The sequence below is a fragment of the Ursus maritimus genome, unplaced genomic scaffold (assembly GCF_017311325.1).
Source record: "Ursus maritimus isolate PB19 unplaced genomic scaffold, ASM1731132v1 scaffold_20, whole genome shotgun sequence".
NCBI lineage: Eukaryota > Metazoa > Chordata > Mammalia > Carnivora > Ursidae > Ursus > Ursus maritimus.
The window spans coordinates 22,330,186-22,399,158 of NW_024424453.1; the positions used below are offsets into that span (position 1 = coordinate 22,330,186).

The following is a 68,973-nucleotide window of genomic DNA, read 5'->3' on the forward strand; positions in this document are numbered from 1 at the left end:
TGGAGCCTTTCTTGGGCAGCCCCTCCCACCCCATGCCTCTCCTCTATGTGCCCACAGCCTTGTGGTTAAAGTTAATTGTCTTTCTCCTTAAGGGTCATCTTTCATGAGCTGGTGAATTCCTGAGGGCAGGGACCGTGTCTCATTTATATTCCCAGCCCCCAGTCCAGGGGTCTCAGTCATTGTTTGAATTGATACAGCAAAACGAATCCATTGCTGGCCACAGCAGTAGTGGGCTGGGGAGAGAAACTTGCCTTTTCCAGAAGTGTCTGGCTTCTCTTTCACAAGCGATACTTCACACACCAGCAGAACAATGATAATAGACTCCAGCTTTATCTTTGTTTCCCTGATTAGGAAGACCTAGTTTTAAGTTAAGTTTGTAAATGAGGTGCTGTGACTATTTTTTCAATAAAAGACCCAAATTTGCTTGAATTTGAGTGGTAAGTATTTTACATTTATTAAGACATGTTTGGCATTATGTTCAAAGTGGAATACATCAGCTGATCTATAATACAGGCTCAGTGTTAGGCTAAAATTCAAATATGCTCACGCTAATGGGAAGAAGTCTAGGGGCTTTAATCACAGCTTGTGATTCAGCATGATTGACAGTGTTTCCATTTTTCAAAGTCCCTGTTTTTCATGTAGAATGAGTGACTCCTTTTTCATTTTGTTCCTGTAATAGGAAACATTCTCATTGTGGAGGGAAATTTCTACAAGCAGCCCATTAAATAGTAAAATGTTACTGCTGTGCCTGAGTGAAATTATCATCCGGGGGAAGCGCCAGCTCTTCAGGTATACAATACTCGGAGTGGGTTTTCCCAGACTGCTGAGCTTGGAGGCAGTTTGTTCCATCATCTGGGGTTATACACATTCAACATCATTGTCCCTCCTCTCCAACAAATGAAACCTTGCTTTGCTTGAGTTGGGCCTCTTCTGGATGTCAGCTCTGGAAACTCACTCCAGGTACTTCAAGTGAAAAAGGACTTGGAAGACTCTCAGGTGTGTTGCTGAATTCAACGTCAGAGGTAAAAGCCAGGCGGTGGGACTGGAGCTGGCCTGGAATTTTATTCCAGGCTGGGGATCTTCACTCTGTGTATTTACTCATGTTGCTCTTTGTTCTTCCGTCTTGCTGTGACCCAGGCTTCTTGCTTCCCAGTTCTGGGAAGAAAATAGACACCCAGAAAGAGTCTGACCTCTTCCCCAAATGCAATGCCCTTCCCTAGACCAGTCCATGGTAAGCAGGGGCAGGGGGTTGCACGATCACATCAAACTTCTGCTACAACCCTATGGATGGGGTGACGAAGGCTCAATTTCTAGAAAGGTGTTACATTGCTAGCAAGAGTCCAAATTCACCCAATAAAAGGATAACAAGCTTAGTGGCTCCTGCCACATTGGAATTCTGACAATGAAGCCCATAAATATCTACTTTTGGAAAGAGGATTGTGAAGGACAGAGATCATGTATTTCTGATTCTTTGTGGATCTGTGACCAGATCTCAGACCCAGATGCTTGCCACCTCATTCTTAGACCTTATGCTGTTGATTTAGTCTTGGGGACATCACCCCTTCCTCCAAACCCAGTTCCCTTTCCCCTCCTTGGACCAGATCCTCACTAGATAGTATTCACCATAAACCAAAGGCTTCCAGCCACAATGATGACACTGTTGTCCATCAAAAACAGTGTTTCTATACATTATCTCTCAGCCTCTTAGCAACCCCGCCTTACAGAAGTGGAATTGAGGCTTACAAAGGTTGAGCAATTTGCTAAGGCTATGTAGACAGTACAAAGGGGAACTGGGACTGGCATCCCCATGTTTCTAGCTCTAAAGCCTTTATTGATTTCATAATATCACACTAGTCCCTTCACATAGCAACACATCTCAAGATGAGGTTGTCAGCAAGAATAAAACAGAAAGGATAGATAAGAAAATGGGCCCAGAATTTCTACATCTGAGAAAGGCGGTACAAATGCATGGGTGGATCAGATATCTGCTGGGATTCTTGGCTGCTAGGATCTTGGATTGGCTTAGAATCTGTTCTGTGCCTTGTAGAAGCTCATAGCCCACCTCTGGATGTTGTGAATTTCCAGGGGGCTTATGTGCCCCTTGTCTCCTTGTCACTCAGGTTCTTGGGCCTGTGGGTGCTTTCTCCATGTGACACAGCATTGACCCAGACATGGAAACACATTTCTTAGGTAATGCCTGGATTATAAATCAAACCTATTCACACAGTGTTTTCATTGAATATGTAGTTGCCTTCCTGTGGAGGATTTGGAGGTGAGTAGAAGATGGGTTTCCATCTGGTTACACAGATAGTCTAGGGTTTGACATGAGCCACTCCCACACTTACACTATCTATGGTCATCACATCCAGGGACACTTGCACTCACTCTGCACCCTGCAGCGTCCCCTCACCATCTGCCCCTTGTTCCCTTTCTTACCCTTTCTTGAGTTTCAGGGTAAAACACACAGTCCTCCCTTTTTTTTTTCATGCTTAGTAGCTTCTGGATGCAAACCCTCTCATTATTCTTGGCTCCTCACATAGTCCCTGGGTGGAGCTAGAGCCTTAGTCTGTGAGACACCCCCTTCCCTCTCTGTCCCTGGGGCTGCTGCCTTTGTTCTCTGCAGGTACACCTGGAGCTGCAGCCTGTTTGCAGCCACTCATGTCAGTATCTGCTGTTGGAAGTCATTTTCTCCTAGCTTGGCCCTCCCCAGAGCCTTCAGAACAAGCATCCTTGAGGAGAGAGCAAAGATATTTCCTCCATGTGGAGAGCTGAGTAAGGGTGTGGTGGCAGTGCTGGGCCCAGGTATAAAGGAACAGCAGGGGAGGGGGCAGAGGGAATGTTGTGTTGGGAACATGGAATGGAAGGTGATGCAGGGCTTTGCTAGTTTGGGAGAGGGCTCCAAGGTTCTTGCAGGGGACCGTGGGAGGGCCTGTCTTTATCTCTTTGGCAGCGTATGGAAGGTAGGGGCTGGTCCTTAAACATTCATATGTCTTAGCCCTAAGCGTAGTGTCTGGTTCATGGAGTCAGATGATAAATAGATGCTGAAAGAATGAGTAGGCACAGAACAGGTTTTGTCAACTGTGAATGAGACTTAAGGCATTAAAGAGCAGGTGGGTCCAAGGGGCCATTTTATAATTGCTGAAATCTCACTCTGTAAATGCCCACCTCAAGGGGCAGCTCTGGGGTTCAGGTGGTCCAGCTCATGCTGCCCATCAGGCAATCCCTGGGCCCACAGTTGATGGAGTCCATGGGATCTGGACTGCTGAGCCCCAACGTGCAAGCCCCTTGAGGGAGTTAGCCTACTTTAGTTATACTTGCATTTCTGGCCCCAGCACACACAAGGCCTCAGGAGTTGAAACGTGCCCGAATAGAAACCCTTTCAAAGGGAGACCATTGTGGCCACTAGGTGGCGCCATTGTTCCAGCCAAAGACCACAGAGCCTGTTGGGGAGCCCTCATGCTTGGAACTTTGAGTTGAATCCAGACTCCTCCAACCTATCTGTCAGGCTCTAATCTCAATGCAGTAATACATTCTAATCCCATAACAAGGGGATTAACAACACCACTGTAGCTAATTTGAATTGAGAAAATCTGTTTCAGAAAGCAAATTCCAAGATGATTCCTTCCCTCAGCTGGCTAAGAAGGGCCCGGCATGTTGGGAAGAGTAGTTTCTGCACAAATTGGCAAATCAGCTTGCAGGCTGAGTTTCTCACACAGCTCACTGCAGTGCTGATTTACAGTACTGCAGAGCTCACTGAGCACCCCAGCCCCTGTGCCATTTTGGCGGCTGATAGGAAGCTAGGGACAAATAGAGAAAGGGTCCTCAACCTCAATTCCCAAGGTTCCTTCCCTTTCGCACCAAGGTCTTGATGTAGGACGCCTCTACTCTTCTCCGCATGTTCATGTCCTACTCCTTCTTTAAGACCCAAGTCCCGGAGGCCTTTTGTGTACATCGTGCCCCTAGGACTAAGACCTGTGAATTGTGGAAGCTCTTTTGACTCAATGAGCACTGAGGAATGTGACTCGATCCACCTTTTCTGCGCCTATTGTTTCATGACTCTTCATGGAAGTGGTAATTCTCTTGAGCGCAAACTCAATACCTTGAGCTTATTGTGTTTTCTGCACACAGCAAGCCCTTGGTGGATATTTGTGAATGTTGAAGAGCAAAGTAAAGCATTGCTCCATATCCAAAGGGCTGAGAGATGTTTAATAGCAAATCATAAAAAAAGAGAGTTCTGTGGGTCATTACTCTTGTTCTCAGATAGCTATAGATCATGATTTTAGATTATAATCTATAAACTAGCAGCATGACTTTATTTTAATATTATTATAAATAACATTAAGAATAGGTACATTTATTGAGTGCCTGATTTATAGTAGTCACTGTGTTATGCATCTTACATATGTATTTCAATAGTTTTCCAAAACCTCTAAGAGGCATTATTCCCAGATTTCACATGTGAAAAAGTAAGGCTCAGGAAGATTAAGTAACCTGGTCAAGTTTCTAAGTTAGTGCTGGCCAAGTTCTGCAGGGTTGACTGGGTTTGGAAAACCCAAACCACTTTCTTGGACCCGTACCCATAGGGACCAGGTTCCACAGTCCCTATGGGACTCATAGGAACTCATATGCTGAGGCCATGCATAGCTACACAGATCTGACTCTGGAAGGGCTCAATGGCATGGAGAGCAATGTGGCTAGAGAATTGACCTGGTGGATGGCCAGAAGCAATGCGTCTTGGGAACCTTGAGTGAAGTGAATTCCTTGATTGACCTTCAATAAAAACAGACAAGGCCTAAAGGACAATGTATTTGCCCAGTAGAACACATGCAAAGAAGGGGTATCATTGTCTATTTGGTATGATTTAGGGGTCACCTGGGAGACTTCTATGACTTGAAATATTTCCCTCTCTGGCCTGTTTTGGTTCCCCAGATGTTGCTATTAATTCTTATTTTCTTTGAGTTTTAAGTGCTTTTCAGTTTCTCAACCTTCTCCATGATCTTTCAAACATGGCAAGGAATGAGTTAAGAGCCATTTGGCAGGAGGATGGGTGTCTGGACGTGGCAGGGGTTTATTTATTTATTTTTTAAAAAAGATTTCACGTATTTATTTGTCAGAGAGACAAAGAGAGAAACTGAGCAAGCAGGGGGAGGGGCAGAGGGAGAAGCAGGCTCCCTGCTAAACAAGGAGCCCAATGCGGAACTCGATCCCCGGACCGTGGGATCATGACCTGAGGCAAAGCAGATGATTAACCAATTGAGCCACCAGGTGTCCTGTGGCAGGGCTTTAGGATGAGCTTTGGTTCTTCCCTTCTGCCTTTAGGCTGGGGATGAGGCCAAGAGGCAGGCAGAAAGCCACCAATGGAGCCCCTCTGAGGCAAGAAGAGTCGAGATTTTGGACCACAAAGTTTTCAGGACCTTGTTTTATACCTGTCCTCTTTACCTTGGCTCTCCAAGGCTGCCACTCCTACAGGTGGAGTCTCAGATACCATGGTTTGTTAAGCAAGCATAGCAGGTGTTGCCAGCAACAAGGGATGGAGGAGAGAAGACACGTCTTCAGCAGAATCTTCACTCAGCTAAAGATGCCTGCAATGAAAATACATTTTCTGGAGGAAAGAAGCCTCTGGTTGACACTGAGCATTTCCTTTGTGAGAAAAAAAGCTAAAAGGGCCTCACTGGCTGCCTGCATGAGCAGTAGGAAGCCTTCAGTTTGTCTCTGATGCTGGAAATTCCTTCTACAGAGGATAAAGTCTTTCATCTTACGATTAAAAACTAAGTTAAGGCTTCAAATCTTCAATAGTAAATTCCTGGTAGCCCTTTCTCCTGATAGTCCATTGCTATAGTAGAGGCGAATAAGAGAATTGAAATGTGAGAACTCTGAGCATCTGGGGAGAGGAGACAGATGAGACAAGGCAGACTGAGGCATCAGGGATGTCTTTGCACTTTGCTGATTTCATGAGAGTATTGTGAGGTGGTCTCCCTTCTGCAGCTCTAAAGTGTGTGCATGTGACTGAGTAGCCTTGATTATTTAGTAGTTTTCTGGCTTACTTTTCTAGAGTGGCTCCAAACTTGGTTGGCTTTGTTTGGCTTCAGAAAGCCATACAGATTTCCCCTGAACTGTGCTGTGGAGGGCTGAATAATGGCCCCCAAAGAGATCCAGGCCCTAATCCCTGGAAACTGTGAATGTTACCTTATATCTGGAAAAAGGGTCTTTGCAGATGTGATTAAGGATATTGAAATGGAGAGATTATCCTGGATTGTCCAGGTGGCCCTTAAACATAATCACAAGTTTACTTAGAACTTAGAAGGAAGTTCTACTTAGAAGGAAGAGGGAGACTTGCCTACAAACAGAAGGGAGGAAGCACAGGGAAGCAGAGTCAGAGAAGATACTGGCTTTAAAGATGGAGGAAGGGATCATAAGCCAAGGAATGCAAGAAATGCAGCTGTAGAGGCTGGAAAAGGCAAGAAGAGGAGTTCTCCCTAGAGTTTCTGGAGGGAATGTGGCACTGCCAACACCTTGGTTTTGGCTAGTGAAGTCATTTTGAACTTCTGACCTCCAGAACTGTAAGAGAATAAATGTGTGTTGTTTTAAGCCACCCAGTTTGTGGTAATTTATTACAGCAGCTATAGGAAACTAATACTTGGGCTAAGATTGAGAATTTTCATCTATGGGATCCTGGCCTTTAATAGGCTTTCAATTTAGGAGGTGAAATGAGAGCTGCAGGAATCTTTGAAAGCTAACTGTGCACGGTGTTTTTTCCCTGGTGGGACTTAGTTAGCAGTGGAGTGGGGCAGTGGGAAGCAAATGAGTTTAGGCTCAGAGAAACCAGTAAAGGCTGGTGCTGCCATTTTTCATCAGATCAACTTTGAGAATGTCACTTGAACTCTTGAATTCCAGGGGCCATACTATACAAGGGGGTTAAGAATACAGGCTGCTGTGAACGTTAAGTAAAATAGGGGCTACAACAGAGTCATGGCTAGCTCAGTACCTAGTCCAGTAATCTGAAATCCCTTATTCTTCTCCCGGCAGGTATACCAGCTATCAATGTAACTGGGGAAATTATTGTGAATTAGTAAGAAATTTGAGTTATAGTTGCTTTGGGGGAAAACCCCTCATTTTATAGGTGGAGAAACGGAGGCTCAGAGAAATCATGTGACTTGCTGGGGTCATAAAGAAGTGAGAGCCTGGCTAGAGCTCTAGCCCTGCCAGTTGAGTGCTCCTTACCATTAGTAAGATGTACTGTGGTATGATCTAAAGCTCCTCTCCTATTCTGTTAATACCAAACCCATGACTGGTTCTTTGGCCTTTAGCTCTCCTCCCTCCCAGAGATGGGAAGAGACAGAGCTGAGGATTAGACACAGATAGAGACATTTTTGAAAGATTGTTCTTCAATGAGTCTGGCATGGGCTTTACTGACATTGGTTAAGTGGATGGATTTTTAGTGATGTAATTGAAGAATAAGTAATAATGGTGTCTAAAATCAGGGCCTGGCTGAGGCTGAAAGGACAAATACTTCATTTTCCTTCATGACTGTTGAATTTCTTTAGGCAGATAAAAAACCTCAAACCCTGAAGGGTCCATGTTGGAGTGTGCAGTGTAGGTGAACATGTGTGTGCAACACCTGTGTGAGCTGGCGTATGTACCATTTCTTCTGTTAGCTTGGACTAGGAAGCCTCAGAAAGCAGAGCCCAAGACCAGAGTTTTCGTGCAGGTAGTTTATTTTGGTAAGTGATTCCAGGGAACAGGAGTGGGGGGACGGAGAGAAATAAAACAGAAGTTGAAATAAATCAAGCAGAGAAAGACAATTATCATATGGTTTCACTCATTTATGGAACATAAGAAATAGCGGGAAGATCGGTAGGAGAAGGAAGGGAAGAATGAAGGGGAGGTAAACAGAACGGGGAATGAACCATGAGAGACTGTGGACTCTGGGAAACAAACTGAGGGCTTCAGAGGGGGGGGTGTGGGGGAATGGGATAGGCCGGTGATGGGTATTAAGGAGGGCACATATTGCATGGTGCACTGGGTGTTATACGCAAATAATGAATCATGGAACATTACATCAAAAACTAAGGATATACTGTATGGTGACTAACATAACATAATAAAAAATTATTATTAAAAAAGAAGTTGAAAAAGCCAATCCAAGGGCATGTTATCAAGCTGGTGACTACTGTGGACAGAGGGCTTAAGCCTGCTGGAACCCTCTATGGAGTTGTGCAGGATGTGCCTCAGAGTGGTCCACCTGAGGTATGGGAGAGGGAATTCTTATCAGGCAGTGCTGACAACCTTCTCCCTTCTCACGTGGCTCATGCTTCAAAGTAGCCGACCATGTTGCCATGAGTGGCTCACAGGCAAGAGCGGGAAGGCTGGAGGCAGCAGAGGGGGATATACATAAAGCTAAGGAGACAGGTGCTTGGAGCTGGGTTGCTGGTTTCTGTTGGGTGGAGTAAAAGTAAGTAAAAAGGCAAAAAGGCTGTGAGAGAAAGCACAGGAGGTATCTGATACTTCCTCCTACCAGAATGTTCTTTGTTGGTATTGAAACCTCAGTTCTGTGTTGTAATGAAAAGCATTTTTCATACATTGGAGACCACAAGTAGAGACCTGATGGGTTTTGCCCAAGTTTAGGGAACTGTTTAGAACCTTTCTGATATAACTGACCTATCAAAGGAGTGACATCAAACAAGGACCTGTGATGTGTCATACACTGTGCTAGAAGGAAAGATGAGGAGATGAATGTAACACGAATTCCTGCCATAAGAAGGTGTCATAGCAGCGGCGGGGAAGGGGGGGAGGATGCTAGCTTGTGACAATCCCAAGGGGGTTAACATGTTACTCCTCAGCTGCTTAGCCAGGTGGACCTGGGAGTGCTACACTGCTTCTCCAGTTTCCTCCTTTGTGAGGTGGGGATAATGACCTCTCCAGAGGTATGCTATCAGAAGTAAGTGACATGATGACTGCAAACTGCTTAACACAATCCCTGGCACATTATACATCCTTAAAAATGGTGGTGAAAAGAAGCTCACTTTCAGGTGGGGAGATATGAGTACACTGATGGTTCCTGTGCACTGTACTAAGTGCCATCTCTTAGCACTTAGAGTGAGAGCTGAGTGAAGGCTTCCTGGAGAAGGCTACATAAAGATAAATAGTTGATACAACAACACAAGAAAAGATGAAATAAAAGTAGGTATTTTTAACATCAAATTTAGTCAAGTCAGTTGAGAAACGATTTGAACTGATAGAAAGTTCAGAAGTCTGAATGCTGAGGAGTAAACCCAACAAGAGATCATGTGGCAGAGGTTTGAAATAACTGACATACATACTGTGTTTCTAGATGAGAGGAGACAATATCTTAAAAATGGCAATTCTCCTCAAATTATGTTGCAGATTCAATAATTCACACTCATTGTTAGTGTGAGATTCGTTGCTACCTCATTATTGGAAAGAAATTTGGCAATATCTACCGTATCACAACTTTTGACCTAGCAATTCAGTTTTTAGGAAAGTATCCTCTGGCAATACTTAACCAAGCACAAACATGTCCAGGGTTCATTGCAATAGTTTATGTTAATAGTGAATTGGAACCCATTTAATGGTTCTTCAGAAGGGAATGATTGCATTCAGAAATGCAACGTAATGGCGAATAAAACTTCTGTCAATCTGTATGTATTGACAGGGAGATTTTCTAAGACATTAAGTCACAGAATAATATGTAGAGTATGATTTCAATTATGTGGAAAACAGTGTGTGTGTGTATGTGTGTGTGTGTGTGTGTGTGTGTGAATGAAGAAATGAGCCTGGAGGTCCAGTAATTCCCCTGGGAGCCAGGGCAAGATTAGAGAGGGACTTAATTTTTTTTTTTCAAATGAAAGAATATTCTGTATGTTAATGTAAAAAAAAAGTGAAAAGAAGTAACAGAGACATTTATTTTTTATATGAACAGTCCTAATATAGTTTTGATATATAATTGTTCCAAAATTTGATTCTTAAGTGATACTACTAATTTCATGAAAATAGCATAGTCATCAAGTAAAAAGCCTAAATGAGGTTATTCATTCCTTTTTTTCTTGATTTATAGCTCAGTATTTAAAATATAGCTTTTAGGCATGATCATTGAATATCGATTTTTTCCATTTTCTTATACTTTTAGATTAATTTCCCTATTCATGTAAAAATCAATGTTTGGGTGACTTATTAAAGTTTCATATTCTTTAATATTCCTTGATCCTTCCATAATTTTTTTCTTTTTACATAAATAATCCTGAACACACTATTTTTACATTTCACTCTACATCCAGCTTGGATAGATTTGTTTGTAACCTCCCAGCTATGCCACGACATCTGTGAGTCTTGGTCTTAATGGATGAAGGCCACACTCAGGATTCCAGGACATTGATGCAAATTCTCTCCCCACTGTCCTCACGGAGTCACTGATTAGTCTGTCAGGTTTGTCACAGTGGGTGTTCAGGAGCCCCCTCCTGCCTCAGACTTTCCTTCCTTTTTGCCATCTTCTATGGCATCACACCCTTCCTGGAGGTCCTGCTGGAGAACCTTGGGTTGAGTGACCCACAGGAAGCTTAGAGCTTTCAGGGGTCTTTCAGGGAACCCCACAAGACAAGCAAGACTTTTTCTTCCTAGTGTCCGTGGCCTTTCCTAGCATTGCTTTGACGGGCTATCGTGATCTGTTCAAGAAGTGGGTAAGTGGGAAGGAAAGAAGGCCAAAAGAGGAGAAGTACCGTCCTTCTGCCACAGCCTATGCGAATGGAAAGCAAAGGTGAACAGGAGTTTGCCAGACTGAAGAGGGGGATGGTGGTCCAGGCAGAGAAGATTGCTACAGAGAGGGAATGATTTAAGGAGGCCAGGGCTGCTCCTTTCACTCCATATCCCCCTGCCTCAACAAAAAGCTTAGCAAAGCCTGTCAGGGGTTACCTTGCAAAGGCCGTAGATCTTGACTTCACAGAGTTTCTCTCTTTGCCTCAGTTTCTTCATCTATAAAATGGGGCTAATGCTAATGTATATCTCACAGGGTTATTGTGAGGTAATTTAGTGAGTTCATATTTATGAAGTGCTTAAAACAAGGTTTGGTGAGCTGTAAAGGCCATATATATGTGTGTGTTATTATTATGAACAGTCGATGGCCTTGAATTCTTTTTGCCATTTCCTTACATGAGTTATCTGTTTTTAAATTTTCTTTAGAAAATTTTCTTTTCAGTTCATGGAGAGAAAAGAAGCTGTCAACTTTGTACATTTGAACAACAAAGTGGTTTTATTTCAGAAACAGTCCCTATTATGCTGTCCTGGTCAAAAGCTTTTTGGCAGTTCTTTTTCACTTGGGTTCATCTGATCCGATAAAAGATTGACTGGCCTCTGAGCACATGTTCTTTTTGCTGGTTTTTCCTCTTGTTGGAAAAATCAATGGCAGCTGGCCATCAGTGGGCCTCTGGGTGGCCCCATGTAACCTGTTGAAAAAACTGTTTAGTACAGAGGAAAGCTGTGCTTTAAGCCCCTTGTTCCTCACAATGGCCAGCCTCCTGCCTCTATGCACCCAGGTTGGGCCTGGATGGGTAGGATGGTGAAGAAGTGTAGCCTGCCAGCCAGAGTGTGCTGGTAAACTGGCTCCACGGGATGGGGCTTTGATTTTTGGCATTGCTGATTACTGTAAGGTAAATCCTCCCACTATGGCCAATTTCAGACTACCTATATGAGGTCATTGAACGCAGAGTTGGGAAGAGATGAGAACAACCAGTCATGGATGGGACAGAAGAAACCTTACTCCTACAGCAAAGGGGCCGGTGTGGGCAAGGTTGAGACTGCTCCTGTGGGGATTTCTTTCCCAGCAGGAAATGTTGGACGGACTAGAAGAGAATTAACATTTGCGGAGCATCTTCTGAGTACATTGTGAGCTAGGTGCTTTGTAGACATTATCTCATCTGATCTTTGTAATGACATCGTGAGTCAGCTAACTTCAACCCCATTTTCATTTGAGGAGGGGAACCTCAGAGCTGGTAAGGTACTTGCCCAAGGTGACACAGTGGTAGAGCAGGGACTGAGACCAGTACAGGTGAATCTTAATGATTCCTGGGATCAAAGTAGCAGAGAATAATGCTAATGAAAAAAATTATAGTTAATTCTCTATGGGTGAATCCATTTTAACTTCACTCCATCACTCTGACATAAAAATCATGGCTTTAAGACCTGGGAGGAGCCTTTATTTAATTCAATCTCTCATCAAGAAGATGAGGAAAGTGAGCTAGAACAGCTTAATTTTAGCATAAAATAGGGATAATATGAGTACATACGCTCTTACAGTTAGGAAGGTGCTCTGTGCTCTTGAGAGAAAGATGCTGGGAAGGGCAATTTTACTTCCCCAAGGCCCTGCCACCAGGGCAATGGCATTAGTGCCCTAATTTGGGGTAAAACAGAGTGATTCCTGGAACCAGAATTGCACATGAGCCCATGGGTGGTTGTGCATCCTTTCTTCAGGGACGGGGACACAAACCCAAGGAGAGGAACACTGTTTGAGGATACTGATGACTTTAAACCCCCAGGTAGACTGTTTAGCTCAGACACATGCTCCCCAGTCTGTACCCAAGGAGAGCTGCCTTTGTGAGTTGTCCTTCGTATTGTGGTGCTTCTTGTTTTGGCTATCACTTCTGTGCACAGGGGATGGGAAAAGCTCTGGCCCTCTTCTCACATATCAGCCTTTGCCTATTAGGGAGGAACTGAGGGGGGACATTTCAAACCCACTCTCCATCCTGCTTTGATTTCCTCTGCTAGAGTGATTAATTAGCACGTGGGTCAGAGGGGCCATACTAGTAGGGTCAGGGCCACCATGCCTTAGAGGGCCTGCAGGCATTCCTCTTTGTCACATCTTGTGTCCAAAGACAGGGGTCCCTCTCTGCCTATGGCCCATGTACAAGCTCACCTGAGCAGAGCCTGCATGCTCAGGTCCTGGCCACCACCATCTTTTCTCCACTCCAGACAGTCAAGTGGGTAAGATCATTCTTTTTTTTTTTTTTTTAGTTTTTAAAAAGATATTTTATTTATTTATTTGACAGAGAGAGAGAGAATGCACAAGCAGAGGGAGTGGGAGGCAGGTGAAGGAGCAGACTCCCTGTGAAGCAGGGAGCCTGATGCGGGGCTCTGTCCCAGGACCCTGGGATCATGGCCTGAGACAAAGGCAGACACTTAACCGACTGAGCCACCCAGGCACCCCAGGTAAGATCATTCTAATGGTAGAGGCATAAAATAGCTGCTTGATTGAAATGAACAGAATTAGTTTTTTTCCTACCCTAATGCCTTCCAGGGGTGTTTCATATACTCCTTTAAAATCTGCTGTTGTGCCGGGGTGCCTGGGTGGCTCAGTTGGTTAAGCATCTGACTCTTGATTTCAGTTCAGGTCTTGATTTCTTGTAAGATCAAGCCCCACGTTGGGCTCTGTGCTGGGCATGGAGCGTGCTTAAGATTCTCTCTCTCTCTCTCTCTCTCTCTGCCCCTCTCCCAGTTGCTCTTTCTCTTTCTCTCAAAAAAAAAAAATAAAATAAAATCTGCTGTTGTGCTATATAAGGTTCATTCATTCATTCATTCATTGTTTCATGCATTTATTAACAGGTATTTGTTTTTTTTAAATGTTTTTTTATTACATTATGTTAGTCACCATATAGTACATCCCTGGTTTCTGATGCAAGTTTCGATGATTCATTAGTTGCGTATAACACCCAGTGCACCATGCAATATGTGCCCTCCTTACTACCCATCACCAGTCTATCCCATTCCCCCACCCCCCTCCCCTCTGAAGCCCTCAGTTTGTTTCTCAGAGTCCATAGTCTCCCATGCTTCACTCCCCCTTCTGATTACCCCCCTTTCTTTATCCCTTTCTTCCCCTACCGATCTTCCTAATTCCTATGTTCCATAGATGAGAGAAATCATATGATAATTGTCTTTCTCTGCTTGACTTATTTCACTTAGCATTATCTCCTCCAGTGCCGTCCATGTTGCAGCAAATGTTGAGAACTCGTTCTTTCTGATAGCTGAGTAATATTCCATTGTATATATGGACCACAGCTTCTTAATCCAGTCATCTGTTGAAGGGCATCTCAGTTCCTTCCACGATTTAGCTATTGTGGATAATGCTATTAACAGGTATTTGTAAGTCAGGACTCTACTGAATTCTTAAATATCTTAGAGGGAGGGCTCTTGACTCTTCTTTTGGGTCTCCCACAGGCCTTACTCACAGCTGGTTATATAGGAATACTTGGCAGAGTTATGGTGTGTCCTGGTCTTCAGCTCTTGGGGTCCCTTGGAGTTAACTCCATCCACCCAGGGGGTCTCATATTCCCAGTTAAAGGCTTTGAATCTGTAATGTCAGATCATGTGTATTTTCCCCCTTACCCATTGCAGACATAAGATTGGGCTATGAATCTCTGGGATTTCAAAAGATTCAGGCTTAATGACCCAGCTCTGGCTTATGTCTATAAAAGTCAGGAAACCTTAGTGAAGCCAGTTGGCATAGCAGGCTGGGAGATCCATGGAGAAATGGGGGCTTGGAGTAGCAGGGGGAAGAGGAAAGTTGGGGAGAACCAAGGAGGAAGGCTGCCTCTGCTCCTGGCTGTCCCAGGGGTCTGAGCTAATGCAGCAGTGAGGGGGCAGGCGAGTCAGACCTCAGTGATGGATGGGCCTCACTGTCTCCATGGGCAGAGCAGGGGGCCGGGGGCTTTCCCAGACGGAGCCAGAAGTCATTTTCCTTTCCAGTGAAAGGGCAACTTGTTCAAGTGGAAAGGAGATGGGAATTATCAGCTTGTAAAGTCTTCAGTTTCTTGAGGCAAAAAGGCCAGAAATGGTTGCTGGGGGGAATCCCTGTAGCCCAGGCTGATCTAAGGAGAGCTATAGGCTTGGAAGCCCACAGACTTGAGTTCAGACTCTGGCTTGGCCACTCTGTGGTTTTGTGACCCTAGGTAAACACATAATCTCCCTGAACCTCAGTTGCCTTTTCTTTAAAATGCGAGAGGGGGCAAGAACACCTTTCTGGGTTGTTGTGAGGACTATATAAGGTGATATTTTTGAAAGGCCCAGCATAAAGCAGCCTCTTGATAAATGCTGATTTTCCTCTTGTCATCCTTAATTAACATTTATTTCTGTGGTAATTGGTCTCCAAAGATAACTCCCCATGAGCAAGTCCTCCTGACATTCATACCTAGCATCTGGGCTGGCTGTCACTAGCTCTTGACCAGCAGAGTGCAGTGGAAGTGATACCATGTGATTTCCAAGGCTAGGTTCCCAGAAGCTGGAGCCTTGCAGCTTCCCCTGGGCCTCCTGAAGGGCTTGCTCTTGGGTTGCAGGCTCTCAGAATCCAGCTATCATCATTATATGGAGAGGGTATGTGTAGTCACTCCAGATGACAGCTCCAGCTGAGCTTCTAGGCAAAGCCAGCATCAACTACCAGCCATGTGAGTGAGCCATCTTGCATATCCAGCCCAGTCAAGCCTTCAGATGGCTCCAGCCCCAGCTACTGTGTGAGAGACCCCAAGGGAGAGCTATTCAGCTGACCCTTGGAACCAAGATAATAATTATACGTATATAATGTATATATTATATTACTGTATTTTATGTGTATATATACATATAGAGAGTTTTAAGCACTATGTTTGCATTTGTTTATTAAGCAGTAATAAATACTGATAACCATCAAGATCCAACATTTATTATTATGTGGAAATTCCATCATGACCAATTTGTTTCTTTGGGTTAGATATTAAGCTATCTGGATTCCCCTTTTAAAATGTGAGGTCTGTCTTATCTCAGGTTTTACTGGGGTTAGGGTTCCACAAATCCTGAAGACTTGCCCATGTGGGTGAGGAAAGGGGAAGGTCAGGGAGGACAGGTTGGGGATTCTGAAGCCAGACTATGCATTGAGAATGTAGCCTGAGTGCCCTGGCTCAGGTATCAGGCTCAAGGAGGGCATAACTTCTCATGATAAGTCTGTAGGTTGAATATTATCTCTGTTTACAGATCAGGAAACTGAAGCTCAAAGATCTTAAATGACTAAGATTCTCTTTATTCATTCATTCAGCAGCCATTTACTATCTTGGCTTGGGTTCCTTGAAGCAGAGCCTGATGTAAGGATTGGGCATATGTGATGCATTGAGGAAAGACTCTCAGGAGACTCACACAAGGAAGTGGATGAAACAGGATAGTCAAGGGAAAGGGATGAGCAAGGATGTAGTACCAGGTGTAGTCTTGCCTTGGCCTAAACTGTATAGAGGGCTTTGGAGCATAAACAGCTCCACAGAGCCGCCCTATCTTGAGACAAGGGAGCTGTGCTTTCATACCCCTCTATCAGTTACTGTTCCTCCATATATGGTAGTATAATCTAGTGCTTCTGGGTAGGGCAGCTGCTGTCTGCCAAAGGCCATTCTCTGGAGATGGTCGTATTAGTACATTTTGGTACCAGCTCTTGAAGCTGGTGTAAATGACACTCAAGGGTGACCAGCCATATGGATCTGCCCAGGACTGAGGAGTTTTCCAGATGCAGGATTCCCAGTGCAAAAATCTGGCAAGTCCTGGGAAATCTGGCATGAGTTGTGCACCATACTTGGCAGTAAAGGGTATCTGAGTGGGGCACTGATTATGTCTATTACATTGACTGAGGGTCTTGATGTGGAAGGAATCTACTTGGGGTTACCCACAAAAATGGCAATGACTGTGTTGAGTAGAAAGAGCGTAGGAGATTCAGAGAAGGGACCCTCACCTGGCCTGGAGGGTGGAGCATGGGAAGGAGGACAGGTAAGGTTTTCCAGGGGAGGTAATATTCAGTAAGGATCTGAACATAAGAGGGACTTAGCCAGGTGACGAAGTTTGGAAAACAGGGAAAGATGATACTCTAAATAGGGAGATTTGAGATGTAAAAGATGGAAGCCCAACTACAGAATAAATATGGGCTGGGATGTGCAAGGTAGACCTGGAGATGCTTTATATATTGGTTACCTAATATTGAGAAACAAATTACTATGACACTTAGAGACTTAAAATAACAAACATCTATTGTCTCACAGTTTCTGAGGGTTAGAATTTTGGGAACAGCTTAGCTGTGTGGTTCTGGCTCAGAGTCTCTCATGAGGCTGCAGACAAGACATTGGCTGGGGGAGAAAAAGACACTGGCTGGGACATGTGAAGGTTGATTAGAGCTGCAAGATCCACTTACAAGATGTCTCACTCTCGTGGCTATGGGCAAAGGCCTTCAGTTCCTCTCTGGCTTTTGGCAGGAAGCCTCAATTTCTCACCACGTGGGCCTTTCTACAAGGGCTGCTTGAGTGTCTTCTGATATTTCTCCCAGCTGGCTCCTCCCAGAGCAAGTGATCCAAGAATGAGCAAGATAGAAGCCACAGTGCCTTTAAGACGTACGTACAAAGTCATGTTGTGTAATTTGGATCTCATTCAGTTGATTCATCAGAAAGGAGTCACTAAATCTGGCTCATACACAAGGAGAGGGGAGTTAGGCTCCACCTGTTGAAGGCAGGAGTGTCAGATAATTTGTTAACATATTTTAAATTCACCACACTGGATCCAGAGATGAAAATGAGGTTGGTCATTCTCCCCCCCCCCACCTCTCTCTCTTCCCGCCCTCCCTCTTTCCTGCTAACTTTAGTATTTTACTTTCTCTAGATAAACAGTCTCTCTACTTTGGAGGCAGGGAGAAAGGATGGCTTTTGGCAGCCCTTGGTGTACATTATTTTATCTCCCTGACCAAAGAGATAAGATCCACGTCTCTTCATTTAATAACATCAAAAGGGAAGGCTCTGATTTGCCTTATTTGGATCACTTGGTCATACCCGGGCCAATCTTATTTCCAGAGGAAAGCAATTCTCTGATTGGCTGATCCCGAGTCATATGTCCATTCCTATGTCCTGAAGGAATGAGTCTTGTGATCATAGGTTCCACAGGAGTCACATGATAATGCCAAGGGTGGAAAATTCCCTCCGGACCACAGTTTCCATTAAATGTGATAGAGGCAAAGGGAACAACTTTTTGTAAAGGTGATTGGTAAAGCAAGACTGGGATGCATCCAGGCTAGCCAGTCTGTGTGTGTGGGTTAGAATGTTGGTAGGCATGAAGGAGCTGGAGGCAGCAGTGAAAGACAAGGCTAAAGAGGGGGCTAAGGGTGTGATGTTGGAAACCTCCTGTGCCTCACCAAAACCCAGTATGACATGATCACATCTATTTGTAGAGATTAGCCTAGCAGTAATTTAAAGGCTATAATTAGAGAGGGTTGATTGGAAACAAGCATGCTGGTTCAGAAACTATTTCAGGGATACAGTTGAAAAAAATCATTTAATAAGAATTTAAAATGTCATCACACATGGTATAATTTTAGTTTCTCTTGTTGGGTTGACTGGGAGATTACTGCACAGGAGAACTTTCTAGCCCTTTTCACCAAGTCTATTTTAGAAATGCCTTGGCTATTCCTGTTAAGTCCTTTCTCTCTGAGCCTCATGCACTCAGTGAATGTTTGTGAGGCACTTAGACCAGGCAATGGTTAAACCAAAGGAATAAATTTCTAATGAAAAAATATCAGGCATCTTGGCAGGTTGGTAGGGGAGATATTTTGGAGTTAGAAGGATACCCATCACCTGTTCCACGCACAAAACTGTCTCATCCTATCATAATTAAATGCAAGGATCTCTGCTTTTCACACCGTTTTTCATTTCATTTTCATAGCACTGACTGGCCATCTTCTCCTTTGTGAGCACCCAGCACCTATGAGTGTGACCACCTGTCCCTGCACAGGATTCAACACCAGGCAGACACTTGCAGAGCTAGACCAAATGACAACATCAACAACAGCAGTAAGAGCATTTAAAAAAGTCCCAGGCACCGTTCTAAGTGTTTTATACATATTATCTCATCTGATTCTCATGACAGCCTCCAAAGTACTATTATTATTGTCATTTTACAGCTGAGGAAACTGAGGCTCAAAGCAGTTCAATAAGTTGTTCACAGTCACACACTGGAAAGTGGTAGTTTTGAACCCAGGCAATGTGATACCTACTACACTGCTCTTTCCACTCTGCTGTGCTGACTCTTGTAAACACACCACAGTCTAAGCCAAGAACGCGAACCTTCTGGGTGGAAACTCACTAATGTGGGTCTCATGTGGCATCTCCATGTGTTCTACGGAGCTAGCAGATGGACACGATTGCGAATACCCCGGGGAACATTTTGTTCTCCGTGAATCTAGAGGCAAGGTCAGGATTTCAACCACTGTCATTCCCCTGGGAAATGTCTTACAAGAAGCAGCAAAGAAAAGCTTGGCAAAAAAAAAAAAAAAAAAAAAAAAAAAAAAAAAAAAAAAAAAAAAAACCCAAAACCAAAAAAAAAAACCACCCAAAAACCAACATATTAGAGCAGGAGAATATAGGATAACAAAATGCATTTTCTCTCTGCATCTTCATATAGGCTCTTGTGCATTGAGAAGGGGCTCTGAAAATGTCCTTGAACAGAATCCTGAAAAATTCCAATCCAGATGTGGTCCTTAGGAAGGCAGTTCTCCAATAATTCTGGTTCTTCTCCTTCTGAGGCATGGCAAGGTTTCACACACCTCCTCCTTTGAGGTCAGGTGTGGCCATGTGACTTGCCTTGGCCAGTGAAGTATGAGGTGACATGTCTCACTTCTGGGTGGAAGCCATGCTCCATACCTTTGCCGAGGCGCCCGGCAAGGATCAGATAGGGCACGCTCTGTCAGCTGCATCTCAGAGCACCAGAGCCCCAGAGGACCTGTGATAGGTATGCAGTGAGAGTTATGCTTTCTTATCTTAAGTCATTGATTTTGGGGTTGTTAGTTATGAGATCACAATCTGGCATATCATGACTGATACAGTAAGTGTCTGTTCAACCAAAATAACCCTGTGTCCCCCTGTTGAAGGAATTACCTGGGTCTCTAATTGGTGTCCATCTGGGGACGGATAATGTTTTGGTAGCTGCTGTAGCAGCAGATTTGGGATGGCTCTATTGCTTACCTCAAAGTAACACTCACCAAAGCAGATTATAAGTGGAAAATTGAAGTGGGGATCATAATGGCACTTGATAGATGCACAGAGATTTATTTTCTCAGACTTCCATATCTATCATAATTTTTGTCCAGAATACCAACAAAGCAGTATGTGACAGATTCTGTTTTCCAGTATCTACCATCCCATTTGCTCTTCAGCAATGTGATGTTGCTGTTCCTCAATTAAGAGATGAAGTTGATTTCTCCATCCTGGTGAGACTGTGACTACTTGGACCAACAGAATAAATCCAGTGGAGGTTATGCTGTGCTAGTTCTGGGAGGAGCTCTTAAGTGATTGGAAGTTTCTGCTTCCTGACTATTGTGTTTAGGCTCTGGGGTGAGATACCATGTGGAGGGAAGGAGGTAGGAGAGAGAGAGAGAGAGAGAGAGAGGAGATCAAGAAGTATCATTATGCCAGATATGTGAGTGAAGCAGCATTCTGGAACAGAATCCTCCAGCCCCAGAGGCTCCAGCTGATGCCATGTAGGGCTAAGATAAACCATCCAGCTGCCTTCTTCCCCAGATCCTTGACCCACATAATCATGAGCAAAACTGATGGTTGTTTTTAGCCACTATATTTTGTGGTAGTATGTTACACAGCACTAGATAACCAAAACATAAAAACAACAGTAAAACCTGGGAGGAAAGGAGGGCATGACTTACTTTCTTGTTTTAAAGATAAGGAAACCGATCCTCAATGACACTAAATCCATAGCTTAGATCGTAGTACTCCTTGGTGAAATAGGAAGGACTAGAGCACAGATATTCTAATTAATGTCGCTCCAGATTTTTCCACAACAAAAGACACCCTGGCACACAGGATTTGGGGCATATCTTGCAGAGGATGTATAGGAGAGGAAAATGAAGCCCAGAAAGGTTGAGAGCCTTGCTTGAGGTCCCATGGGGAGTTCAGGTCACTGACCAGGCAAGAATCCCTATCTTTTGACTCTGGGATCTAATCCTTTGCCCTACAGCGGTCTGATTCTTCCATTATCTGAAAGAAGAAGAGCCAAAAAGCTTGAAAAATTAAAATGCGTTTTTGTTGCTTTTGTTTCTTGATAACACTGCGTAAAAGCAAATGATAATTCTCAGGGGGATGTTAAATAAAAAGCTATAAAAATATCTCATTGCCACAGGCTGAACATTTGAAGGGAAATTTGCTGAGGAATGAGCTGTATTGTTAGAGCCAAGGGAACTAAGGAAAGGAGAAGCCTGCAGTCGGCTTCCATTGCAGGAGACCCCTGCTCAACAGACAGACCTGGCTCAGACCCACCCCTGCTCCTTTGTTTTCCCAAAATAGAAATAGAAATATAAACATGTCTGTTGGCATACTTATTATATATATTATATAATTTATATAATGGGTGTAACCATTTTATTGAATGGTTAAAGTTCCATCATTGTCCTCCTATAGCCTGTCAGATTTCTTTCTTTCCCCATAATGTAACCTCTAGAAAATTCCGTAGCTTTCTGGTCATTCTCAGTTGCAAAAATTCTGTTTTTAGGTTTTAAAATGTCTAGCCAAATTTAAATAAAAACCCTGATGTCTCATCTCTCTTCTCCGTCCAGTTTACAATGACCCAGGCTTGGGATCTACAATGGGAAAGTGGGCATGCTGACTGTTCCACTCTTCCTTGCTTTCCTTCACACCTCTGGTGCTGGCTTCTGTGCCTTCTACTTTTGCCCCCAAAGGTACTGTTTTTCATTTCATTCTCGTAGCCTCTTCTCAGTGGATTTCATCACCTGGCAGACACTACTTTTTTTTTTAATTTTTAGTTAATTTATTTGAGAGAGTGAGAGTGCACTCATGAGCAGGGGGGAGGAGCAGATGGAGAGGGAGAAGCAGACTCCCTGCTGAGCAGGGAGTCCGACATGGGGCTCAATCCCAGGACCCTGGGACCATGACCTGAGTTGAAGGCAGATGCTTAACCAACTGAGCCACTCAGGTGCCCTTGGCAGACAGTACTTTCGAGTAAAATTCCATCAGGATGGCTCAAACCTACTAACCTCTGTGTCCTGTCCATTCGACACATGGGCATCTCATACATCCTCATTCTTGTCCAACTCTGTCCTGGTTCTTCTTGTCTGGACATTATGGGCAACTTCTGCCAGATTCTGCCCTGGTAAGTTTCCAGGCAATCTCTAGGGTGACTATGTCACAAGCTCCCAGAGTAAATTATCAAAGTGCCCGAAGAACTCACCATTGTATTGGTTAGCTCTTGGTGCAATAATACAGACCACCCCCAAACTCAGTGATGTGGAACAATAAACACTGTTATACTCTTTGAGCTGCAGTTCAACTGATTGACAAGTTGGCCTTGTCTGGGAAGCTCACCTTTTAAGTGGTGGTTCTTGTTGGCCTTGGCTCCTTGCTGCTGATTGGGCTCAGGTCTGTTCCATGTATATTCCTCTGGGCCAAAGCTAAGGAAGAAGCAGCTGCCTTGGGTAGTTATACCCAGAAGATAATAGAAGTGCAAGGGAACAAACCAAACCATGTATGTACCCTTCAAACTTCTGCGTACACCATGTCAACTAATATCTCATTGGCCAGAGCAAGTCCCATGACTGAGTGCAAAGTCCAAGGGCGAGAGGAGGTAGGTATGCTCTGCTCACCCTGGAGCCAAAGCAAGTCACATGACCAAGCGCAACATTGATGGGGTGGGAAAGAACACTCCCATGTTGATGGTTGATTAGAGTGAATATTTGCTCAACAGAGATCTAGTTTACCACGATCACTGAGATGGGATTGAGTTTTTACAAGTTAGTCTCTAGCTGGCAAGCAAACTAGTAGCACTTCTTCTCACAAACATCCCTTGTCTCTCCAAACAGTTCTTTTCTTGGGGGCACCCCCTCTTCTACTACAGAGTAAGAGAGAAATCCAGTTCTCTAATCCTACTTCATGTTCAATAAACTCTGTTTGAATGACTCATCTCATAAATAACCAGGATGGAGTAGTTGTTACTGGACTTGTTTTACTGCCTTTTATCACATTCTGCTTGGGTGTGTCGAGGGATTCTCGGGTTTGGAGCTTATGTCAACCAATGGAAAAGTCCAATTAACTTGTTTCTACAGAATTATGCTATAATTCCTCTCATACTAGCTCCTTTTGTTTCTCCCCCTTATACCTACCAGTGGACATCTTTCCATGCAAACACATAAATGCCACTTTCATTCCTCTTAATGACCTTATAGTATTTCAAAGTATAAAGATACATTAAAAAGACCAAGCTCTTAAGTGGTAGACATTTCGGTTGTTTTTGCTTTATTTTTTTGTTATTTTGAACCTCTTTGCAACATGCATCCCTGACATGCATCTTTGTATATTTGCTTTATTTCCATAGAATATATCACTAAAAGCAGGGTTGCTGGATTAGCAAAAAACTCCAAAAAAGTCTTTATTTTTGCATGGAGAAATTAAAACCCAACACAATATATTCATACATTTCTTTACAACTATTGCAGGAAGCATTATTACTCTTTAGAGTTTTTGTAGACTGGCAATTCTGATGTGGAAATGGAAAATCCCAATGCTAGATCTGAGAGGAGTTAAGAAGATAAAGGGAAGAAAAACATCTCAGCTGTCCCCTCTCCTTTCTCTAAATTTTATTGTACACATACTGCCCAACAGTGACAGACTGAAAGGATGTCTTAAGACCAAAGGAGAGACCAGTCACTGGAGTTCCTGGAATTCATATTCTTAGCAACGGCAGCATTTGGTGTATTTTTTCAGAGCCAAATTAACATGCTGAGTGGGGGTGGGGGTGACGAGGATGACCATTCAAATAATAAATAGCCTCTTCATAGGATGGGTAGGCTATAGATTGTAGTTTCATCCAGAGTCCTGGAATTCACCATATATATATACCCTTATATTATAATAAAAGGTAATACTCCAGCATTCATTTTGCTCTATGGATTTGAATAATACTATTATATTGTAATAACTTTAAAATATTTTAAATAAACTTCTTTTCTGATTATCAAAGACATAAATTCTTTCTTAGAAGTTGAGGAAAAGCACAGAGGTGCAGAAACAGATTTACTTATGATCCCACTACCTACAGGCTTATAGAACAAATGTTGGTGTTTTGACTCTGACTTACACAAATATCATTGCTGAGTCTGTAATAATGGAGTATCATCTCCTGGTGGAAGCTTCCTGAATTGCAGGTTATGCAGGTGATAATCATTTCAAAGGAAGCAATGAAGGAAAGAGAGTGATAGATTTGTTTACCTTTATTTCTAGACAAAAGCCTTTGGAAGATTAGGTAAGAGGGACAGGGAGAGGGGCAGGTGGGAGAGGAGGGAAGAAGCACAGGCTTGGGCTCAGAGGAGGAACACAGATGTGATGGAGAGGGCTTTGAAAGAGTTTCATTCAGCTCTCTTGCCAAGGCATCTGTGCGTGTTATTGTTGTTAAATTTCTTCGTGTTTTTATTGGCTAAATCATAGTAGTTGAATACAGTTTAAACCTGCTATTTTGATGGAGTAGCAGTTGGGAGCAAACTGAAACATAGGCTCCCCAAATTTGAAAATCAGGCAAAACTAATCTTTTTATCTAACTTTAGTTTCTGTGACTTTAAGAGAGCAAGATACAAGAAAAAGAAAAACAAAGACAAACAAACCCAACCGAAACCTCTTTGTGTGAGGGAGGCTAGGTGTAGAGAACTGGCAAGTGGCTCTGAGCAGAGACCATGACCCAGGGACCCTGGAAATGGGATTTATTTGCAGGAGCTAAATAAAGGGACCCTTGGTTGTGGAATGATTCTCTTCTGTTTAAATTGTGCTCAGAAAGGTTTCTACTTTAATTATATTAGTTGCCACAGGAGGCCAACCGCTCGGGCATTGCCTAGGCAACCCCTCTGTCATGGATGCCGACACGGACTGGGGGCCGGGGAAGGGCAGCTGGACCACAGCAGGGATTTCTGACCTTGTCAAGTTTGAGGGTCTCCCTAAATGTCAAAATATTTCTGGTGCCTCCACAGGTTGGTGCTTGTGCTTGGAGTAACTCTCTGTATTTTGTATTTGTTCATTGCCACGGCAGCTTCCTACGTTTGGAAAATGCAAATTCATGCGTGGGATAGGTGCTGCTATTTTCTCAGGCTGCAAACAGTGCTTGGTATAACGCCGATTCCTGCAGCTCCTTAGTTGCTCTGTGGCCCGAGGTGGCAGCATGGTGACAGGTCTCCCAACACTGCTCTGGGAAAGCATAGAGACCCTCTCACTCTTTTTTTTTTTTAAGATTTTATTTGTTTGTCAGAGAGAGAAAGAACACAAGCAGGAGGAGCGGCAGGCAGAGGGAGAAGCAGGCTCTTCCCTGAGCAGGGAGCTTGATGAGGGACTTGATCTCAAGACCCTGAGGTCAGGACCTGAGCAGAAGGCAGATGCTTAACCAACTGAGCCACCCAGGTGCCCTGAGACCCTCTCACTGTTATCTCAGTGCAAAATAAATCAACTCAGAGATAGGCAAGTTCTGCAGATACATGGCCTCCGAACTTGTGGCCTGTGGACTCCTGCAGGATGGGGCATGTTGGTGGAATTTGGGGCTTCTTGACTTCACTGAAATCCTGTGCAAAATCTCGTATGTTTGTGCTTTTCGTCATTTCTGCAGATTCTCAAAAAGAGCCCAGTAATTTGGAAAAAGTTCAGAACAGCTCTGCCTTAAAAGAGGCCGCCGGTGTCAAGACACAGCTGAATGGAACAATGGCAATCCTGTGGATTATCAGTGCAATTGTAGCAACAAATCTCAATTGCTGAGCATCTGCCACAGGCCAGCCACTGTGCTGGAGACTGCGGGGTTATATTCTCATTTTACACCCCTGTAGTCTTCATGTCTGTCCTTCCCAGTGGGAGTAATATCCGTTTTTACAGAGTGAAGTACTGGGGCCTGGAGAGTGTAAATACCTAGACAGAGTCCTACAGAAACAGAGTGTCAGAGACAGGACATGTGCCCAGGTCTGGGTCACCTCTATGCTGGTGCTCTCTTGGGGCATCACCCTGGGGAGGTGACAGTTACTCAAATGTGGTGTCCTCCTGGGAAACCTGCAAATGTATCCAGGACTTCCCTTTCCTTTTCTGGTTGTTCCTGGAGAGGTGGGGGGCCAGGGGGAAAGATCTTGTTTTCATAATTAGGGTTGATACATTGAGAAAATCCAGTCTTCACAGGTGAGGCCTGAGGTGAGGTCCCTCCAATCTCACAGGTAGATTCTCACCTTTAAGCCCACAGAGACATTGGGCTGGTGCCAAGAGAAGTTGACTTAGTTCTCTAAACCATAGCCATTCACTTTTTTACCCACATAAGACCTGTAGCTTTTTTTAAACTGGGAAACAAAACTTCAGTTTGGGACTTTGAATGTCTGGTACTTGGATAGCAGTGGCCTTTCTGTTACTGTTCTTTGTGGGGAGATGGGCACCATAAGCCTCTACTGACGTGAGGGGACAATGCAAGGGAAGGGTCTGTCTGGACCTTCTAAGAGGATCTTGGTGGGTGTCCCTGGGCCTAGGCGAAGACTTGGGTCCCTCATCCAATGTCTCTGTTCCCCATGCCACCTGGCAAACTCCATGCACCCTCCATGCCACCGTGTGCTGCTTCCACGGGGAGCCTTCCTTGACTCCCTGAATGAAGCATCCTGGGCCCTCCTCCACCCACTGTGACCTGCCCGGCCCTGCATGCCATGACCCTTTCCGCATGGTTTTTTGATCCTGAGGGTGGGGCAGTGTCTCCTTTATCTCCGTGTCCTCAGCACTTAGCAAGGCCTTAGGAAGATACTGTGAGGAAGGCACAGACGAGCCCCAATCTGATACTAATAAAGGGTGAAGGGAGGGCGTATTGTAAATGGCAGAACTTCTACTCCAATTAGCTTAAGTCACAAGGGAGGATTCGGGAAAACGGGTGGATTCTGATCCAGACCCAGGAACATTGCCAAACCCCTCTTTACCTCTCACCTCCACTTCTCTTGCCCTTCAGCTTCATTCTCAGACAGGCGCTCCATGAGATAGCACCCAGGGTGAAGGCAGCACAGAACCCTCACCCATCACAGCCTCCAGATCAAGGGCTGCATTCCACCTCAACCTCTCTGTGCCACTTAGAAGCTGTGTGACCCCAGGCAAGTTACTTAACTCCTCTGGCCCTCATTTCCCTTCCAGTGTAGTGGAGATCGTAACAGTGCCTATCTCAAAGGGCTTTTTTGAGAATTACGTACCCAGTACATGTAACATGCTTTGTATAGTGCCTGTAATATTGTCATAAATGTTAGCTATTGCTACTATAATTACTATTATTAATTTCCAGCTCAGCAACCTTTATGTGCTTCTCTTTAGCCATAGGATAAATTCAGAATTTGTTTTTCATCAAATCCTATAATTTGCCTCAAATCCCCATTCAGGCTTATCATTCTTGAAGAGGAAAAACATGCTCCTGTGTATTATTTCTCCTTTACTCTCACACTGCTGCCACACTTCACTTCACTTCTGACACTTCTGACACTGCGTATGTGGGGGGCATATCCCATACCAAGGAATTCTCTGAGACACCGGCTAGTGTCCTATCAGTCACTTCAATTCTGACAAGATCTATCTGGAGTCAGCGTCAGATCCCACAACGTTTAAGGGCTCAGTCCCATGAGACTGCCCCACTTCAGACACCACTCACACATCCTCGGTCACCTGTATGTCTGACCTACTGGCTACAAATCAGGGTTCCTACAATACCTCCTTGGGTTCGTTCATTTGCTAGAATAGCTCACAGGACTCAGGAAAACACATTTACCAGTTTATTATATAATAAATGATATCCTTTGTTAGAAGAATAGCCAGGTGAAGAGATATATCGGGCAAGGTCTGGGAGGGCCCCAAGCATAGGAGCTTCTGTTTCTGTGGAGTTGGGGTGTACCACCCTCCCAGCGTGTGGATATCTCCACCAGCCCAGAAGCTTCTTGAACCCCAGCACTATTGGGATTTTTATGGAGGCTTCATCACATAGGCATGATCAATTATTAACTCCATTCTGGCCCTTCTCCTCTCTCTGGAGAAGGAGGGGTGGGACTGAAAATTCTAAGCTTCTACTGATAGCTTGGTCTTTCTGGTGACCGGCCCCCATCCAGAAGCCCACTGAATTACCTCATTAGAACCAAAGATACTCCTATCACCCAGAAAATTCCAAGAGATGTAAGAGCTCTAGGTCAGGAACCAGGGTCAAAGGCCAAATATTAGAACAAAAGATGTTCCTAGTGCTTTTTTTTTGCTTAGGAAACTGTAAGGGTTTAGGAGCCCTGTGTCAGGAACCAGAAACAGACCAGTATATATTTCTCCTTGTTTCACATTCATGCATCTGACCTACTAGTCCAGCCTCTGCATCTTTATTGCTGTTCCCCTACCTACTATGGCTACTTCTTGTTCTCTGCTTCTTCAATTCCCTTCGATTTTCATGACCCCAGGGATGTCATGAAGGGCTCCACTCCCGTGAAATCTGACCTGGACACCAAAGCCCGCATCGGGGTAGGACTTGATTTTCTTCTACCATTTCATGCATGGAAACCCATGGAGGGCAGGGGCTGGCTCTGTTTGCTGATATGCGCAGGGCCAGGCAGATGCAGCACTTGGTCAATTTTTCTTGAGTGAGTTTGTAGTCTGCTTTGGTGCTCAGACAGAAACTTCCCACATCTGGCTTTATTAAGATGAAATACTCCCTTTATTCTGATTTTCTTGGAAGGAAACAAAATCAAAGAAATAAACCCTGAAACTGCTACAGTTTTATATAGAAAGCATTATTTCTGAGCTAAATGATTTTTTTCCTGAAGGAAAATTTAGAAATTGTAGCTCCTGGTGGAATTAAAGGAATGGAAATGAAGTCATGCATAGATTCACAGCATCTGAAGAACTCTGTTTTGGACCCTATTTTGCTAACTTCTACAACTTGGTATAAAAAATTCAAGCTTCTGGGCCCACTTCAGCTTTACAGTAACACGTGTCCCTTAGGCTTCTCCCTAAATTGCATTTTTTCCTAGTTTCAGTCAATTATTTGCCTTGGAATGTATTAGCTTTTCTGAGAACTTCTACAAAACCTGATTCTTCTAGTCGTTTTCTGGCAAAGAAACCCTTTGATTTCAAACCAAAATGTCCTCACAGATCATTTGGAGACTAGGGTGGCAGGGAACTGCCTCACCTTACCCCTTTCCCACTTGTCTCTCCTCCCCTTCCCTCCTCCACCCCCAACGTCCTACCTCCCGTCACATTAAAGTGTCCTCTCAGCCCAGGTATCCACACTCGTGCTAACAGTACTCTTGTCTTTTCCGTGGCCTATTTGATCTCCTAGTCCTTCAGCCCTCAAGGCAAGTCCCTATTAGTTCAGGAAGTTTTCTGTGACCTCAGAATGGTGATGTGGTACAGAGGGAATGAATGTCAAATGTGTGTGTGTGTGCATGCATGTATATACTAGTGTGTGTGTGCATGAGTGTATGTGTGTCCATACAAATGTATGTGTGTTTGTGTGTCTATAAAGTATATGTGTGTGTGCGCCTGTGTATGGTGATGTATATGTGCATAAGTGCTTATGTGTGAGTGTGTGTGTGTGTGTGTGCACGTGGCATAGCTGAGTCTGTGGGGCTGGGTGCTGGTGAAGGCTTGTACTAGGAAGACATGGCAGTAGGCAAAAATAGGGACACTTGCATGTAGGAGTGCTCCTACCATGTTGGTAATCATGTCATCTCTCTGTTTTCTGCATATACCTCCTCATTTACTTTGGAGTAGGGCAACTGTTGAAATAATATCAACAATTTAAATCATATCAGCATTTCCCCACATACCCTGTTTCTTTTATCTCTCAAAACAAAAAGAGGGAAATACATATGTTGTGAACTCAGAGTTTAACAACTCAAACCAGTGAGTGTTTTCTGTGTACCTGTTATGTCTAGTTCCCCATTCATTCCTGCTTCCTTGCGCTTTTGCAAGCTGTCCTCATGGTAGCCTTTTTTTTTGGCCTGTGTCTTCTCAGTGTCCCTTTTCTGCCATCAGTCCTCCAGTCTGTTAACCAGTCCAATATTCAATTCTCTCTGTTAAAAGGGCTGGTGTGGTTTCTGTTTTCCAGCAAACCCGACTGACACACACCCAGCTGCTACTATTTAACTCCACTCACTTGTCCTTCAAGATCTTTACTCATTCAAGGCAGAATTATGATATTCTCCAAAGTTTGTGCAATCTCTCCTGCCTGGATTTGTTGTCCTCCCAGTGTTTAATCCAGAATCTTGGGTACCATCCTTGATTCCTCTCTCCTGCTCATTCACACCCCCCATTGGTTAGAAAGGGCAATGATTCCACCTTGACTCTGTCTCCCAGCCCAGGTATCCGCGCTCGTGCTAACAGTACTCTTGTCTTTTCCGTGCCCCCCCCCCAACTCATTTCCTACCCAGAACCAAAAGTAATACTACTGAAATATAAATAGGGCTGTCACATTGCCTAGCTTAACATCTTTTGACAGCCTCCTGAGGCACATGCCCTCTGTGACGGACCCATAGATTCTGACAAGGCCACTTTTCTGTCCTTCTCTCTTTCTCCTTCTTTCCTGCACACCAGCCTCCCCAGCTGTGTTCCTGTTTCTTGAACATGCCAAGCCCTCAGAACCTTGGCATCTACTGCCCTTGTATCTGAAATATTTTTCTCCTCTGCTTGTCACATGGCTGGCTCTTCCCCATTCTTGAGGAAACACCTTTAAATTCACCTCGTGGGGAGCCCTTCCCTGACACCCTTTGTTATAGCCACCCTTAATCTGTGAGGGTGGCTATAACAAAGTGTCGTAGACTGGGTGTCTTATAAAAGAAATTTATTTCTCGCAGTTCTAGAGGCTGGAAGTCCAAGCTCATGGTGCCAACATGGTCAGGATCCAGGGAGGGCCCTCTTGTGGGCTGCAGACTGCTGGCTTCTTGTATCCTCATGTGATAGAAAGAGAGAGAGCTAGCTCTCTGGCTTCTTCTTGTAAGGGCACTAATCCTCTTCACAAGAGCTCCACCCTCATGACCTAATCACTTCTGAGGCCCCACCTCCAAATTTGATCACTTTGGGATGAACATTTCAACATATGAATTTGAGGGGAGGGGCACAAACATTCAGTCCATTGCACCCTCTTTAGAGTTGATACCTCCCAGTTCCACACTCCTTTCCTTCCTGGGACTTGTCATCGTTTCCAGTCATTTACATCTCTGTATCTTTACTTTATCTGCCTCCCTTATTAGACTCTAGAAGACATGGGGCAGGGACCATGTCTATTTAATTCACCAGCTTGCACCCAGGCCTCAGTACAGATGTGCTAAATGAATGAATAAATCTAGAGTGGACATCAAAAGAAAAAAAGAAAAGAAAAAAAGGGGAAAAAGGAGAGGTGTACATAAACCACTATTTACTTAGCTAGAGACTGTACCAACATGCTGCAAACTGTTTTAGAGTAGACATGGCCGCTCATTATCTGTTCCTGTAGCCATAGACTCTACTCTGAAGAAAGACTGATAGGGATGTTGAAATATGTAGACATACAGGGAGATTATGGCTCAACACAGTGGCATATATTTGTGAATTTCTTGCTTATGTTCGGCATACATACATTTATGTATATGTACTACTGTGCACATAACATATTTGCATCTTATAAATCCTCATCCTCTAACAGCATTTTCTACTTTGTAACATGCTGTCACCTATATTGCTCATTTGAAACTGACAACAATCCTAAGAGTCAGGGAGAGGAGCATTATTCTCATTTTATTAAAGATCATCTGTAAAATCTCATATCAAACCACATCATTGGATAGATGAAGAAGCTGATACCCAGAGTGAGAGAGGGGCTTCCTCAAGGCTACACAGCAAGTTAGTGAAGAACTGGTATTAAAACCAGATCCTTGCCTTCTTCTTTATACCTTAGGAAGAGTGCTGGGAGGGGGACTCAGCATGATGTACAGGGGATTCTGTGCCATTAAAAAATCCTGTCTTGCATTTGATAGAATGGCTTTGCTACCTGTGAGGTGGGCCTCTCAGAGAATCCAGCCAACTGTTGTGGTCACCAAAGGAAGGCTATGGGTTCTCTCGAGAGGCAAGATCAGGGTGCTGTGGCGTATCTGGTTCTGGCTACACTTGCTTGCACTGTGTGTGGGTGTGATCATTGTAATGCAATATTCATACCACTCTGTTTTTGTTAGTTTAATTTCATTTTAGTTTATCAGTAGTAAAATCCCTGCTGGCATGTCATTTAATTTGCTCCCTGTGCTAATGATGATTCTGAAGCCTTTTACAGAAATGATTGTATGGTAATACCAAATCTGATGGTGGATTCAAGCCATCATTTACAGTAATAGGATCGTAACGAAGCTCCCTGGGGAATTTCTTCTTGTAATACTGCTGGGGAGCGGGGCAGGAATCTGCTCAACTTCCATCTCACATTATTAGAAGATCCTCACTGGGGACCTCTCAGGGGAAAAGGTCTCTTCTGGCTTTGATGCTGAGGCTCAGGGCAAAATAAAGGGTTGTAAAGCAGTGGCCCTATGGGTGGAGCTAGATGGGGTAGCCTTATCTGCCAGCAGGATAACTCATGAAAAGGCTGGGATTAGAGAAGGTGGAGACCAGTTACTGCCTGTCTCTTTCCACGCCCATTCCCACTTCCCTGTGTAGACCCTTGTTGTGCAGATTTGACATTTGCCGAGGTTTGGAGGAGGGTCGTTGTGTGCCTGCTTTCCAGCAGTACTGCCTCCCTGCCCCGTACTGATGCGCAGTATAGGCCTCATCAAGCCAGGCACTGAGGACAGAATGAATGAGATCCCGTCTCTGCCCTACAGACTGGGGACAAATGCGAGCACCTGAGTTTCAAGGGCTGGAATAGATGTCTCTGTGGGGGATGGAAGTAGGGGAGGAAAGTTTTGTGTTTAGTGAGGACCCAGGGGAGGAGAGAGGTGTTATCCTGACTTAGAGAATCAGCAAAGGCTTCCCAGATGTGGTTGAACTGGGTCTTAAGCCCTGGTGGTGTTTTCCTGGCAGAAATGGGGTAGGGTTCAGGAGAAGGTCATTCCAGGCAGATGGGGCCTTGGTAGGCCAGAAACCCTGAGGGCTTCCTATTGTCTGAAGGGCCAGGACAAATTCTGTGGTGAGGCTGGAGCTGCCATGTGACTCTGCCATTCTTTCTTGCCTTGATTCAAAGGACCATTGGGGAGCCTCCAAACAAGCATTCCAGTGTTTCTCCTTTGCTCTGGGGACCAGCAGGAGTGTGGAGAGGAGGGAGTGCTCTCATTCTTTATGGCTTGGAGGCAGACCTCAGACCACGGTGTAAAGTTAAGGGAAGGCAAGTTCAGGCTCCATGGTTAGGAAGAGCATTCTAACAATACTGGGTGCTTACTGTTGAAATAGACCACATGGTGAGGTAAGGAGCTCCCCATCAGTCAGTGACTTGCCCAAACACCGAAAGCTAGTTAGACTAGGGTCAGAACGCACACCCAGAGGGCCTGACTGCAAAAAGAGTGCCCTTTTTCCTACCCAGAGGCCTGTGGCTGCCATGTATAAAACATCACAGAATTCTGAGCCTAGGGTTGGGCCTGAGCTAATGGAGGTGTAGAGACTTGCTGACTGTTTTACATCTTAGTTCCAAAATAATGAGCAAACAGCAAGCCATGACATCAGGCATTTCCTTTTATTGGCTTTTAGAAGACACAGAGGTGCTGGGAATGTCGTCTGCAACCTCACTGAAGAATGTGGTGAGAAAAATACATATATGTGTGTGTGTTTATGTCTATCTGTGGTACTCGCTGAGGTTGCTGCCTGCTCTGCGGGGGGCTCAGAAGCGCTTCTGGAGGGCAGTCTGGATGTTCTTCAGCAGGCCCCACTTAGCTCGGTTCTTCCCACGCCCATCCGGGGTTACCACCTGCAATCAGAAGAGCCATGGTACCAGCCACAGGCAAAACAGTAGTAGCTTCCAGGAGCATGGCCACTGCCGTGCACTAGACCCTCACACATTATCTTATTAACCCCTTATGACAGCCATACAAAGCAGGTGCCACTGACCCCCTTGTATGAATGAGGACACTGAGGCTCAGAAGGATGAGGTAGCTTTTCGCTTTTCTAAATTTGGACTCTTAATATGTCGCGAGACTGGGATTTCACAGACTAGGTTCCACTTCTTCTAAGGCACTGCATTTAACTGAGTGCTGTGACCTCAGGTGGGCTTCACCATAGAGCAGCCCTCCAGGTTGTCCCTCCAGCCCCTGGAAATTGCTTCTGTCATAGCTGTTATCATTTGTAAATTCCATTAATGTGTTTGACTCTTAACAGACTGAGCACCTTGACTGGGTTGTAGGGGAAGCGAGTCTTTCAGTTCTGTAATCACAACATTGGTTAAGGTAAAGAGAAGGTTCTTAGAGAAGTGGATGAAAGGTGAATAGAACCACAATTTGTAAATCTGCCAGTTGTCTCTCTCTGATGCTTCACACTGTCTTTGATCGCAGTGAGCGGTCAGAGCTACCTGGAAAGGGCAGACTACCTGCACTGCGCAAGTCTCCTACAAATCTAACCAACTCAGCTTACACGTGGATCTCCCTGTTTTACCTCAGAGGTGCTGGGTTTCTTCATGCTTCTGGTCTGGCAGCATTCCTCTTCCTTCCCAGTACACATTTACTGAAGAGGTGTTTAGGGAGTGAGGCTGAGATCAGGGATGAGGGATAGCCCAATGGATCAGTGGGCTCTGTCTAGACAGATCAGGACTCATGGGGCAGATGGGGTGAGGTTGTGGTTTGGGTGGTGAAGAGTGATGTTTGTACAATGTCCCTATATACAAAGCTTTTAATTTTTTATATTTGTATTCAAAGGGAAAGGGGAAAAAAAGAGAGAGAGACACTTATTACCATTATGCCCTTTAGTTTTATAAAATTTTTTAATTTTAAAGAAAAAAGGGTTTCTTGCAAGATAAAGATACTATATACATGACACTAGGTTACACATTGCTGGATAAAAATGGAGATAACACAGAGAGAGAGCCTTGGTAAAGATAGTAGATATAGTGTAAGATATACACACTGAACTATCAAGGGCATTAATGAAGGGATAACAGTGTTGTGGTGGGGTTAGAAATTGACTCATAAAATACCACGTGGATTTGAATTCTGCTGTAAAGCAGTCAGGGCCTCCAGAGATAAAGACTATGTGTGATGTGTGAGTGGGGCAATGAGGATTGGGACATGTTTATGAACAAGGGGATGAGATGAACAGGACAAAAGAAATAGAGAACAGAACTTGAGATACTAAAGAATTTGAAATGATAGTTGACATCCTCTTCCCTGCCCCAAATGCTCAGATGGTTTTTCAAATGAATTCTAACAAACTTTTAGATAAAGTTGTTCTAGAAAACAGGAAAAGAACAAAAGCTTCCTACCTCATTTTATTAAGCTAATAAACTATTGATTCCAAAGCCAGATAAAAACAATATAAGCCAAACATTATAGGGCCAGTTCACTTATGACCATAGATACAATAATCCAAAATAAAATATGAGCTAACGAAAACCAAGTATGTTAAATAATCACATCATGATCACATAGGGTTTAGTGCATGAATGCAAGTCAAGCTTAACATCAGAGAATCAATGTAATTCATTTCATTAAGGCCCAAAGGAGAAGAATCATATGATTATCTCAAATAATACAAAAATGCATAAGATTGTACAGCTCTCAGAAATTTAGAAGTAGAAAGAAATTTCCTTAATGAGAATTATATACCACAAAAACTAAATGCAAAATCATCATAGCTCAATGGAGAAGCATTAAGATCAGGAATAAGACAAAGCTATCAAGTATTTCAGCTTCTATTTTCTGTAAGACTCATGCCCCTAGCCAAAGGTATAGAGAAAGAAAAGACATAGAGGTTCAAGGATTGTAAGAAAAAGCTAAAGCTATCATTATTCATAAATGATAGGGTCATAGCCTGGAAAAACTAGCAAAATCAGCAGATAAACTCTCAGAATAATAAGAGAGTTTATCAAGATTGCTGGAATCTGGGGCACCTGAGTGGCTTAGTCAGTTAAGTATCTGCCTTCGGCTCAGGTCATGATCCTAGGGACTTGGGATCGAGTCCTGTGTTGGGCTCCCTGTCAGTGGGGAGCCTGCTTCTCCCTCTCTCTCTGCCTGTGACCCCGCTCATGCTTTCTCTCTCGCTCTCAAATAAATGAAATCTTAAAAAAAAAAAAAAAGATTGCTGGAATCAAGATTAACCTCCAAACACCAATAGTTTTTATTCTAAACCAGCAATACATTAGAAAATATAATCAAATAAAAGATAATATTCGTAATATCTACAAAGTCTGCAAACAATTACTTTAACCAGGAACATGTAGTACCTCTATGAGAAGAATTTAAAAGCCTAAGTAAAGCACATTGAAGATGATTTCAATAAATGTCAGGCCTATTACAAAAATATCAAATGCCTCCAAATTAATTTAGAGACTCAATGCCTTCCTAATCAAATTCTATTCTGGATTCTTTCTTTTTTGGATTCTTTCTTTTTTGGATTCTTTCTTTTATGGATTCTTTCTTTCTTTCTTTCTTTCAATTTACTTACTCCAAAATTTATATGAAGTAATTCAATTTACTTACTCCAAAATTTATATGAAGGAACAAATTCCTTTGATTAGTTAAATAAACCTTAAAAAAGAAAGAAGGGTAATGGGCAGACTTACCTTAGCAGTTCATCAAGACAGAGCACAAAGCTGAGGTTAAACAATAAAAACAGTGTGGTATTGATATAGAAACAGACAAAGTTACCTGTAGGAGGCTGTAGAGAGCTCAGAGACAGACTCCTAAATATATGGCACTTTAATATAAGATGGCAGTGGCACCTTCACTGTATATGAATGGAGAAGACATTGCTTGGTGGATGCTATTGGAAAAACTGGCTCACTAGATGGTCAAAAACAGTGCATCCTATCCAGCATTACACACAAAGGTGGGCTTTGGATGGATGGAAGTTCTAAATTTGATAGGTAAAACTAAAGTTAATAAAAGAATTATGTGGAAGATTATCTTTGTGATCTAAGCCTATGGAAGGACTTTCTTAAACAAAACTTCAAAAGGTCAAACCAGAAAGGAAAAATAATTGATGACTTTGATCATATCAAAATGGAAGTTTTCTGCTGTTTCATGAAATACACTATGAACAAAGTTAATAGACAAATGTCAGAACAGAGAAGATATTAACAATGTCTAAAACCACTATCTGGAATATATCAGCACACTCTGCAAATCACCTAGAAAATGAAAAGTGCAATAGAAAAATGGGCAAAGAATATTTTGCAGCTGTTTATAGAAGAGGAAATCCTGAAAACTAATAAGCATATGAAATGAATTTTCAAACAATAAGGAGACAGCACTTTGTACCTATTGGATTAGCAAAATAGTAGAAAACTGGATCATGCCACATAGAGGTGGGGGCTGGATACAGGGGCCCTCATTCATTCCTTATGGCCCCACACATGCATGCATTGAAATCAAGTATGCACGTACTCTATGACCCAGCAATTTCACTCATGGCATATATCTGATAAGGGGTGAATTGTGTCCTCCCAAAATTTATACCTTCAAGTCCTATCCTCAGTACTTCAGCATGTGCCTGTACAGTTGACCCTTGAACAATGCAGGGACTGGGGCACTGACCCCCTGAACAGTTGAAAATCCATGCATAACTTTTTAGTGCCCCCAAACTTAACTACTGGTAGCCTACTGCTGATCAGAAGCCTTACTGATAACATAAACAGTCAATTAACACGTTTTATATATTTATTATATGCTGTATTCTTAAAGATAGAGAAAAGAAAATGTTATTAAGAACATCATAAGGAAGAGAAAATACAGTCCTGCATTGTAAAACGGCAGTGTATAAGTGGACCCACACAGTTCAAACCTGTGTTGTACAAGGGTCAACCGTATTTGGAGAGACGACCTTTAAAGAGATGATTAAGTTAAAATGGGGTCATTAGGGAGGGCCCCAATCCAATCTGACTGGTGTCCTTATAAAAGGAGGAAATTTGGACACAGAGACCTGCCAGAGGTGCCCTCGCACAGAGAAAACGCCACGTGAGGGCACAGGGAAAAGGCAGGTGTCTGCAAGCCAAGGAGAGAGGCCTCCGAAGAAACCAGACCTGCCAACAACGTGATTTAGGATTTCTGGCTTCCAGAACTGTGAGAAAATAAATTACTGTTGTTTAAGCCGCCCAATCTGTGGCATTTTGGTATGGCAGCCCTAGAAAACAATGTTCCAGAGAAATTCTCACGCCGCCACCCTGCCCACAATATGTCAGGAATGAGGCTGTTCACTGCAGCACTTTTGGAGGTCACCTCGGTGTCCATGCTGGCTTAGTGGACAGGTAACCTGTGGTGTCCAAATGAGGTAGCATCAGAAGTGAGGGACTAAATGTGCATAATGACATGGCCAGAGCATAAAAACACAGTGTTTAGGGAGAAAAGGTGAGAAACAAAGTAGGATATGTGGCATAATACTGTTTGAGCAAATTACCAACACATTCAAAACAATATATACCATGTAAGAACTCATAAAAGCAATAAGATACACATAAAATGTGTTAGAATGGATGTCTGGGAAGGAATGGCCACAAAAATACATACAGAGACAAGAAATGGGCCTTGCATAAACCAGTGTTGAAAATGGACCATGAACTGAAGTGTATGATTAACTCAACCCCTCTATGTATAAGGTTAAAAATAATAGGTCCAGCTTGACCTAAATTATCCTCACTCCAGGGCTCAAATCTATCTGCAGAGCTAGTAGGGAGAGACTAATAGGGTTCTATTTGCATGAAGGATCAAGGAGCTCTTTGGCAAAGAATAAATCATAGGGATATAGAGAGTGCAAACCCATTTTTATTTCATTTCAGGGCAGGGAGTCGCTGTGAGTATGTGGGTGGTGTGGGATAGATTTTGGGCAGTTATTCTGAGTGTGGGATAGTGTTGGTTGCTCCAATTGCCCTGCAACCCCACCTGCTGAGGTTGTGGATCTCAGCCTAGACAGGAGATCTGAAGTAGGGACCGAGGTAAAACCAGAAGGGGGTTTTCATGAACCCAAGGTTAGATGCCCAGGAAGGCCAGGCAGCCTGGCTCTGTGCCTGGAGTTCCAGTCTGGGCAGAAAGAGAGCAGCACTGCAGACTCAGAGTAGCTGGCAGGGCTGTCTCCTGAGCACATGGGAGACACACCAGGGGTGATCCCCAGTACAGAATGAGAAGGAATTTGAGGGGATGAATGGGGGCAGGGGTGGGCACACTTCCTAAAGAGCTATCAGGGAAGACGCAGAACAGTAGCAGTTTGTGACTATTGTTGGGCCTGAATTTTTACTTCCAAATGTGATGTAATAGGGGACATCTGGTTTACAGACTGTGATAGGCAGAGTAATTGCCCCCAAAGATGTCTATGTGGTGATCCCGGGAACCTGTGAACATGTTATGTTACACAGCAAAGGGAATCAAGGTTCCTAGTCAGCTGGCTTTAAGATAGAGATTATGCTGAGTCATCAAGTGCGTCCAATGTAGTCACAAGAGTCCTTCAAAGTGGAAGAGGGGGGCGGAAGAGAGCCAGGGAATGTGAGAAGGTGTGAGAAGTGTGTATGTGTGTGAGAAGGACTCAGCCTAACGTTTCTGGCTTGGAAAATGCAGGAAGGGGCCATGAGCCCAGGAATGCTGGCAGCTGCTAGCAGCTGAAAAAAGGCAAGAATAAACTTCTTCTAGAGTCTCCTGAAGGACCACAGCCCTGCTCACACCTTGTTTTTACTCAGTGACACCCATTTTGGAGTTCTGATCTCCAAAATTATAATAAGTAAATGTGTATTGTTTAAACTGCTAATTTGTTATTAGTAATAGCAGTAATAGGAAACCAATTAGAAATAGCAGTAATAGGAAACCAATGCATAGATGGAAAGTTCCATTTATCATGGGAAGACTTCTTGGAAGTTAGAGATTTGAAGTTAGAGGGAGACAAAGTGAAGAGGCTCTTTGCAGAAATGGGAATGGTGGTCAGGAGGGACCCTGGGGACTAAAGGAAGGGCAGGAGGAGAAACAGACTAAAGGATATATGACTTGTCTAAAAACACATTTCTCCGTTCCTTCAAAACTACCAGTTAGGCTCTTCAATGTTAGAGGCTGTTGGCAGAGGGCTGTGGGCCAAGAGGAGTGAGGAAGCCCACCGGGACACCTGCCTTCCTGGCGCTTACAGCCTAGTGGAGTTGGCGCTAGGCACACCAGGCCAAGCAATGCTCAATCTTGTCTCTCAAAAAGAAAAAAAAAAGTCCCACTCTCATTGCTGTTAGCTTGGACAACATCATTCTTCCAGTGTGAGGTGCCAGGGCTCCAGGGTGGGTCCCACCAGCCCAGGCTTAGCTGAATCTGACTGTGGTGCAGGGGACAAAGAGCTCCAGCTTGGATGAACACCCAGGTTCCCACTCAACTCCTCCTTCCTGAGCCTCAGTTTCCTTATCTGTAAATTAGAGGCAGTAACTCCCCGCCTCCACTGGCTGGTATATCAGTGATAATGAATAGACAGTGTCTGACATGGAGTCGGCCTTCAATAAATGGGACCTTTAAAAAGCATTCAAGTTAATATTCATGCTTCATGTATTATACTTTGAATAAAATCCCTTAAAAATCAGCTAGTCACAGACTATGAAAATCAAATATGAAAGGTGTTATTTCACTTCCTTTTCAAAAGTACATATGATGGAAATATTGTATTTTGGATAAGGAATGATTCAGCTACCTCATTACAGCATTTTAAATGAAACCTTTCAGGAATACCTGCATAGAACCAATGCCAAAGGAAAAGTATTTCGATTTTATAGGAAAGAACTAAAGTCATTACTTTTATGAAGCTTTATAAATGTCATTCAAACACACCATCTTATTTTCATTTGCTATTGAAGCCTTTACTTATGCAAATCATGACAAATGTTAAGGAAGCCAGTGTTTCCCCTAGAATGCTAATATAATCACAAAGAGGGAAGAAGAATTACTTCTGAAGGAAAAATCTATATTGCAGCTCTGCGAGTCAGATAAAAATGAAGCTTCCAGAAAACCTCATTAATTAGTGCTCTGCTCATTTAGAAATTGTGTTAAAAAGCAAAGAAACTGGAATGAGTTTCCTTCCCATATAGGGAGTACAAATTAATCGCATAAACATAATTTCAGGGGGAATGTTATTTCTTGACTGATTGCATAAAACACTTAGCTTTCAGGCATCTTATGGTACTTTGTAATTATTAATTTTATTCATCAATTTATTTCTTCACTCTTTAGACATTCATTCATATATTCATTTGTTTGGTCACATTTTCAGTCATGTATTCATTCAATAACCATTAAGAACCTGCGATATGCACAGTGCTGTGGTAAGCATTGTGGGAGCAAGAGAGATGAATTAGACATGAAGTTTGTTTTCAGGGAGTTTGGAGCTCAGGAGGAAGGACAAAACATCTACCTAAAAAGGGCCAACACATTTCAGTCTCTCCGCCTCTGTCCTTGACCCTAGCATGTAAAAATAACAGGAGATACATTAAAAAAAAAAAATTAGTAAGAGCACTGAGTGCCCTTCATGGGCAAGATATTTTTGAGGAATTCCTAAAAAATTAGAAGGCAGATGGAATTAGAGGAAGGAAAAATCCATAGTCAGAAGGACATCCTGCAAAATATGGTAGCAGCTGTGCGTGTCCCATGCTTGGGAGAGAAGGGTGGCAGCAAGAGTGGGGTTCTGAGGCACCTGCCTGATGGGGAACTGGTGGGAGTAGAGCAAGAGGAGCAGCAAGGCTGACCTTCTCATCCCACTTCCTTCCCAGGTGAATGTCTGACCTCTGTGGGAGCGGGAAGGGTGCATGTGGGTGCTGACTCCAGAAGCAGTCCAGATGGACTAGAGAGCCTCTACCTCCAACAGAGTTGCTACTGGTACACCGGCCAACAGCATAATCCTGCCCCCATCCTCCCTCCTGCTTCCCTTCATCACTAGAAGTAGCAACCAATCAGATTCTCTTCTGCAAACATTGGACCTGAGACAAAGGGAGCTTTGCTAGTCAGATTGTGTTGGACACACAGAACTTGGGCCAAGACAATCCAAAACCACAAGCAAGCTGAATTTAGGGGAGGAAAATACTACAAACTAGCTGAAAGTGGTGCAGATTCAGAGAGAAGCAGACATAGAAGGGCGGGCAGAGGGAGGACAGAGAGACAGAGACAGAAACAGAGACAGAGATAGGAAGGGAGAGGAACTGATGGCTTTCCAGTTCCCTTGGGGATCAGATGTATGTCCTGGCTGGAAGTGGTCTCATGAGACTCCTCTCTCTCCAAACCATAAATTTCCCTTTTCAAAAGCTGAAATGAATGGACTTACTGTTTTTCCTCTAAAGAATCCCATGATTAAGCCATGTTCTTATTCCAAAGAACATCATCATGGTTATACAGTAAGATAGCTCTGGGAAGTCTTGATATTTTTCTTCCTTTCTCCTTTGAGTATCAGTAAAATTATATTCATGAATGTATATCCCCTGGGGATATAAAGAAGAGTCAGCCTTGCATCACAAAGAAGATAGGAATAATCCTATCCCTTCTTTTTGGGAGACCATTCTGACATGCTCAGTGGCTATTCCTTGACTTTCAGATAAATAGTAAGTAAAAAATTTTTAGTATAACTATGTCCAAAATATTGCATGGGACATACTTATGCTAAAAAGTGTTTTTTATATGTGTCCCATATTTATGTTTGTTAAATCTGGCACTGTACACTTGCTTTGAGTCACCACCAGGGCTAATAATAAGCTCTTTTTTTGTCCTTCTCATGCCACAAGTATCTGTTTAATAGACCCTGAGCTCCTTGAAGGCAAGGATTATGTCCTATTTTCCTCTGAATCTCTACATCCTAAAAGAATGCCTGGCCCAAATGTTTTTTGAATCAAACTGAACTAACAATTTTCAGGCCTCATTTGCTAAGTTGGTTGAGGCCAGCAGCCTTCTCTTTGACCTGAGTTAACAAGTTTTCTGGGATTAGAGGGGGCAGTCACACAGTAGGTTCTGTGATCTCGTGATTATCCTAACAGCTGCATCAGAACTTATAAAGAAAGTCTGTCTGAGAAAAAACGTGCACAGTACCTTGCAGATGTCACTCCATTGCCCAGGACCATTGTCATTGATGGCTCTAACTTTAAACAGATACTCAGTGTTGGGGGTCAGGTTGTGCAGCTCCAGATTCTGCTGCATTATATCCCGAATTTGCCCACAAAGCTCTGTCCGCACATTGTTAGGAGGGCTAGTAATGAGTTCATAAAATTCCATCTCAAAAGAGTCCACATCTTCTGTTGGGCATGTCCAGTAAACCTATGAAGCAATGACCATGAGGGTGTGATACTAATACACACCATTCAGCTTTCTTTCCCATAAAGATTTGTGTCATTGACTATCAGTGGGGTGAGTTTAAGCTGACCCGATCTCCTCCAGTTGCTGAGGACTTTGATGTAGACTATGTGCAACAGTCTTGAAAGGCTGCCTGATAAGGCCTGCCATGATGCTCGTGATGCATTTCAAGAACAGAAGAATGCTCCTCTGGGTTCTATTACCATTGGTCAACATGGCAGTGACCACTGGTCTCCTGTCACAACCAAGTAAGGTAGCTGCCATTTATTGAACACGTTCTATGCATCAGATTCTGTGTCTGACATTGCCTAGCTCACCTAGTCTTCACAACTCCCTGGAGGGGAGATTTTATTATCCCATTTTATAGTTGAGGCTCAGGAAGGTTATATTTAGCAAATTCTAATGGAACCACAGACTACCAGAAGATGAAAAGTGTATCTATTCCAACCCTCTATTTTACACACAAGGAAGTGGAGTACCAGAGAGGTGAAAAGGCTTACCCAACTCATGGGGAATATATGTTCACACTCAAAACATAAACTATCAGCTTTTGGAAAGAGATATATCAACAAGTGTCAATTAGCAGGTTGTGTTTGGCATATAAATATTTTATAATGATTATATTTCTAAACAGATACTGCATTCTTTAAGTTTTAATACATTCAAATGTTATTACATTTATAAAATTAATTTATAATTACTTGTAAGTGTATAAATTTTTGTGACTATATAATTTATAGTTATTTTTATGTATTTATACTTCTAAAAATTTTAATAAATTTATAAAATTCATCAGTAAAAATTAACTTATTTTTTTCTGATTATCAAAACTAACATACTCATTGTAAAAGACTTAGAAAATACAGAAAAATATAAGGGATGAAAATAAATATTACTTATAATTCCAAAATTCAGTTAATAATTTCAGTATGTTCCAATTTTGGAACATACACAAACACAGAGATACATTTAATTTGGATTATATTGCTTTGATACCTACTTTCTTTCACTTGTTATATTTTATATATTTCCCTATATTATGAAAAACTTAGTAAAGCACCGTCTTAATAACTGTCCCATAAGTGATTTAATCCTTCTATAGTTGAACATTTAGGTTGTTTCTAATTTTACACTCTAGTAAATAATGATGCAGTGAAGACTTTTGGGGCATGAATCTTCATCTGAATTTTTAATTATTTCTCTGGGAAAGAGTTCTAGAAATAAAATTGAGTTTTTAGAAGAAAACTCCTTAGGATTTTTCAGATACATAGTGACAAGTTATGAGACTACCTTTGAGAATGTTTTCTATGCCAAAAGCCTAAAGAGGACTGTCAACCATCATTTGTGAGAGCAGTCAACACAGATTTCATCTTGGGCATTACTGAGCACTATGGTTCCCACGTGAATTCCATTCCATTATCCTAATGGGGATCAATGATATTTTCACATCAAATACCACTATTTGTCAGTAGGTTTAGGTGTCCTCTCTTGACAGACGATGTCTTGACTAGGTTTTCCTGTGTAGGCCCCTTTCTTGGGCTCATCCAGGGACCACTAACCGGTGGCGTGGGGTGACTGTTTTCCAAGCCCAAGTGTGGAGCAGACATCACTAGTCCTTTCCTTCCAGAGCAAGAAACTGCCAATCTTCTAAGCCGTCTAACTTGCATGGAGAGACCTAAGGCCATCACTGAGCTAATGTCACATACACTGCAGGCTCTGCTGATCTAGGATCATTTGGAAATGAAGATTCAGCTGCTCAGTTGTGGGCATCTCGTATGTGAAGGGCAGAGAGACTTTGCTGTGTCTGAGAGCCCATGGGAAGGTGTATTCTACTTTGCAGCATAAGGTCATTCTTGCTGGCAATTATAGACTCTAAAACATAGATTATGATGTCTCAGGAGAACAGTGAAGCAAAGCTTGGTCAGTGTCTGACTTTCACTTTCTTGTTTTTAGACCCTTGATATTAAAGTGTGGTGTGCAGACTGGCAGCAATGGCAACACCTGGAAGGTTGTTAGAAACACAAAATCTCAGGGCCCCCTGAGACCCACTGAAACAGAATCTGCATTTTAACAAGACCTGCAGGTGCACATTAATGTTTGAGAATCAATGGTTTCAACTTCAAGGGTGCTAAAAGTCTTTGGGAGTGTTCTCAGATTATGGGGGCAAAAGATGGGTTCTGCCACATGAAGGCAGGCCATGGGCTGGCCTGGGAGATGTCCCTGAAGGAACACTAAGAGAGGCAAGGTTTGCGCTAATAGAGTATCTAATTGCAAGTTAATCTGTTTCCCTCCCTGAACCTTAATAACACATTCTATAAATAGTTCAATTTAGGTTCAGCTGGATTTGAAAGGAATGTTAAGGGGAAAGGTCATCTGTCCATGTTAGGCCAAGAGGGTCAAGGAGGAGTCACGTCCCCCAAAGTCAGATGATGGCAGCCGTAGAGGTCTGTGAGAGATCCACACCCCAAAAATATGAATCTCAGGAGATAAAAATTGGAATTCCATTGGGATTATCCTTCCATTCTTTACAAATCATGGAGAGTATGGATACTTTCTTTAGGAAAAGTAGCAATTTAGAGGAATCACAGCTGATAAATAATGGAGCCTGTACTTCCAATTTGATTCTCTGTGTTCTCTCTACTATTACAGGCTTTCCCCTGGGAAATATTATACCTTCCAAGCAGTCTCTTCAAATTACTTTGGTTCCCAAATTGGGTTGCCCTTGAAATGGGGTTGGGGCGTTCAGATGTATTTTTGACTATGAATTAAATACATTGTTTGGTTTAAGTCAATCTTAGGGTACTTAAGATCCTAGGAACTTATCCCTTTTGAATGGGCTGACCATGAAGAATCCAGAGGAATAGATTTGAGTGACTGGACCCTAGATATCAAAGAGGTTAAGTGCAACCTTTCCTGACTACCCAAAACTCCATTCTGTACCTCACATCCCCCGCCTTCCCCATGGGCCCAGAGCCTTTCTTACCTTGGCAGCTCTAGGATACACCAGAGTCTGGTAGATAACAATTGGGCCTGGGGTCTTCACAGTACCATCATTGAATGAGTACCAATTGTGGAAGCTGCTGCTGTTCTGCACAGACTGGTTGTCTGCCCCTGCACTCCAGTAGGTATAGAGGCCATCTGTGGGTTTGGCAGGTGTGGCGGACTGGGCTCGCCCATAGGCTTCCAGACCCATCTTGGCCTTCTCACCGGTGGTGGTGTTGAAGGACAACAAGGAGGAGCTTCGCTGGTATATCTGCTGGTTGCCAAAACTGTGAGTGCTGAAAGTGACCTTCCTGGCAATCATCATTTCTGAGTGCATGGGATAGGGGGAGGGCAGGGAGTCCCCTGAAGAGCATACTTTCTTGGGTCCTGTGGGGAAGAGCTCGTGGATGGCACTGGAGAGCTCAGCAAAGTCCAAGGGCATGCAGTTCAAGGAGTGTAGCCGGAGCTGTGGGTCAGGCCTGTATGTGCTCTGGATGCCATCTTCGATCTGGTCCACCAGAATCTTGGCAGACTGCAGGAACGCCACCTGGCCTGTCTCTTTCAGGGCTTCCTTGGAGTAGGCGATCAGGCCGTCCATTTCATTCACTTTCATGGTTGTGACATGCACGTATTTTTCAATCTCCTTCTGCCTGGACACCTCCAGATTCTCTATTTGCTCCATGATGGACTTCTCCTTCTCCTGTAGAATGCTGCGCAGCTTGAGAAATCCATTTCGGATCTCTTTTCGCTTCACCTCCTTGTCAGCTTTAAAGCTGTTCTTTAAAATGTTGAACTCCATTAGGTCATTATCAATCTCATAGCGGACTGCAAAATAACCAGGTTAATTACTTTGGTTAAAATTTTCATCTCCCCAGATGTCAAAGCCAGTAGCAGACTGGAGCGAATTCCCTTGGACCCCATGGAAGTGGGCAGAGAGGGAGGGAAGGCACTTGTAGTTGAGCTGAAATAGGCTAGAACAGGTTTATGAGGTGCATCTGGCCTCCCTCAGGAATCCCTTCTCAGCCTCCTTATCTAATACTTCCCTCAGGAATAACAGCCTTTCTTTCCTAGCATAGTTATATCTATAGTAGTCTCTGTGGCCCTGGGTTGAAATTGAAAGTTCAAGGCCATCCTTGATACGAGTTTTTACCAGACTTCACTTGTCAGCACATTGGACTTAAGAAGAGGTGATGTCACAAAGTGACTGGTTTTCCCCATGTGAAGGCTAAGCTCCTGCAGGGTCAAGAGAAAGAACTAAATTTCTGATGATTTCTTCTAAATGCTGCCTTGCCTCATTCACCAAAAACCTAGCCCTAGACAACAGTAGGAAATTAGCTGGGCTCCCCCCTTGCCCTTCCCCCATTTCCTTACAAGAAAGAGTCTGCTGTTGCACTTCAAGGAGAACCCAATTTGTCCTGTATGCTCTTATGTGGTTTTTGGATTTTAAGTTCACTCAGTCATTCGACAAATATTTACTGAACACCTGTTACATGTCATACGCCTTCCAAGGTACTAGGGATACGTACATGTATGAATATGAAAGGGCACTGATGCTCAGGGCACTCATAAATCCAATGATACTACAGTATAGAGGATGCTATGAAAGAAAGTATGTGGCACATCTCTGTGAAATGAGCACCTTTGTTGTCTTTACAGTGATTTAGGCATCAGGCAGTGACAACTATGTGAAGACATTTCAGACCTTCTGTAGCCTAGTCTAAAGGTAAGATCCTCCCCTGAATGGTCAACTTTGCAGTGAATTGATGGGCTATAATTCCCACCAAATTTTACTCAGGAATAGAGGTGCCCCAGAATTTTTTGTACTTGGTTCTTAACATGGTCCTGGGTACATAGTAAGCTGGACCTCTGTGGGTGGTGGCCATTGTAACAATGATGTGCATTTGTGTAAGAGAGACCCAGGAGTCCTGTCAGACCACGAGAACAGGGACTGTGGCTGTCTTGGTTGTCACTATGACTAGGGTGTGTAGAAGGGCTCGAGAGATATTTATTGAGTGAGAGCCAATCTGTCCTATTTTCTAACATCTTCGGGGCAAATGCCACTCTCTGGCCTATTTTGTGAAGCTGCTGTTTCCTCTGTCCACTTCCTCCCTCATACAGGCACAGAAGCAATGCCGATGGGGTCTGAACAGGAAACAATCAGGGTGATTGCAGTGGTGCTGAGAAATGCTCCCCGCTCTCCCCTGACTCAAACCCTATTGTGGCTTATGGCAGTTGAAATTCCACTTTATTCATTAATTTCTTTGACTATTCAATAGTTACTCACTGCCAAAGACACTTGCATAGGAAATTCCTTGCTTTATTAGGGATTGAGTTCATGTAAAGTCCTGAGAGGTAGGATAAAAATTCCTTCGATGAGGTGGAAAGAGGCAGCACCAGGAGAAAAGAAAGAGGCGGCCACGAGCACCCCCGTGCTGTCTTACAAATATGGCAGCTTTGCAAGAGCTGGTCTTAGAGCAAAGTTAAATCAAGATCTCTTTCAGGCAGTACACTTAAAAGTAGCTATTGTTTATTAAACATTACTTACTATGTACCCAGGACCGTGTTTAAACATGGACCAGATCTATATGATACACATATTATGGGTCACATCTCTGTATTATCATATATAACATGTAACTTCCTATGAGGAAGATATTGTTCCCATTTATAGATGAGGAAACTAAGGCTCAGAGAGGTTAAGTTATTGTCCAGTGTCACACAGCAAGTAAATGGGAGAAACCAAGGCCTGTCTCTAATTCTATTTGTCTGACTCCAAAGCCTATGTTCTTAATTGCTCCAGCTGTGGTTCTCAGCCCTCTGTGAGCATCAGAATCTTCTGGGCAACTTTAAAGAAAACTCTTTTCTTGGCCTCACTTGCTGAGATTCTCAATTGGCCTGAGTTAGGGCTCGGGAATCCAGATGAGGCAGTTTGCAGCTGCGTTTAGAATCTAATCCAAGGGATCTTCTGGGGATCATGTTACAAATGCAGATTCCCATGAAATTGGTATGGGTGGGGCCTGATTCTGCATGCCTGACAGGCTCCTGGGTGGTGCCATTGTTGCTGGTCCTAGTTAGTAAATCTCCCCAGGTGATTCCAGTGTGCAGCTGGGGTCAACACCACAGATTCAATCTATTGACCCAAACTTGATCTTCCCTCCAGGTCCCAGAGTTTCTCAGTGTATTGTCAGATCATCTGCTTTTGAATTACCTAAAGATCTGTTTAAAATGCAGATTTATGGCACCTTCTCCAAAAGTGAATTGAGTCCTTAAGAGCAAGTTTGAACCCTGGTTAAAAAAATTGGGGGGCGGTTGTGGTTCCCTTAGCAAGGATGGGCAGGGCTAAATTCTTTACCTACGTATACATGGATATGCCTTGAAGGTGACCCCTGTCCCCTTCCAATTGCTGGGCTCTCTGGAATTTGTCCTGGTATCTCCTTACATTGAACTGAATTTCATCGTCTGACTTCCAAGTGCCCTTGCCTCTGAGAAAACTATCTTAGATTTCTCCTGTGTTAAAAACCCAGGCTTCCTGTGGTTACATGGGGGCCACAGCAGACTGTAGGCAGCAGCCCCTTCCCTATGCTGAGGCCCCAGAGAATTCAGCTGAGCCCAGGCAGTGAGTCCACCTTAAGAAAACTTGCTAGGAACCAAAGGGGCTACCCATTTGCTTGGCAATGTGGCTCCTATAGAGTTTCTTTACTATAGAGACTTCCCTGGTGGTGGTTCTAAAACTGAATAAATATCAATTGATAAATAATGTTTCCTAGTAGCAGCAATTGAGAAGTGAAGGTATTCCTGAAATATGCATGCTAGTGAGAGGTCCTAGGTGACAGAGTTAGCAAAGTCCATCTCTGACCCATCTCTATGTCCAACAGGACCTTTTTGTGCAGCTCAGAGAAAAACTGCCTCCCACTCATATGTTTAGGCATGCTTACACATGGACACTGAAATATCCGACAAAGGGAAAGGGCTGGGGTGGTCTGGTGCACTCTCATCACTTGACTGTCGTCCAGCCTTAAGGAAATAGACCACAAATGGTGGTGGTGGTGGTTTCTGTTGTTTTTCAATCTTTCCATCTTTAGATTCTGGTCACTGTTTAGCATAGAGTGAGTTGTCAAATGAACGTTATGGATTTAACATGGGCGTTGGATCAGATAGTCCAGGTCTGCCCATTTACTAGCTGCCTTGTGTCAATGACTTCTTAGAGTCTCCACCGTCTTATTCATGGAAGGAATTTTAATGCCTGTACTGTAGGACGACTGAGATGATTAGGCCTGGGCATAGTAGGCCTCTATTCAAGAAGCTATTCCCAGGTGAAAAGAGCCCTAAAACGATGACTGAGATCCTCCTGTCTCATCAGGTAGATCCACACCCAGAAATCATGGCACTCTTTGCTGAGCTCTGCGAAATATTGTTGTACTGCACTGCAGCGTGGAAACTAAGGTCAGTTTCCCTTACATAAACTACCTATTTTATAGGTAAGCCAATATAAAATAACCCTGAGCTGGCATGCAGAAGAAAAACCAGCTATTGACCAGAATGTTACTGGCTATTTCTGAGTTTCTCTGTTATTATGTGTTTGCTACCAGTTCATTTACTTTGCTGTTCACAAGTTTTGGGAAAACACTGTTGAGGAAAATTTAAAATGGAAATTATTTCAACATTGACTTAATTCTTTCCTTCTGCAAATTGGGAAAATACCAGAGACATCCAACTTTAGTGACAAAACACTTTAGAAAGGCTCACAGATACTAGAAGATCAAATTTAACACTTTCCAAAGGAGGAAACAAGGTCCAAGGTCATAAAGATTGTAACCAAGATTATAGAATCTTTCTGTGCTGATTATGTGCCAGATACTTTTTGGCATGCCACACACAGTGTAACCCATTTAGTCCTCACGACCACCCAAAGGAGTTACTACTACTCTGCTTATTTTACAGATGAGAAAACCAAGGTGCAGGGAGGTTAAGAGGCTGGTGGTGGTTGCCAGGTGTGCACACCAAGCCAATGCCTTGCAGCCTAGCAGAGTGTTTCTCAGTGCTTGGATTGTCCCACCAGGGGAGGCTCTGACCAGACGGACTGCCCAGAGCCATTTCCCCCAACAGTTCCTGAACTAGAAATTCCTGTGCAGGAGAGGGAAGGGGACGAGGACCTGCTTTGAACTTGGCGATGGCGCTGAAGAGTGCGGCGGCCCTTTCGGAGCAGGCGTCGATGAGGCTGACGGTGTCGTGGCCGTTGTGGAAAGCCGTCTTGCAGAAGGTGCAGAGGAGCTGGTTGTCGTGGCGGCAGTACTCAATGATGCGGCTGGACGGGTGGTGGATGCAGATCTTCTCATCCTGGTCCTCGGTGCTTGTGTCCACGAAGACGTGGTCCTGCATGGCCACGTCCGAGTGGAAGGTCTTGAGGCAGTCGTTACACAGGTTGAGACGGCAGGTGATGCAGCGCTTGTAGGCGATGCGCCGGTTGCGGCAGACCTGGCAGACGATGGGCCCGGAGGAGCGGTCGAAGCGCCACTTGAGGTAGCCGTGCTGCTGCATGTAGCGCTTGGTGAGGCGCCCGCGCAGGTAGTTCTCGGGCAGCTGCATCTTGTGGGTGTAGGGCATGCAGTGCGAGCGGTTGCACACGGGGCAGATGAGGATGAAGAAGTTCTCGGTGACCTCAGCGTGCTTTTGCAGCTGTCGCAGGCACTTCTCGCACAGGCTGTGGTTACAGGGCAGCATGAACGAGTGCAGGCGCAGCCGGCTGCACATGGGGCACGAGAGATGGTCCACCAGGTTGCTGTTCGTGGGCGTCGTCTTCACCTCATCCACCTGGGTGTCGCTGCTCCCGATACGCAGTGCGGTCTTGGAGCTGGAAGGAGAAGCAGACACGGGGAGGGCTTCAGGAGGCAGGCTCCAGAGCTCACCCCATTTCTAGCCTCTGAAAGAACTGGGGGGTCACTGCGAGGCAGGCCAGTGTGATGGCGGGAAGCGTGGGCTCCATGCCAGGGCACCAGGGTTCTGAACCTGCCTCTGCTATTCTTTTAGCTGGGTGACCTCAGGTCAGTTAATTAACTTCTCTCTGCCTTTTTCCTCGCTACAAAATTAGTAGTCACATTATAGAGTTTCTTGAGGGGATTAAAATTACATTTAATACCTACAAAGCTTGAGAGCAGCCCCTGGAACACAGTAAGTAGTAGACAACTGAGTGCTGTGATTTTTGAGCAAGAGAACGCAGAAGAGACCAGCCTGGCACCATCAGCTGGACCTTGGTGTGGGGGTGATGTTGGCTGGGGGATGTTGCCCATCAATAATGTCACAGGTTACCAACACCCCAGAAAGCCGTTCTGAGACTGTGACAGAGCAAAGCAGAAACAAGACCACTTTATCCTGTTTGAATGCAGGCAAAACAAGAATATTGTCCAGACCACAAAAATGACTAAACCCGGCCTATCCTGGTTAGTGGGAGTGTGCTGCTTTTTTACCAGTTGCAATGTCAGGCACCCTGCGCTTCCCATCTTGTAGACAAGATTTTTATCTGGATATCCACTAGGAGATCTAACCCCACTGCCTCACCTAAAATGAGACTAAATCCCATAATAACTTGCTGATGCCATCTTACTGAGACACTTCACTCTTAACCATGGTGTATGTTCTCACTTGTCGCAATGACTCCGTAAATCCAATCTTGTCCACGTACAGGTGTGTTCTTGGTGAGTTTTGCTTGGCAGGCATTGACATCATCATTATTTTTGTATGTAAGATGGATGGGTAAAGTGTCCTTCCCAGGACACCAGGAGTTCAGTCCCTGAGCCAAGTCTAGAACGCATTTGCTCCAACCAGCAGACTGATAGGTAAGAGTTAAGGGTCTAGGCTCTAGGAGCAGATTGCTCATGGTGGAGTGCACCCTTTAAAGCTGCACCTTCGAGATGAGTTTCTTAACCTCTCCCATTCTCAGTTTCCTCACCTGTAATCCAAAGCTCAAAGCTCACAATCCTGTATCCTTCATGAGAATTTTACAAAGCCTACATGAGGTAACCCGTGATAAAGTGCTTAACTGCTGGTACATAGTAAGGACTCAATAAATGTGGCCACTGCAATTACTCCCCTCTGATACTAGCCAGCTAATGTCCACAGTAGAGGACAACAATGGTCAAGTCCAGGAGAAGTGTGCACTTCTACTGCTGTGTGTGTGTGCCTGTGTATGTGTTGATTCTTTGTCTGATAGCTGAGGCTGGGGCGCCTGGGTGGCTCAGTCGTTAAGCGTCTACCTTCGGCTCAGGGCATGATCCCAGAGTCCTGGGATTGAGCCCCACATCAGGCTCCTCCGCTGGAAGCCTGCTTCTTCCTCTCCCACTCCCCCTGCCTGTGTTCCCTCTCTTGCTGGCTGTCTCTCTCTGTCAAATAAATAAAATCTTTAAAAAAAATAGCTGAGGCTGATTTCATATATTTAATTCTAAGAACCATGGATGAAGTAAGAGCGTACTTATAAAATTCAAGTGCATGTCCTAAGAGTCTATAATCAGGGCAAAAGCAGTTTCTGAAAATAAATAAGTTAGCTGTGGGGATGGAAATGGAAGCAGATACACAATTTGTGACTTTTCCTGTCTCTTCTCTTTTGTTCACATTAGTGATATTTGGGTGTTGATCTTGACATTGTGCATGTATTCTTTTCTGCTTCTGGCTTCTTGTAGTCCCTATATGCCCCTATCTACTTCCCCATCCCTTAGCCAGGGACCCATATTTTAGAGTCCAGGTAGTCAAAGGTACTGCCCAAGCATAACTGGAAGGGAGTGGCCCTGTGGTGACAGAGTGCCTCTTTTGGGGACTCAGTCTCCTGGGAGGCTCATCCCTTGGCGATTTGGATGCTGGGTCCTAGGCCTGCTGGTCTCAATGTTCTTAGCCCCCTTCTCTCTCTGCTTTCTCAGTCTCGTGCCTGGGCCCTGCAAGGAATCACTGGAGGTAGAGTCAGTTGTACACGTGGTAGCTGGGTGAACCTCTCTAGTTCAATAAGGTGGGACTCTGAGAATCATGGTGTAATATAAAGGGAGACAGCATGAGAAATCAGGAAGAAGGGGAAAGGGAGGGTGATGCTGGGGGAAGAGAGAGAGCAGGGCTGAGAGACAGGTAGCTCAGCAATCTGGGATGGAGATGAAAAAGGAAGTGAGAAAGAAATGAGAAAGTCAGAAAGAGCTGCATGAGACCAGAGTGGGGCTGAATGAGCAAGGTGTTGAGCAGGCAGTGACAGTAAAGAACAAGGAGGCAGTGATTCAGAAACTGGGAGAGAGGCCATTTGGAAGATAAACCTCAGTGTATCCATAGCCCACCTCCTGACACATCTCTGACCATCCTCTGACACAAAAGTGGCTTGGACCTGGGCATTCAGTGGCCATGGTTCTATGCCCAAACAGCCACCAAACCCAGCAGCCTTGCCTTCTTGCTGGATATCTGACCTCTCCTCCTCTGCACAGACCCCTCCTTCCAATTTAGGGCTATTCTCCCAGTCCCTTAGTTCTCACTCTGTCACCTGGCAGGACTTCCAACTTCCCTCCTGTTCCCTCCAGGCCATCTGTACTTTAGAATCACCTGGGTGGCTTTTACAATTCTGATGCCCAGGTGATACCCCAGACCAATGAAATCAGAATGACTGGGGATGAGGACATTTGTAAAGAGCCCCAAGTGATTCTAACATAAAGCAAAGTTTGGAAGCTACTGACCTAACGCATCTTCCCAAAGCACCTCCTCTGTTGAAATGTAGTCACTGACTCTCCATTGCTGATATGCAGACAGTGGGGCAGTTGAGTCAGGAGAGAGGAATGTGGATGCTACTCTCTGCACCTGAGAACTTCTGGACTTGTATCCAGGACTCCTGGGTTCTCTACTCATGCAAACAGCATGAGAGGTCCATGAATGGAGAGTAACATTTATTAAACATCTACTGAGTGCTGAATTGCAAAATGGATCCTATTCTTTTCCTGAATTCACTGAATCTTGGCTCCTGGAATTGTTTTCCCACCTTGAAAAGCTCTAAACCTGCCTCTCATTTTCTGCCTCTCCAAATGCTGCCATCTTATAGTTCTGATCTTGGATCTTTTCTCGTCTAAAAGGTCTGCCTTTGCTACTCTAGGCTCCCCTCAAATGTGACATAAAAGGACTGTCTCCGTCAGAGCAGGAGGAGAACATGTAGTACTTGATACAGAAGGTTAATGCCCCATGCAAATAACTGAGACCCTAAGTTGCATGACTTCCAATAGAGACCAAGAGAAGCCTGGTAGGAGTTGATGGCCATCTGGGGTACTTACATAGGATATAGGGGGTCAAAAGTGGCCTGTGGAAGTTGTTAACTTTTCCAGTAAGTGTTAAGGTATCAAATGTTCAGAGAAGGAAGAAAAAGGGCGATTCATATTTTTATACCACATAACAGATTACAAAGCACATACATTAATCCCCATACCCACCAAATCACAGCAGACATTATACTCTCCATTTTGCTGTACAGCATTTTTAAGTTAAGATGCAGAGTCTGGGTTCAGAATCTGGCAGCGTCTTACTAGCTAGGTGACCCTGGGCAACTTAACCTTCCAAAGGCTCAGTTTCCTCACTGGTGTGGTGGGCATGGGGTGAGGGTTGCCTGAGGCCACACATGCAGTGCCTGGCAGGTGCACTAAGTATAGCTCCTTCTATATGGTGCAGGTGAGAGAGCGCAGTGCTCATTTACACAGCTGGCAGGGAGTGGCTTTGGAACTCAGGGCTCGACGTGGTTATTGGCTGTTTAGGAGATGCTTAACTGCTACCAAATTCTTGGCCTCTTTTTTTCAGGTAGAGAAATGGCCTCGGGGTGGGGACTCCTGGGAGCCCGCAGCTGGCGCGGGCCCCGTGAGACAGCGGGCACTTACGAGGTGCGGATGCTCCTGAGGCGGCCCTTGCGGAACGTGATGGTGGCATTGCGGCAGCAGCGGCTCTCGTAGTAGTAGCACTGGAGGTTGCTGCTTGTCGTGCAGCAGCACTTGCAGTTGGGGTCATTGGCCCAGGAGCAGCAGCACCAGTGGCAGTTGGGGTTCTCAGAGCAGGTGCAGTGGCAGCACTGGCAGTTGCGCTCGTCCTTGTAGGGGCAGGGGAAGCAGGTGCAGTTCCGCTCCGAGGTGAAGAGGAACTTGCAGCACAGACAGGAGCATAATCGAGGACAACATCTCTGCCACGTACAGCATGGAGAGCAAACACACATAGCAGTCTCCATGGCACCTACATGATTGGCACAGGCTGTCCAGAGCTCTTGACACCTTCTCTCTCAGAATCTTGTGGTCTCCTAGGGAGGGGGTCCCTCCTCCCCCCAATGAGGCCCTCAGCTTGGAGGTTGCAAGAGGTTGGCTGTTATGAGGGCTTCACAGGTGGTGTCCCTACTAGGAAGCTCCTGGGCTGGCATTTACATATATCAGCCTGAGGCCATTTGCTTATGTCACAATCCCTGTCTCCCCACCATGCCTCACCATGCTGGGTGGGTGAGATGTGGGAGGGTATTGGCAAGGGGTGGGCGGCTGATGGACACTTCATGCTTCCATAGGATCGGCTCCAGAGGAGGGTTAATGCAAAGAGCATCCTGGAGGTTTAGCTGTCACTTGTCACCTTTTGGGTTATGGGGTGGATTCCAGAAGCTGTTTCTCTTTGATGATGTTTTCCCTGCAACTTGAGCTAGTTGACTTCAGGTTATGTCTTCACAGGCTGAAAGGACTGGGAATGATTAATTGGAAGTGGATTGACATGATGTTCCTCTCCTTGGGCCTTTTCTGCATTGATTGAACTCTTTATGTGTTGAACAAAGCACAGTGTTTACAAATCATGGCAATGCTACATTTAAGGGGAATCGCCATTTGGTGAAAGAATTAGAGGGAAAAAAGGTAGGAGTTCACTAAGGCACATCTTTCAGTAGTCATCGAGTTTGTCCATTGCTGCATAGCCACTGCTGATTTTCATGAGGCTTCAATGCATATGTCACTCTGAATATGTCTTGGCTTTTTTGTAGCTTCATGGGGTTTGGCTGAGGCTCAAGCTCGGTTTTCCTACTCCTGCCCCACTCCATGCACACCATGATCTCTTATCAAGAGGCTGGAACTCTACATGAGAATCTTTAACTCTTAAGTATATATTCAGTATTTCTAGAAATGACCTTATATTTTAGGGGAGAATTTTGCTTTCCACTTTATGCAGCTTGCAGAGATTAAAAAAGCAGAAATTTCATGGTCATACTACCCTATGGTATAAACACTGTCTTATTATTTTTCCAAAAAGAAGCAGAAGTGGGAGCTGAATTTGGCTGTAGGAGTTTATTGCATAATTTATTATCTCTCCCTGTGATTATCACCTTTATATTAGGAAAGAACATTCACTGAGTGCTAACTGCCAGCCACACATTGATTTTAGATTCCTACAAATGAAAATTCTGGATCATAGGGTATGTGTTTTATTATTTTTTTGATAGATTACTACTCAGTTGCTTACCTAAATGAAAATGCCAGTTTATACTGACACCAACAATGTATGGGAGTTGCTTTCCCCCCACATTTTCCCAAACTCAATTTTATCAATATTCCTCTCTATCCTCCAGGCACAGAGGTTTGTGTTTCACTCCTGGATTGATAGTACATTTTCATCATTGGTCTGCGCGAGGATCCTTCTTATTTTAGTTTTTTTTAAAAAAAGATTTTATGTATTTATTGCCAGAGAGAGAGAGAGAGAGAGAGAGAGAGAGAGAAGCAGGCTCCATGCTGAGCAAGGAGCCTGATGTGGGACTCGATTCCAGCACCTTGGGATCATGACCTGAGCTGAAGGCAGATGCTTAACCATCTGAGCCACCCAGGTGCCCTTAGTTTTTTTTTTTTAATATTAAAATTTTTATTGAAATATAAGTCACTTACCATTAAAATCACCACTTTACAGTGAACAATTCAATGGTTTTTAGTATATTCACAAGATGTGCAACTATCACCACTCTCTAATTCCAGAACATTTTCATCACCCCAAAAAGACACCTGGTACCCATACCCATCACTCTCTATGCCCCCTTCCCACAGCCCCTGGCAATCATTAGTCTACTTTGAGTATCAGTGGATTTATCCATTCTGGATATTCCATATAAATTGAATCATATAATATATAGCTTTTTGTATCTAGCTTCTTAGTATAATGTTTTTCAAGGGGCATCCATGGTTTTTTTTCTTCAGATTTTAGACATGTTTAATTTTTTTATTATCAGCTAGAAGGGGCATACGCATGTTTAAGCATGCATCAATATTTCATTTTTTATGGCTGAATATTATATGTATATACCACATTTTGTTTATCCATTGATGGACATTTGTGTTTTTTCCACTCTGGTTATTATGAATAATACTGCTGTGAACATTTGTGTGCAAGTTTTTATATGAACATATGTTTTCAGTTCTCTTGAGTATATACCTAGAAGTGGAATTGCTGGGTCATATGGTAACTCTGTGTTTAACTTTTTGAGGAACTGCCAGACTGTTTCCAAAACAGATGCATCATTTTATGTTTTTCCATTCCCATCAGCAGTATATGAGAGTTAACAATTTCTCTACATCCTCACCAAAACTTGTTATTGTTCTTTTAAAATTATTATTATTATAGCCATCATAGTGGGTATGAAATGGGATCTCAAAATTACATCTGTTTATTCAACAATTCCAATTATAAGAATCTCTTCCAGGGGTGCCTGGGTGGCACAGCGGTTAAGCGTCTGCCTTCGGCTCAGGGCGTGATCCCGGCATTATGGGATCGAGCCCCACATCAGGCTCTTGCGCTATGAGCCTGCTTCTTCCTCTCCCACTCCCCCTGCCTGTGTTCCCTCTCTCGCTGGCTGTCTCTATCTCTGTTGAATAAATAAATAAAATCTTAAAAAAAAAAAAAGAATCTCTTCCAAAGATATACTGGCAAAAAAAAAAAGAGTTTCATTCATGTGTAATTTATTTATTACAGCACTATTTTGATAGCACAAAACTAGAAACAACCCAAATAGCCATCAGTAGGGAACTGATCAGATAAACTGAAGCACATCCACACAGATGCATCCACCATCTAATATAGTTATATAAAGGAATGAAAAAGACCTTTGTTTACTGTTTCAAAATGATTTTCAAAATATATTATTGAGTGCAAAAAGCCAGGTGTAGAAATTTCAGGAAAGGTCTTAAGTCATTGGTTTATCTTTTCTTATGATATGGAAAAATAAACCACAAGCTTAGATTGATGAGGGAGAGTAGAAACAGGGTTGAGGGGCCTATATGTCCTAATTTACAGAACTGACTTGGAAACTACTTACATATTTTATGGGGTACCTGGGTGGCTCAGTTGGTTAGGCATCATGCTTGATCTCAGCTCATGTCTTGATCTCAGGGTCGTGAGTTCAACCGTGCATTGGGTTCCATGCTGGGTGTGAAGCGTACTTAAAAAAAAAAAAAGGAACTACTTAAATATTTTACATAATTATAAGACAAAATTAAATTAAAAAGACCAGTCCTAAAAATTAAAGCAAATGAAGCAAGTGAATTAAGTTGGTGGCGCGTATGAAGAGAAATTATTTTAAGTTAGTTTAAAGCGCAGTAATTTGACAATAAACCCTGGGGGTGGGAGTGTTAATCCCTAAGGAGAAATAAAACAAAACAAGGCAAAGAGAAATCGTAAACTCTTTCAGAAATCATATCCTTAATGGTAGTGTTGGTATTGTTATTCTGGAAGGCTTAGGCATGTAAGACTTATTTGTCCAGTAAAGCAGATGCGGAATTAGGTTGATGTCAGTGAGAATCACAGTTTTGGGCAAGGGGGAAGGGGCATGCAAATGGACAACTGCTGAAGTCAAGAAAATTTTGTAGTCCCGAATATGAAACTCATGATGTATTTTATCTGAGGGAAAAAAAAAGTATTTCTTAACTCCAGCCACTGAAAAGTCCCAGAAACCAAGAGTTAACCAGTAGTAATGAGTCCCTTTGTCTCCCAGATTGTAGTCCTGAATATCACTAAAAAGAACCAAGGCTCTTTGGAGAAATTGATGATTCCAGGTCTGGGGCAAGAAATATACAAGACAAATGTGGGTTTAGATCCACACTTCACAAAAGTGAGCAGGTCCCCCCTCCCCCGGCACCAGTTTATTTAGCTTTGTTCGGGGATATAGGACAGGAAGGACAGCATGGCAGTAGGACAGAGTCAGGTGTGATGGCTCAGGTGTGAAGGAATGAGACCGAATGAGTGGGTGTGGTGATGCTGTGGCGCACAGCCTGAGGATCCTTGCTAAGACCAAGATAATCATTCCCCCAGTTGTATGAGTGCTGGCTGCTCACAGTTCACACCTGAATCTTTCTCTGGGGATTGCTTTCAGTGGAGAGAAGCTGTCTGGACCAAGATTATGCCCCTATTCAGGGAGCATCCCTGCCGAAATTGGGACTTTAAAGAGCCATCCCAGCTACTTCGGAAGTCTGATTGGATTGGCTGAGGTTTACAGTTGCAACTATACTGTAGTTTAGCTTTTTCCTCTGCACAATCCTATCTCCCTCACTCCCCAAGAGCCCTTTCTAATAAACCTCCTGTGCATAAGTCTTCATTTCATAGTCTGTTTCTCAGGGAATCTGGCCCAAGTGAATGAGTATAGGAGCTATTCCGGTTTGTAAGCTCCATTCCCCATATGAGCCAATATGTTTTATTTCCTCCCATGGGAATAGCTTCCAGGAGTCCTAGCAAGGGACATGCCCAGTTACAAGAATGCACTGCATTCAGAGGAGCACAAGCTATGGATTCTCACTGGGTATTTATAGTTAATTCACAGTCCTCCAAGGCCAGGTGTAGTTTACTAATTAGAGGTCATTTTTACCATAAGCAATGTTGCCTGGTAACATAGATGGCATTCCACCTTTATTAGGTTTCCAGGGGAACAGAGCTAGAAAGTTAACTCAAGGTCATTTTTTTCCATAAAGAATGAGAATGAGTTTGTTAACCGTTTATTCACATTTGAAAACGTACAAGTTTATAAAGATAATTGAAACAAAACAAAAATCCCAACAACCTTCATTGAGATGATACTAGGAAACTATTATTTTGAAACCTGGCAAGTAAAGGGAAAGAATAATTTATCCAGACTTTGTTATAGGTGTGCATTAGGATAATGAGTTGATAAAGGGAATTTTCTCTTTATAGAAGTATCCCAGCTAAGAAATGAAGAATGATGGAATTAAGATATCATCTATTTACATTCATCTCTTACAGAAAAGACACATCTAGGCAATATCATCAGTGGCTGCTAATAACATAAAAGAGGGACAACCAAACACGGTGTGCTCCTCATGGAAGTACACAGCACTGCCAATGAAGTATTCTTGCAGAGTTCCAACCATGAAACAGATCAAGCTTCTATATTTATATACCCATTGTTGGACACAGATGGTATTGGGGTGAGGCAGTTTGCAAAATGCAGATTGTGGAAAACTGTAAAGGACAGATGACCTTTTTTTTTTTTTCCCCAACAAAGATATTGTAAGGGACACACACAACCACATGCATACACATACAGAGATACAAAGGGGGACATTTATACACTAAAGGGACCTAAGAGACAAGAAACATATTAGCCAATTGTAATTCTTGAAACTTATTAAGATTCTGATTTGAGCAAACTGTAAAAAAAATATTTATGATTCGGTTGACGGAACTTGAACACTGCCTAAAGTCTGGATGATAGGAAGAAAGAATTATTATTTTTTTTAGGTTTGATAATGGTATTGTTATGTTATTTAGGAGTCCTCAAATTTTAGAGATACAGGAAGAAATATTTATAGATTATGTGATAAAATATCAGTTTTTCCTTTTCCTCCAAAACAATCTAGGCTGTGAATAATGAATTCAATGAAACCAGATTGGCCATGAGTTCATAACCACTGAAGCTGAGCATTAGGTTTAGGGGGGCTCATTGTACTCTTTCCTTTACTTTTATAAGTTTGAGAATTCCATTATAACAAAGAGAAACATATATACATTTACTTTTTAATATAATAATCTCACTCCTGGGAATCTATCCATAGATGTTACCCACGTATGGATGTTTAATGTAGCAAAACTAACAAAAAGAAAAAAGATTCTAGAAATAAATTGAATACCCAGCAGTGACATATGGTTGAATAAATTGTGATACCATGTAGGCATTAAAAGGAATAATTTAGAGGCAAACCAATTCACCTTGGATGAGTTTTCAGGAATGTTGCTGAATGAGAAAAGCAAGATGCACACATGAATATATGAGACCCTGTTTTTTAAAAAATAAAGGCAAACACTCTACACAGGCACATTTGTCTATGTGTGTATGGGAGGGTATCCACCAGGGTGTTAACATGGTTCCTTGGGGTCAGGGGGAAGTGGGAAGGGGCTTTGGGTGGATGGTGGGGAGAGGAGGCTGCTGAAAAGCTCTGGAAAAGCAGAAGGCAGCTGTGATGTGGCCATGCTCTGGAGGCAAGGTGGGCTATATGGCAGGAGCACGGGCCATGGGGCCAGGCTGCAACACAGTCCAGCTTTGCCACTTGCCAGTGGTGTTGCAGTGGAGAGCTCAGCAGTATTCATGGAGCCCCTGCTATGTGCCTGGCCTGGCCTGCACACTTGTGACAGAGGGGTGACGATGCTGCTCCTGCCCCTTGGAAGGTGCCATGCTAAAGAAGGAAGGGGAAAGGTCAACACGTGCAGGTATTTTCCACACAGGATGCTATGCATATTGCTTAACTTTTATGAACCTCAGTTTCCTTATCCATAAAATGAGATTACAATGTCTGATCACAGGGCTACTATGAGGATTAAGTATGGGCAACATGACTGTAAGTGCACCCTCCTGGGCCACGTTCCTCTCAACATGTTGTGATGGTTCCTACAGGTGGGAAGATTGGCAGTGAGAGTGGGTAAGGTGGGGGAGGGCTGTCAGTTAGGGAAGGCAAGTCTGAGAGCTAAGGCACTTAAGAGAAAGGTCGAATTTTATGATGGTTTCTGGAACACAGAAGAAAGGAGATAAATGTATTTGTTTAATCATTCACTTGAAAGCATTCATTTAATTCACTTAATGTTAGACATCAGTGAACAAAATAGACCCAGATCTGTGCCCCTTTGGAGGTTATAATCCCGAAGGAGGAGATGGACAACAGACATTAAAAGGAAGAAATGATATTGTGTGATACATTAGAAAGTCCAGTGGGAAAAAAGAAAAGCAGAGCAGAGGGAGAGTACTAGTTTCTAGGGCTGTTGTAACAAAGTATCATAGACTGGGTGGCCTAAGCAACAGAAATTTATTGGCTCACAGTTCTGGAGGCCAGAAGTCCAAGATCAAGGTGTTGGCAAAGCCATGTTCCCTCTGAAGGTTCTGGGAAGGATGTGTCCCAGATATCTGTCCTTGGCTGGTGGCAGCACACCTTCAGTCCTCAAGTGGCATTCTCCCTGCAGTCATGTCTGTCTTTGTGTCCAAATTTCCCTTTGTTATAAGGACACCAGTTTTGTTCGATTAGGCGCCCACCCTACTCCAGTAGGACTTCATCTTAACTAATTTCATTGACAATGAACCTTTTTCCAAATAAGGTCACATTCAGAGCCACTGGGAGGTAGGACTTCTGTGTATGAATTTACATATCAGGAGGGGAGGTTGAAGTGCCCAAGAAGGTGGATGAGCTGTAGTGTTAGAGAAACTTGTTGAGAAAGGGACATTGGAAAGAAGGCTTGAAGGAGGTAGAGAGGGGGCATGTGGATGTTTGTTGAAGAGTGCCCTAGGTGGAGCGGACAGTCAGCACAAAGTTACCATGGCAGGAGCATGCCTGGGATTTCCTGAAACTGCGGGAAGCCAGTGTGGTTGCAGCAGAGTGTGAGGGGGTGAGCCAGGAGATGAAGCATAGCATCAGGCCCAAATCACGCGGCCCTTGAAGGCTGGTGAAGGACTTTAGCTTTACTCTGAGCATAACATTGCAGGTTCTGGTCAGAGTACCATGTTGACAGCATACCATGGTTGGGGTGGAGGCAAGAAGTCACAGCTATGATTCAAGTGGGAGATACTCGGATAGGAGAGAGCCATGTCCTGAGTAGAGGAGTAGGGATGGGATGTGGGGCACAAGAAAAGGGATTGGCATGGTTACCAAGCCTCAATAAATATGTGTAATTTAAATGCTTTTCCCTTATTGTATATTTAAAGGATCTAGCAAAATACACAATGGACAGAAAACCCTCAAAAAAGGTGAGCTTCTTTTCTCTCCCTTCCTTCCTAGAGTCTAGCCTCCTCTGCACCCCTCCCACCATTCTCCATTTTCAATCACTCATCTTAATTTCTATTGGCTCCTTAATCTGAAAAGAGGGCAAATGGTATTGGCTTCAAGAAATGAATTGTAAATTGTCTTCTGGGGAATCATAGGTGTTTGAGGCAGTGCCTTTGTGTCTTTGTGAGGGTGAAGGAAATGATAAGTGGAGAAACTGCCAGGTATCCCTTCCTATTCCCCTTGCCCCTGCTCCATTTCCCACTTCACCAAGAAAAACTCATTATCTATGGTTTATATACAAGGGCTCATTAAAGAGTTTTACTTTAAAAAAAAAGATTTCTGCTTCTTAAAAACAATCCATTTCTTAGAGCATTTTTTCTGAGATATTTTAAAATGTTCTAAAACCAAAAAAAAAAAAAAAAAAGAGTCTCTAATGGTAGAATTTTAGATCCTGGTTCTGCTTCTTTTGCTACAGATAGACTTTCTGACTTCATAAAATAATAATATGATGACAATGATAACTAATATTTTTGAGGATAAACTTGCCCTTATGTAGGATGCTGCTTAGAAAATTGTAAAGAATGATGCTATGGAATAGTCAAAGTCATAGGTTCATGAAGCCATAGACTGTTGGAGCTTGAGAGCTCTTCATAATATTCTTGTTACAACCTTCTCATTTTATTAACAAATAATTCAGAGAAATGTTGACTTGGTCAAGGTCATCCAAGCACAGCTGAGTGTAGAGTCCAAGTGACCTAGGTCCCAATGCTTCAATTTTCTCATTATATCCTGCTAGAAGGCAGGTGTGTTCAGACTAGGATAAGGAGTGCCATATTACAGCTGTTGAAACAAAGGATAGACAAGAAATGTGTACTGAAGCCGTTTGATGTGACATTTACTGTCCCTGAGAGTTCAGGTTTATAAGCTCCACCACATTTAAGAGCCTTTTAAAATCTCTAATTGCTCATTTATCTGATGTTAACAAAAACAGTCTCCACAGATACAGAGTGACAGGTAAATAGCTTGTTGAGAATTTATTTAAAATGATAAACTAACATAATGCATCTTCTCTTGAGAGAATTATCAAAAGCACTACAGTTTGTGACAATATTTCTTTTGTAGTTATTATTGGCTGTGGCCTCCTAATTTTCTTAGGAAGTGTTTCATTTCTTTTTTTTTTTTAAAGATTTTATTTTATTTTATTCGACAGAGATAGAGACAGCCAGCGAGAGAGGGAACACAAGCAGGGGGAGTGGGAGAGGAAGAAACAGGCTCATAGCGGAGGAGCCTGATGTGGGGCTCGATCCCATAACGCCGGGATCACACCCTGAGCCGAAGGCAGACGCTTAACCGCTGTGCTACCCAGGCGCCCCAGGAAGTGTTTCATTTCTTGATCCACGAACTACCACACTGTAAATAAACCTGGCAGTTCCCATGGGGACAAGTAGATCAGAGCACTTGGTCAAGGGTAAGAAAACAGTCTGGGGGTTTCCCAGATCTGGATATGGATCCAGCCTCTACCTCTTAGATTTGTCTTACTTTGGATAGGCACTTTAGCTCTCCATGCCTCAATTTCCCCTTCTGTAAAATGGGAATTATAATAATAGCTATGAGTGTTAGGATGGTTGTGGGAATGAAGTGAGTACAATCTGTGGAGCATCTTGTGTCATGTCTGTCTTGTGGCAGGTTGCAGAGGGTGGATACTCTATTAGGAGGCAGGATAGAGTGGTGCATTGCACTCCCAGTGTGGTTTCTGGACCAGCAGCATTGGCATATCCAGCTGGGGGCACACTGGGGTGGCTTTTGAGTCGGTCTGGTTGGGGTCAAGTTTCAGTACGGTTCCTAACTAGCTATGTGGTTTTTGATGAAGCACTTAATTTCTCAAAGTTACTGTTCGTTCGTCTGTGAAATCAGAAGGATGATGATAGGAGTACCTACTTTATGGGCCATTTTACATATCATTGAGATGCTTCAGAATCTCCCACAGTGTCTGATGTGTGAGGAGTCACCATTATGATTTTCCAGAGACTGTCATCCAGAAGCAGCAAGCTTGTGGTAAAGAAAACTAACATGACACATTGGGATAAGGAAAGATACATTCCATTCATATTTTCCGTCACTAACACAGTGTTGGGCCAAGTGCTCTCCCATGTATCCTTGAATTTTTCTCTGCATTTGTGTTTTCTCCTTTATTGATTCTTAGTATATGTGCTGCTGAAGCGAGCACATCCTTTATTGATTCTTAATGTTATCATTTTGTGCTTTCTCTCTTTCATTTTTAATTAGGCTGCCCAATGATGTATTAGTTGTATTGATTTTTTCCCCAAAGAACCTGCTCTTAATTTAATTCTGCTATTTGTTGATCACAAATTCATAGTTTTTTGAGTTTATATTTTTCTTGATCTTTTAACTTTTTACATTGAATGCTTATTTAATTTATTTTTATTCTTGTTTGTTTAGTAATATATGTGTTTGAGGTTGTGAATTTCCCTATGGGTACAATTTTGAATGTATCCCAGTTCTAACTGGTAATGTTATTTTATTTTTAAAATATTTGACAATTACAATTTACCTGTTACCTTTGACCTAATAGTGATTAGGAGAGACGTTTCCCCCCTAATTTTCAAGTGTTTGGCTTTTCTATGTTTCTGTGTTTGCTACTTATTTATTGTTTTATTGTATTGCAATCTTAGAATGTAGTTCTTTGCATTATAACAGCTTCTTGGAATTTATGCCTGAAAGATGATAATTTTTTTAAATGTACCATAGCAACCTAGAAAGACATAATTTTAATTATATTGTTCACATATTTTATATCCTTACTTATTTTCATATACTTGATCTGTCAGGGATCTAAAGAGGTATCTTAAAACCTTTTATTACTTTCATATTTTTGTCACTTTCTCTTTGTATTTCCTATGGTTTTACTTTACTGGTGTTGATGCTTTGTTATTTGATTCTTAATGGCTCATGACAGTATTATCTCCACTGTGGATTGCATCCTTCATCATTGTGAAGTGACCACTTCTACCCCCACACAGTGCTTTTGACCTTGAATTCAACTTTGTCTAATAACAGTGGTCACAATTCCTGTCTTGTCTCCATTCAGGCTTCTGTTCCAGGTTAAGAAGCTGGTCTGGGCAAAGAAGTGGTATGGCTGCCCATCCTTCTCTCAGCTCTGCCTACTTGTTTCTCCAGGTGGTGGAGGAACAGCCTCCTCTCCCCTGGCTTACCTAAGCCCAGCGTCTCCATCTCTTCTAGCGGACAGCCCTCCAGATCTCTCTTGCTGATGTTTTCACATTTCCTAAGCACTGGGGAGTAAGAGACAGATCCTGAGTCTCAAAGCCCTCTCACTGTAGTGGAGACAGTCAAAGGGTGAAGTCACAGTGCAGAACAGCAAGAGTTACAACCAACACTGCCTCTGTTCTACGTAAGTGGATGCTGTAGTCCGGTCTTCCTGAAGAGGTGACATGGATCACATATAGTCTGAATAGGAATTAGCAGGCAAATGGCAAGGAACATGTGGGCATTTGAGACAGAGAAGATGCAATGATCAAAAGCATGGAGATGGTATTTATATATCTATTTCACAAAGAAGGTAGTAGAATTTCAAAGAAGTGAAGTAATTAGCCCGAGGTAAAAGTTAGTAGATAACAGAATTAAGATTCAAATCCAGATCTTTCCTTTTTTTTATTTTAATGTTTTTTTTTATTATATTATGTTAGTCACCATACAGTACATCCCGGGTTTTTGATGTAAAGTTCGATGATTCATTAGTTGCGTATAACACCCAGTGCACCATGCAATATGTGCCCTCCTTACTACCCATCACCAGCAAATCCAGGTCTTTCTGACTCCAAAGTCTGTGCTCTGCCCACCTCAGTGTACCACTTACCCAAATACCATTTCCCCTCATTGGTGTCCTGTTTCCTTGTCTTCCTCATGTATTTATGTTCCTAGTTATCACACTCTTCTCTAATAACAGAGCTTTCACATGGAGGAGCAAATGATAGACAACAGTTTAATGTCTGAGCCACTTTCTCTCCAAAGACATCTTTATCTTAATGAGATTAAAATCAAAAACTAAAAGAATATAACTCCAGCAGTGGAATTCCATTCCTTGTGTAGGGAAGGAAGTTTGGGGATATGTAGGTGCCTTGACAATGCCTGAGAAGTTTCACCACTTGAGCTAACCAAAAACTGGCTATACCCTCTGCATTTTTCCTTCTCTCTTTCTTTCTTTTTCTTTCTCCCTTCCTCCCTTCCTTCCTTCCTTCCTTCCTTCCTTCCTTC

At 43.3% G+C, this 68,973-nt stretch overlaps 1 protein-coding gene across 1 annotated transcript; it reads right to left on the reverse strand.

Moving 5' to 3' along the window:
* Nucleotides 1-33,843: 33,843 nt before the first annotated feature.
* TRIM42 (tripartite motif containing 42) lies at nucleotides 33,844-56,673 on the reverse strand. Its single transcript, XM_008707889.2, has 5 exons — nucleotides 56,305-56,673; nucleotides 51,583-52,280; nucleotides 46,431-47,254; nucleotides 43,187-43,411; nucleotides 33,844-33,930 (listed from the first exon to the last, which is right to left on the reverse strand). Exons 1-5 carry the CDS (start codon nucleotides 56,643-56,645, stop codon nucleotides 33,844-33,846), a joined length of 2,175 nt encoding a protein of 724 aa, XP_008706111.2. The 5' UTR covers nucleotides 56,646-56,673.
* Nucleotides 56,674-68,973: the final 12,300 nt, after the last annotated feature.

Coding starts and splice junctions, on each gene's coding strand:
- TRIM42 (XM_008707889.2), bottom strand. CDS start 56,645: ATGGAGACTGCTATGTGTGTTTGCTCTCCATGCTGTACGTGGCAGAGA. Junction 47,255..51,582: donor CATCGCCAAGTTCAAAGCAG/GTCCTCGTCCCC, acceptor GTTATTTTGCAG/TCCGCTATGAGATTGATAAT. Junction 43,412..46,430: donor TGTATCCTAGAGCTGCCAAG/GTAAGAAAGGCT, acceptor ATTGCTTCATAG/GTTTACTGGACATGCCCAAC.